Here is a 72,089-nt window from a genome sequence, read left to right as displayed (position 1 = left end):
ATTTGTAATATAATGCAATTTTGATTTATGTTAAAAAAATGAAAAAATGTTTTGTGGGCTAAACGTAATAGAAGATACAACTGACGAAATATATTTACTATAACATTCTCCTTCTAAACTTTTAACTCGAGCCCGTAAATACTTCAAAGCTTCATCATCGGCCTTATATCAATATAATATATTTTTTTTAGATGTTTAAGTTTCTCTTTGATTATTTTTTTAAGACTCGAGGAGTACCACTTCGGAAATCGACCATATGAAGCAATTTTAGAAGGAATGTGCTCGCTGATCACTTTACTACACACTTCATAGAAATAATTGATTGCGTCATCGATACTCCTTAAGTTTAGTTCATAATATCAGTCCGTGTTGTCTAATTCGCAGTTTATTGAGGTATAGACCCCTTGGTGAAAAACGTCTTAGTAAATGGATTAGTAAGCAGATGTTTGTATCCTAAATAAAAAAAAATATTAAGAGAGCACCATGATGGTTGTCTATGGGCACAAGAGGATCATTACTAAAATCAGCAACCTGTACTGAGTCACTGGACAAAACTAAGTCGAGGGTACCACCGAAGGAGTTACGCACCCCATTGAATTGATTAAGCCCAAGAGAGGTCATCTCGTCAGTCAATAAGTACTCGTGATCAGATGATACGTTCGTAGGTACAAATGAAAAATCGGGACCCGGTAGCTAGATTATATTGCTAAGGATAAAATACAGGTTTACATGACATACTGTATATCGACGATAAGCAATAAGTTTCATATCTTCTTTGATGATTCGCGAAAGAGTCCTAGCGGCAATCTTCATTGCTCGAGATAGAAAGTTTTGTTTCAATATTGGATTTCAGCGCATTCTGTCTTTAATAGCATTAAAAGTCTTTACAGTTCTAACAGCACGCCGTCTTCTCGACCTTTTATGGTATTTGACAGAGAAAGTCTTGGTATATCTAAACATAGTAAAAAAGTTAGTACAAAGAAACTAAGAAGTTATTTTTAAGAAAATAACAAGAAATTAACTAAGAAATTTAACAACTTCATTGGATTAGTTGCAGGTTATGGAAGTAATTCCGTTGATATACTTTTTTATAATAATAATATACTTTATACTTTAGATAAATTACGTATTACTAGCTGGTGGTGTATAACCTCTTTATTGATAATAGAGTGCTAACTTAAAGTTTTGCTAATTCGCACTCTGTCTTCTTCTATTGACATAAGTCAGAATGAGAAAAAACACTCCTTAGCGGCTGTTTAAAGTTAGCGGACCATTATGAATAAGGGGGTAAATCTCCTGTGAGGTCGCATGTTTAACGCGGCAATGTCACTTCTAGCACCTTCTTCTTTAGATTTCTATGCGTACAAATAGGTATAAGAGCGCTAGGAGAATTATTTTTTAATAACAAATTAGTTATTGTATTTTCAATGTCTAAATTGAAAATGTTTATGTCGTTTCAGTTAGTTTTTGAGTTCAATGATTCAATGATAATACAATCATAAAAGCGAATTTGTTAACAGTCACAAAAAAGAGATTAATTGAGCGTTTGAACACACAATTAGGGGTGTGTTTTGTGTTCAAACCGAATAAATAACAAAGTATTTTGTGTGAGCTACCTTCATTTATAAAGTTATTTGAAGATGTTATATGTTTGAATGCGAATTGCGCGTGTATGCGCGTACATGTGTTACGATGCCTCTCGACTCTTTCCCAGATTGTATTAGATGACTTACTTACGGGTCACCTAATGGTGATATATATGACCATAGAATAATAACGCTCAGAACAACAGTTTCATTCATAGTTCCAGTCAATATAACATTATAATTAATGTGTGTCATGAGTAAGTTGAGCGTCACGTACTTACATTTGCCAACACGCACACAGACAGCCAAATAATGAAGCATGTGAATAGACATTTCCCTACATCAGTAAATTGTAAGAAATACTAGATTATATGTAATAACAAATTGAAGTGAATCCAATTTTTGAAGTGTAAGTAAAGAAGTTCTTTCGGATCGTTGTTTTTTGAAACTGGATAAAACGAAAAAGCGAGACGCTAGAGGCGCCGTTCCCAGCTATATCCGAGGTTTTCTAGGGTGCAGAGATCGAATTTGGGATCTTTTTTGCAATCCAAGATGGCCGCCGTACAAAATTATGATTACAATAATATCGATATCGTATCCAAAGTTCTCGAGGGTGCAGAGAACGAATTTGGGATCATTCACATTTATGATTTCAACGATTTTAGTTCCATGTGGCATAACAATTTTCGAAAGATGCCTATAAGTTGTTTGGCATTAGGGTTAATATTATATCCACCACGCATACGTATAGCCCCAAAAGAATTTTTCACCGTGGCTATCTTGGATTTAAAAACGCGACCTCAACTTTTTCCAAACATAATATGGCAAATTTAGTAATTTTAAAGAAATATTTATAGTGACGATTCAAAGCGCTTAGTTTAAGCCGAATTGAATTAAGATCATTTGACTTTGACTTTGAATACTTATTACATCATGTGGCGTCGTATATTATAGCCTCTTTTCAATATCTACCAATGGAGGAACTCGGGGTTTATAGTATTTTCATAGCTGGTAACATATTTTTTAATGGCGTCTGTTTTGTTTACAAAATATTTTGCTGTTTTGACGAATGTATTAGATTAAATTAAAAGTTGTGAAATAGTATTTAGGTGTGAAATGTGATTTTTCTTATCATAATTTTTTTTATAGGACGCTTTAACGCCCTTTCACTGCACTGACCTGGAAGTTGACAGAAGGACACTGACGCAGCGGCAAATGTATGTGGTCATAAAAGACCACATTGAAACTGTTTCATTTCGCTTGGGCCTACTCACGTTCTATGCGTAATTATTTTAAGTAAATGACCTAATGTGATCACACCCGAGGATTCCAACCTCTAGTGTTCGCGAGAATTTGATAGGTACTTACCGTCGTAAAGGTACCTCGACCTTAGATTGTATAACATGTTTTCTAGTTCTACCTACTACACTGTTCGAAATCATTCTAGATATTATCGGCATATTAGCATATGAAGGGCCTCTCATATTATATAATGATTCATTGAATAACTGAGCGATAAAAAAAAGGTCTGGGCTATACTTATAACAGGCGATATTAGTGTGCTATTTGTGATCAGTTTTAATATTATTGGTACAAAACAAGGAGTATAATGTTACTCACTCCTGCGATCAATAATAAACTCGTTGTTGAAAACCTGAATTCTGCCATGTAACAAAATAAACATGAATTCGGAACCTGCAACAGTTTGCTACGTGGTGGGTGAGGATGGAATTGGGGGCACCGTGTTGAAAGTCAACGGTTCTGCCTAGTACACCACCGACGCTTTGCGCTTTCCTTTAATTACCTGGTATCATTTAAAAGGGTTTCAATTGCTCTCTTAAGATTTTCTTCTTGTAGCTCAGGGAACTCTAGTTGTAAGCCAATTTTGCGATGAAAAATCTTCTCTACGTTGTACCACTGGTCAGCATATACTGGTATACCAATCAGAGGTACACCGGCATTTATAGCTTCTTCTAAGGATTGAAGACCCCCTTGTGTAATAAAAAGCTTAATATTTGGATGTTCTGTAACATTATTAAATAAAATAAACTCTTTGGGATAATTGAAGATAAAAAATTGGACGTGTGGATAGTAAAAATTAATAATAACAAAAAATTATATAGAAGTGATTTATTAAGATCAACGTTACGAGCGGACGTGATACGAATTATATTAGAACGTGAAAAAATATCATATTAAAGACATTCTTGATGTTTGAGTTTGAAAAAAAAAAACTAAGTATATTTGACTTACGTAATAGGTCGGACTGTGCAAACCATTTCGATATCCTAATGTTTGGAGGTTTTCCAGGCAACTCATCTGTCTCCCATTTCCACAATATATCATATTGTATTTGTGCAAAAACTCGCGTAAAAATTTCAACCTTTTCAGGAGGCAGATTTGATAATAAAACATTTGATCCAAAACTCATGTATATCACACCCCTTTTTGATGAATCTTAATAAGTTTTAAGGTCCTAGAAATTAAAAATTCCTTTACAAAAATATATATTTCATGAAATATGGTTAATCTTGTTATATTTAAAAGTAAATGCAAACTTTGGACTATGAAAAATTGGGATCGCCTTTTAAGGATGCTGTTGCAATAGAGTGCGGGATAATAGAAACTCATTGATAGTCTTAATAAAGTTTAATCGAATAACGGCTTCCGGTCGAGCAAATGTACTAACCGCCATACCCACCTGTGGTAATTCTTTTTGAGTTTTCTTATGCATTCCCCATGTTGAAATAATATTTAAAGGTAAGGGTTGGTTATCAATCCACAGTGGATGTATGTTTATAAATGACATATCAACGCTGTTTTTTAATAAATTGTAATTTGGTAAATTTTTTTCAAGAATACTTTGAAGTGTGGCAATTTCCATCGACTCCAAACTATCATAATTCATTTTTAATAACCAATGTTTATATAATTCGTTTAATTTTTCCCAAAGTGACATGTTGTATATAATTTGATGAAATATATTTGGGTATAAAATGGGATGGCTTGGCGCACCCATATTTTCATCAACACCAAGCCACATCCCAAACGAACTAATTTGTACCACAGGAACTTTAAATATATCTAAATACACCAAAGCAGCTCTAGTACAAGATTCTATGAGCAATAAATCAAAATAGATTTCATTATTGGTTATTAGATCCTGTATTTCTTTTACTTTTAGCTGTGTCGCAATAGTCTTTGTTAACACTTTTAGAATATCATACGTTTGATCGATAATATTTTCTCTTTTTCCGAATTCATAATCATTGATGGTGTTCTTTCTCCATATGTTATACGAAACATCGTGCACGTCTATTTCTTTTAAATTTTTAGGACAATTATCTTTGGAAAATGCAGGATCTGCTGTTATTACTGTTATTTTATGGCCACGTTTTGCTAATTCCTGTGTCAAAGGTCGAAACACTGTTTGATGACTTACTGCTGGCATTGGAATAACTGCTAATATTTTAAAACAATTAATGTTTATAATTAAAGAACAAATTACTGTTACTATTACTTTAAGCATTTTGAGCTCACCCAGGTTATTATTAATTAGTTTTTTTTTATATATTTTATTTTATCCGCAGATGTGGATAAGTCACAACACAGTTTTTTTTTAATCTAAAACACGAGAATCTTCAGTTCTATAAAAAGAAACCACTGAAAATTTAGACAAAAATACACCAAATATTATAAACTCATGACTTACAAAGATGACAGTGAATTATATAATATATATTTATATAAAAATATGGTATTATTATTCTTCAATGTACAATAATTAAATGTACTCGAGCATTGACAGACCGAAAGGATATTGATTCAAGTGTAGTAAATCTATTTCAATGTAATAAAATATTTACTGTGCAAATAATATGGGGTACAAAATAATAATATATTATGGTTAAAACTGGTGAGTAAGGTTAACTTCCAGTGTAGGTATATTATAGGCGAAGCAAATTAAATTCAAAAAAAGCGTTTTGAGAAATTAATTTCCAGAAAGCTGGATATCATTTTAATACCTTCATTTGGTCTTAAATGCTTGTAATCTGACAAAAACCAACCGGGTTTTTAACGATTTACTTTAAACTACAACTTCATAAAATTTATAAATCTGATATTCCTAGATAGGTTACGTATCCCACATAAGATTAAGAAGTATTTATTTATTAATATACTCTGTCTGCATATTGCACACTCTTTTGTTGTTTCGTTTCAGACCCACACCAGATTAGTTTACAGTTAAACTAATCTGGTGTGGGTTGGTTTTTCATTGCATAAATAGGTTCAATTTAGGGATTATTATACATTCATTCAATAATCTTTGGCATTAATATTCACAAATAGTAGCAACAAAATTATTATCACCGGGATTACTTGCGAAATTAAACCACGTTGTTCAAAGCTATTCAAGGAAATTTATAGGCAAAAAAGTTCGTTGACACTAGGCAGATATATACATAATAGCACGCGTATTTATTTGATTTCACTCAGTAACCCGAAAAATGAAAAGACGTTTCCGTGGTACTCGTAGTCCGATTTGTAAAGTAAGTCAGAGAAAAAATGGTCGAACCAAAACTTTTCTTATGAACGATGAGAGAGATATATGATGCGGAGGAAGTCCCGGGTAACAGTTAGTAAATATTACAATTTATTTATTTATTTGGAAACTAATACAGATACATCCATAAACATAAAGTAGATATAGTGAAAATAGAAATATGGACATAAGGATGTCTCCTTAAACAGTTTCACCAAGCACAATTAATATTTAAATTTACACTTACTTGAGGTAAGTTAAAGTCTCCAATTATAAAAATAAAAAGTTGGTAGCGTGCACTAGAATATATACATCGTGAAATTTATTAAAATATTGGTTATATAAATTGTTGTTAGCGGCCGGTGGAATATATAACACATTTAATAACAGTAAGTAAAGTAAGTAAGAGTAAAGGAAAGTATATATATACTTTCCTTACCCTCCGGATATATATATATATATATATATATATATATATCTCAAAGTTCTCTTTGCTTCAATATCAGATATTCGGATAGCCTTTAGAGATTTCCTTACCATTAGTAGTTACTCCCCCTCCCCCTTTTTTACAGACAGTGCCAGATTTCTATCTCGTCGAAAAAGTACATAACCTATCATTATGAATTTCCCCATCTCGAATTGAGTCAGTTAACCAGGTTTCTACCAGTATAATTATGTCATAGTCGCAAGATAACATATTGAGGCTTAATTCAGATAGTTTGGTTTTAAGCCCTTCAAAGTTTTGGTAAAATATAGTAAGGTTATTTTGAATTAATCTTTTAAGAAGTATATCACTTTCAAAAGTATTTTTAGGAAATAATAAATTGTTAAGATAAACGATTATTTTCAGTAGATAGTGTGCGTGTTACTCCATGTAATGAATAATTATTTTGATGTATGAATGAAATGTTTCTAGTACTGTACATGATATTTAGATGTATACAAAATATTGTGACAATAACAACCTTCGAGATATATTATTAGAGCATAAAATATGCACCGTAAAAAGCAAGTACAATGATTGAAAAAGCTTACATAAATTAGTATACCGGCACATTTCTTTCAGATGTAGATAAGCAATCCATTAAATCATAGTTATATTATTATTAGCTGTCTATCTTCTTCAGTCTTTCCATAGCAAGTTTAAAATTTTAAGAAACATAAAGAGCAAAAGTGCGTGTGGTGTCGCACCAGAATAGCACCACCCCATCTTCTCCCGTGTGTGTCCCATGTCGACAGAATGCGAATTTTTGACGTTGCCAGTAAGTAAAGCGTTTAAAGGGGCTTGTACGGCAGCTGACTTGGGTAAAAATCTTCTATAAAAGTTGAGTATCCCTAAAAATCGCCTGAATTGTCTGACTGTCGCAGGTATGGGGAAGTCTATTATAGCCTGAACCTTAGAATCTAATGGCTTAATGCCAGATGCAGATATTCGATAACCTTAAAACGTTACCTCTGGTGCACCGAATACGCATTTTGACGTGTTGACGAGGACGCCGTATTCCTTCATGCGGTTGAAAAGCTGATGAAGGTGGGCTTCGTGCTCAGCTTCGCTCCTTGAAAAGACTAAGTAATCATCAAGGAAACAGTAGCAAAAATCGAGGCCTGTCGTCATTTCATCAACAAACCTTTGGAAAGTTTGACCAGCATTCCTTAGACCAAAGGTCATAAAGTGAAATTCATACAAGCCAAAGGGAGTAGTGATCGCGGTTTATATCCTCCTTAAAAACGGGAATCTGATTATAAGCCTTCATCAAGTCGATTGTGGAGAAGACAGTACATCCAGAAATAGCGTGGGTCATGGATGTGCTTAATAGGATAATGGTCAGGAATGGTCCGTGAATTAAGTATCCTATAATCACCACAAGATCGCCAACCGTTTTCCTTCTTGGGTGCAAGGTGTAAGGGAGAAGACCAGGGACTGTCAGAGGGACGTGCTGTACCATTGCTAAGCATGAGTTCAAACTCCTGCTTGGCGATTTTGAGTTAATCCGGTGCCAGTCTGCGAGGGGTACAAGAAATAGGAGGGCCGGGTGTGGTCCTAATGTGGTGTACCGTATTGTGCTTTGGAGACGCAGGCGTACCTGCGGGGCGTGTAATTTCCGGATACTTACTTAGAATAGCGTGAAAGCGCGTGTCGCCTGTTGGAACCTTAACAGAAAACACATTATTATTAGCAGTACAAGCATTTGATGACAAGGTTGTAGTATTGTCTAGTAAGCGTTAATGCCGGCAATCTACTTTAAATATTTAAATTATAAAAGCTAAGAAAATCAACGCCTATAATTGGCTTGATTACATTTGCTACAATAAATCTCCATGGAAAATTGCGCCGTAAGCCTAGATTTAAGTTGAGCTCAATAAAACCATATCTATAACAGACCCGTTGGCCGCGGTGAGCTCGAAGTTACTCTTGGCTCGACATTCACGAAGTGCAGAGAGAGGGTAGACACAAAGATCACTGCCGGTGTCCACCAGAAACTGGACATTCATGCTGCGGTCGGTGATGAAAAGGCGACCCTTATAAGATGGACAGTCATTTGTCGCCACTACCGAGTGCCGGCGGCGTTTCCCGCCTTGTTGTAGTCGCATGGTTTCAGGCACTTATGAGCCTGTGCTCCGGACTTGGTATGGTACCAGCACACAGGGAACTTTCGATAACTGGATTCTGACCGGTTCCGGTGTCGCGATGATGAGCGGCGACGGTCACGTGGTCTCGAGCGGTCCATAGAATAGCAAGAAGTCTTAGTGTACTCTTCTAGCTTAAGAGTCAGGTGCTGAACCATCTTTTTTTGACTGGTTCGATGTATATGCCCTGCTTGAGGAAGCAGCGGCGACGTTACATGGTGACGTGAGCTCATGGATACGGTCTGCCAGGTCTGCAAGCTGCTCCAGAGAATGGTTTTGTTGGGATGCCAGTATCGTTTGGATACTATGCGGGAGTCGGTTGCACCATATGGATTTGAGAAAGTCATCAGGTACAGAAGGGTCAGCCAAGTCTTGCAAATGTCGCAGAAATTGTGAAGGTTTTCTATCACTGAGCTCCTCGTGCGTCAAAAATTGCTTAACCTTTTTCTCATGCGACGTGGATAAGCGCTTAATAAGCTCTGTCTTTAGCTTGTCGAACCTATCGTTAGGTGGAGGGTTAATGATTACATCCTTCACATATCTTGCAAACTGCACGTCTAAATTATTTGTCACATTGTAAAATTTTGTGACGTCATCACATATAGTGGCTTTGAAACGGACCTTCTAGAAGTGCAAGCCATAATTCCGGAGCCTCGGGTGAAAACGGGGGAACTTTAATTTTTAAAATCTGCATTCCTTTTTTTTCACGCTCAGTGGAAACGCACACTCGACGAGTTCGTCGTGTTGTCACGTTGGCGTTATTACGCGAACCAACATCTGTTACAGATTCACTGCTATCACTCATAATGATACCTGGATTATCTGGTATACTCGTGTTCTTCAGGGGTCACCAGTTATGGTCGTTAGCTGGCTATCAGTTGAGGTATGTTGGAATAAGTAGTGATTCAATAAAATAATTAATTCAAGTCTAATACATAACAGTTTAATCTACTTTAACAATTCACACATACATTAAGTACACTGATACACATGAAGTTACACCATTACAATATATAAAGAAGAAGAAAACACAGTAATCAGAGGTACAGATATTACGACACGACAGTTGCACAGTAGGTAAATTTTATAGACAAGCGACAGAGCGGGGGTGAATCAGTGAATCGATATAGATATTGACTGACGCAATCCCTACTCCCAGCGTCTGTCCGACGCTGGGTTTGGCGAATGGTCTAGGGGAGTTCCATTAAAGTGATCCCCTAAACAAAGCCAGTGGACTATCCTTCACGAGGTTGCCGCCCGTTCTTTGGCCAATTACCTTTGTAGAGTCACAAATATTTACGGCAATTGGCTAGACAAAAACCTCTGGCCGCCCCACAACATTTACCCACCCCTAATCCCTTCCTCCCCCCCTTCCTCCTTCACTTCACCTCATGTGGTCGTGAGGTCGAAGGCTCATTACACTAATGGGTAAGGGACTTTCGACCACCCACGTGTTTGTGCCGTGCGTGGATACCCGTACGGAGGGAGCAGGGAATCCTGGTGGTTGAGCGGATAGCGGGTCGGTCAGTTACCTGCTTGACGTAACCCACCTCTTTGGTCCTGGGCTTCCTCTTAAACGGGCGGTCGAGGGCCAGCCACCCTCGATCAATCGGCTGTGGCTTCCCGTCAGAGGGCTGCCGGCGAGCTACCTAAAATCCATGTGGGTGCCTATGGCCCGGTCGCGGGTGCTAGGGTGAGCGCGGGGGGCTCTCTGCTCCCCGTATGCAGCTCCTGCATTTCTCGACCGTCAGTCATCAGTCATTCACGGTGAGGGTCGCTATATCCCCGCAGAAGTCCTGGCGTCCATGCACATCAGGGTGTATGGCGTCCCCTACTGAGGCTCCATGGCGGGTGGGGCGCTGTCGGGGATGAAATTTTGAAAAATTTCAAGTATGGATAAAAAGAGAAATACTGATACGCCTATCGATCCAGCTGCTCTTCCGGGAGCGCTTATTCAGGTGTCCGCAAAGTTGCCTAAAACCCAAACTTCGGCTGCTCCTACAGCGCCAAAAGAGACTTTAGACCTCTCCACTCTTAAGGAAGCTATACCGGCAACAACCTTCACGGACGATGCCTGGACGCTTCCTATCAGAAAAGAAGAGAGCAAGCCCAGCTACAAAGCACCTAGCAAGGCTGCACGCAACCGCGCGCGAGCTGAAGCTAGGAAGGCGAGGAAAATTGCCGCCAAAGCCAACCCTCCCAAACCACAAGAGGTTAAAGGAGGTGGCGCGGTGGGAGACAAAGGCAAGCCTCAAGGACAGCCTCAAATCCCACCGAAAGAAATAGACAAACAGGCACAGAAAAGGCCGCGCGGGAAACGCGCGGGCAGACTAGTCCACGAAAGGGCAGAAGCTCGAGTTGCTTCCGGGCAGGGATCACACCCTCCCAAGGGCAGAAACGAGCTCGTCCTGATGACACTGTCACCACGTGATGACGTAAAGCGCATGCGTACGAACCCGCGGGCCACTCCCAAAAAGGGCCTCATAAATTATGCGGACATATGCAAGTCTAACGACCTGCTAGTCGCTATAATGAATGAGCCCTTTAAAGACATCAAAGCTGAGCAAGCCGAGGCAATCCAGATGGCTATAGAGGAAGCGATAGATGCAGACATATGCGCCGCCACATAGGTGGATTAGGTATAACCTACGCATAAACATAAAATCTGCCCTACTAAGGCGTAATCCGCGCAAAACGGACCGCGCCAAGTACAGCAAATTGGTGAGGAATGAGCTTCAGTCCATCACCATATCGTATGAATACAACGGCACGGCGGTATTAACACACATATAACTGACTTATCTCATGCATTAATCAACAGCTATGAACAGACGTGCCCTCTTACTTCGACAAAGTCCATTTCAAGCAACAGATCTGCGTGGTGGGGTCCAGAGCTGGAAAGGCTGCGAGGCAAAGTAAGGAAGCTGTTCAACAGAGCCAAGAACACCCGGGCACCAGACGACTGGGACGCGTACAAGCAAGCCCAGTACCGGTTCAAGAAGCGTATCCGCGATAGGAAGAGGGAAGGATGGAGACGCTTCTGCACCAGTATAGAATCCACAAATCAATCGGCTAAAGTTAAAAACATACTCTCACGCGACCCAGAGTGAGACTTAGGTTTCCTGAAAAATCTGACGGAACGCACACCAAATCCGACACCGAGACCTGCGAATTGCTCCTGAAAACTCAGTTCCCTGGCTGCCGCATCACCAACAACCAGTCGTGGAATGAGGCGTCGCAGAGCAGCACACCGGATCAGACGGATTCGACCACAGCTCACAGGGTGGTAGACACAGATAAGGTAATGTGGGCAATCAATAGCTTTCTTGCATTTAAAACAGGTGGCCTTGACGGTATTTTTCCGGGGCTGCTACAATGGGGAGACACCGGGGTGCTGGCCCTGCATCTCACAGCTATATAGCTACAGCACCCAGTATATACAGGGCCTGTCTAGCACACCGATACGTGCCACTCCAATGGAGGAAGGTGAAAGTAGTATATATCCCTAAGCCCGGCAAGAGTGACTACACGAATCCCAAATCGTTCAGACCAATCAGTCTTACATCCTTTCTGATGAAGACTTTAGAAAGACTTTGCGATATTAGGGAAAATGCTCTCCTACACAAACCACTACACATCAACCAACATGCCTATAGTCAAGGCAAATCAACTGAATCTGCCCTTTACTGCGTAATATCACTTGTAGGTAAAGGTCTATCACGTAAACAATCAACTTTAGGTGCATTTATTGATATTGAAGGCGCCTTTGACAAAACTCCTTTTACTAGCATAGGCCGAGCGCTAGCTGAACACAATGTCGATCCTACAATTGCCGGGTGGATAGACAACATGTTGAGGCACAGAGCGATACGTTTTACTGTGAATACCAGCACAAGATGTGTGGTGGCAACTGGATGCCCACAAGGAGGCGTACTCTCACCACTCCTTTGGAACCTTGTGGTGGACGAGCTCATCGCGGAGCTAAACAGAAAGAAACTATACACAGTAGGCTATGCGGACGATCTCGCCATTCTAATAACAGGTCCATTCGAGAATGTCCTATGTAATCTCATGAGATCTGCTTTTAAGATAATCGAAGAATGGTGCACACAACATCGGCTAACCGCTAATCCATCAAAGACTGAGCTAATACTTTTCACTAACAAACGCAATTTTGGCAATCTTACATTACCTAAGTTGTTCAATACCGAGATAAGCCTTACTAAAGAAGTTAAATACCTGGGGGTCATACTGGACAGTAAGCTGCTTTAGAATAAACACAAAGACCACAAGCTGGAAAAAGCATGTATAATATTTTGGCAGTGTAGAAGACTCGTAAAGAGAACCTGCGGTCTTGCTCCAAAGATATGTAAATGGCTATATACAGCAGTTATTAGACCAATTATCACCTACGGAGCAATAGCTTGGTGGCTCAGGACAGAGCTTACAACAGTGCAAACCAAGCTGCAGCGATTTCAACGGCTGGCCTGCACAGCCATAACTGGTTGCATGCGCACTACGCCAACATCTGCCCTAGAAACCATTCAAGGGCTCACACCGCTTGACATACATATCCAACATGAGGCGACAATGTCGGTTCTCCGCCTGAAGCTGATGGGTGTATGCAAGAATGATGACTGCCTCACAGGAAACCTCTGGAACAGAGTAAGGATTTCCCACTCTGTGAGGCACATTGTGATAGAATACCCAAAACACACATCTTTCAAAAGAATTAGCGTATTCAACTGTTCGAAGTGGGAGCAGACCAGTCAAAATTAGGTGTAAATTAACTCAGAATTTACACAGACGGCTCCAAAATGGCAGCCGGAACTGGAGCTGGCATCTTCTCACAGGAACTGAATATACACACCTCTATACCCTTAGGCATACACAGCTCCATATTCCAATGCGAATGCATAGCCATCAAGGAAGCTGCAGACGCGATACTAAGAAGGAAAATTCACGAATATTATATCCGTATTCTATCCGATAGTATGGCAGTACTGACTGCGCTGGGGAGCAACACCTATAACTCAGCGTTGATATACGAGTGTCACCGATCCTTAGAACGAGCTGCCTCTAACATCTGGGTAACTCTGCAATGGATCAAGGGACACAGCGGTTCGTTGGGAAACGATGCAGCGGATGAACTTGCAAGGCGGGGGTCGGAAACGCAAGTGGCTGGCCCAGGGCCAGTCTTGCCGCTACCCTTCAGCCAAATGCGGTCATGGATACGCTCTCTCACCAACAACCTACATGGAACCCGATGGACAAATGTCTCAGGCTGCAGACAGTCGAAAGAGGCGATTCCTGCACTATCGCCCAAACTGACACGTCGACTTATTAGCCTAAACAGACATGACATCCGAATTATGGTCGGCACCCTAACGGGTCACACATCACTGAACAAACACCTATTTACAATCGGCGTTACGGACAGTCCTAAGTGCAGGGGCTGTCTAACCGAAGATGAAACGGTCACTCACGTAATCCTGGAATGTGCTGGGGTGGCCAACCAACGGGCACAAACCTTAGTAAATACAAGGTCGCTCCAGGAAGTCTGCGAACACCCCAGGAGTGTTCTGAACTTCTGGAAGGAGCTGGGCTGGTTGGAATGACTGGCCAACACTGCACGCAAAATGGACCCAATTAAGCGGTCTAATTACAGAAACAGGAGCCCTTTACCAATACCAATACCAATAGACAAGACACGGGCTTCACTGCGAAACATTGAGACACGACTGCTGTACCGGCGCGGGCGCGGGTCGTTGAACGATATTCGTTCTGCGCAGGCGCAATATTCACCGGTTACAAGCGGTGGATTTCCACTGCACAATACTAAATATTTTAAGTTGAATTATTGTTAATATCATTCTGTACGTTTGTGTGTAAGTGTGTTGTTATTAATATAGTTAAGGTGTTTTGGTTATATAATTGTGTGTGAATATTAATATTGTTGTTATTGTAGTGTAAGAAAATATATATTACAGATAATAATAATAAGTAATAGTAAATAGATAGTAATAAGTTATCAGTTGTGTAAGTGATACGTAGGTATAGTGTACGTGTTAGTGTATGTATCGGCCACAAACGCGACGCCCAGGAGCATACTAATTTCTAATGACAATTGTATTAGATTTTCGCCTTTTCGCTTTGGTATATTTTGTATCTCGACGTTGCAGCTACGAGAAGCCTGGTCGAGCTCATCAAACTTTGTCGTCTGTAAATGTGGGCCTGTGCGAAGCGCAGTATTTCCTTGCTTCAGATCACCTCCCAATGCTTCCTTTGAATAAGATGAGTGATATCTCTCCAGTTGTGATAACCGTTCTTTAGAAACTTCCAAAACAGCCGAGCTGATGTCTTCACGCAGTTGCTGCCTGAAGCTCGCCAACTTAGTTTCCATCTATCGGGTGAGAGTCTCGGTGTCGACATTCAAAACCGACGACGGTATTATAATATATCCTTTAGGTGAGAAGGATATATGAGTACGAGTATTCTTTTTGCCCTTGCATGTAGGTCACTTCCATTTAATTTTTTTCATGGGCAATATCTTTCTGAAGTCCGTTTCGGTAAGTTCCACACAGTAGTAGTGTGTACTCATACTACATAAAGAGCATGTAATAGTATCCTTGCCGTTAAGATTTTTTAACGACAAGGATATACAAGGTACGGTATTATGAAAAAGTTTTTTTCAAAGCTCTTAATATTACCCACGTTATATACCTAAACGCTTGTGACAGAATTATTCTTTAGTAAATATTGTTTCAAAAACGAGACATCTGAAACAAATTTACAACCATAAATAAAAACCAAACTGAATTTCAATTTTATCTGCTCCTATGCCTGCTACCCTCCTATGCTCCTCCTACCAAATAAACCCAACAACAACTCAACTACAAAATCTCAACATTTACAACACCAACAATAACAATAATTACAACAACTAAAAAACTTGAGTAATAAGCTTTACATTGTTGGTTGCAAATTGACAAACCATTTTTTCTCTCAAACACAAACACTTGATGTGAAGTTATAATATATGAATAGATCTAGACAATACAGCGGGCGTATTATACAATGTACATTAGTAGAGTCAAATATAAAATAAATACTATACTAATAAAAACTAAGATTGCGACGTTAATTCGTTCTATTATTTATAATTTCACAATTTTATTTTTATTGCATAGTTAGATAATAGTTTAACTTATTTTTGTATTAGTTTTTTTTTTATTGAAAACTGTTAAACAGAAAAAATATACTTTTATATAGAAAATGATACCTTAATCGGAATATTGAAAAAAATATGAATTTACTTATGAGCAATCATGTCTTCGTTTTCAATATTCGGTGTTGAATTTTCCTCATGTTGTGTCCAACAACAGCTACGATTTAAAATATTTAAATTTAGGTATTTTTGCCCTGTACTTTCCCCGGGGCTTTCCTGAATGGCATGGATCACGTACCACTACGTAGAGCGATCAGTGCATAATTTTGCATTGGTGTATGGTCTGTCCCAATTGATTAAGTCACCAACGCGGCTCCCGGATGTGGATTGGCTATCCATGCCGTCCTTAATAGATCTTCTGCTGACTACACATCCCGATAGTGACCAGGTCTCTGTCGACGCTGCTCTCGGAACTTCCGAGCATTGCCTGGTCAGGAGTGTAATGCCTATCCGACGGCAACGTCGCAGACCACTAGCGACCCGCCGCGTGTGGCACTAAAAGTCAGCAGATTGGGATAGGATGCTTTCCTTTTTTGCATCCTACCCTTGGGGCAACGTTTGTTTCCCTTCGGTTGATACTAGTGCCTGCGCCGTTACAGTAGCCGATGTGATACTACAGGGCATGGATATCTTTATACTAAGCTCTGTAGTACCGATCGGTGGCAGATCACAGCCCTGGTTAGATGCGTCAGTTAAAGCAGCATCTGACTGCAAAAACAGGAGTATCAAACTTTGGTTGCGGCGCTGGGCTCAAAAGATCAGAACTGCAAAATTGTAAAGATATAACCGTGGCTCCAGATTTTTAAGCGGCAAATCGCCCGTGCGTAGTCAAAGCACGTCGTCAAAATCTTAACTTAAACCAGCCATCCCTGCCGCCGTTGCACATGAGGAATGACACCCTGGCCCATACGGCAAAAGAGAAAGCCGATCTCCTCTGCGCTCTTTTTGCCAAAAACGTCTTTCCAACGTTAAACGACGTTTTTCCAACTCGATGCTTGACGACAACGGAAAAACACCGCCGACCATCTCGCGGTGTCAGAGTTCTATGCCTGAAGTACAGTTCAGACAGAAAACTGTTCGGCGAGCTCTGTTTTCGGTGGAGTCAGGAAGTCGAGCGGGCTGGATGGCATTCATTCCAATCGTGCTTAGATCGTGTGCCCCAGAGTTGACGCCGGTGCTAACGCGTTTATTCCGGCACTCATATACAAAAGGCGTAGTCCCTGATTCATGGAAGTCAGCCCTTGTCCATCCGAACTAAAACAAAAGGAGACAGTTCGGATCCGGCAAACTATAGGCCTTTAGCTGTTACCTCCATGCTCTCCAAATCACGGAGAGCATAATAAGCCGCCAGCTCTTGATATACGTTGAGGGTCACCAGTTGATCAACGACCGGCAGTACAGCTTTCACCATGGTCGGTCGACTGGCGATATTCTGGTATACCTAACCTAACACATAGATGGGTGGCGGCTATTGAAAGCAAGGGGAAGGCCTAGCAGGTAGCCTGAATTTAGCGAAGGCGTTTGATCGTGTATGGCACAAGGACCTCCTTTCAAAACTTCCATCATTTGGGCTTCCGAGAGCTTATGCAAGTGGACCTCCAGCTTCCTCACTGCGCGCTGCATACAGGTCGTTGTCGACCATGCAGGTTTCTCTAGGGAAATCGTTGAGCAGTGCCTGGAGAAACGTGTGTTTTCTATCGAGTCCTCTTGAGAAGGTCGTGGAATGGGGTACATTGAACCTTGTCCAATTTAACCCCCAGAAGACTCATGTTTGCGCGTTTACCACAAAAAAACCCCATTTGTCGTATCACCGATCTTTGACAACACTTCCCTTACAGCCTCGCCTAGTATTGGAATTCTGGGTCTCGATATCTCGAGCGATTGCCAATTCCGTGGCCATCTCGAGGGCAAAGTCAAATTGTCTTCGAAGAAGGTGGGCGTCATTAATAGAGCACAGCAATACTTCAAACTGACCCACATTCTAGCGCTCTATAAAGCGCAGGTCAGGCCACACATGGAGATCTCTGGCCTGGCGCACCCCAGTATCAGCTCGATCCATTTGACCGCGTGCAACGCAGAGCAGCGAATTTCAGGGACTTTGGTGTTCCAAGAGATTGTGGGCGGCGATGATCACTTAACACCAGGTGACCTATACGCTCGTTTGTCCTCCTTTTCCATAAGATAAGGGATAGACACATGGGCGAAAAAATGTACTACTAATAATGAATACCTAACTGTGTAGTAACAAAACGTAAGCAAAACATTAGCTGATATTCGCATTTCGCAATCATTTTCATGCTACTTACGTAGCGATATCTACAACAATGCCAATATCGTCACTCAATGTGTTTTTCTAATCCTGACTGTACCTATATAAAACTGTAAAATTGAAATACTCACCTTGTCTCTTGATTGTCTTCGCGAGGATTTATGTTATTTATGTATTTATACCTCTACAAGAATTATATTATATCAACTATTTCATTGAAATAAAAAATAATTTCATAAAACATTACATCAGTACTTGCTACTTGCGTACGTAGAGCTATAAGTACCTACATAATATTAATATGCCAACATCATCATTGAAACTCTAATTTGAACTTTCATTAGGCACTACGCTGCCATGTAGTACCAACTCTAAGACTCGACAATATATTTTGTTATATGGTGTTATTATTCAAACGAATTGTCGTTTAAAGCTATTTAGCTTGGTATATCAATATAAACATACAGGCTTGCCATAATATATTTGATGTTGTAAGTTTTAAAATCATTTTAAATCATAATGCCAATTACAATACTATGTTGATATACATATGTACTTATGTAGTTACTGAACGCTATCACGCTTTTGCTGGAGTTGTCTTTTTACATCATTTGCGAGAACTAATTTACGTTTTCCGCCCACTCTTATTTCCCATTATAATTATTTTTTACACCAATACAGAATCAATAGTGTACAACTGCCTGAAACAGATAGGTGAAAGATAACTATCAAACGCGCGCTGAGTGAAGTAGTAACAGTCGACAAGCACTGTGTAAATGATGTCTGGACTCTGGCAACTGGCTGGTTTGCAACGCATGAAAAATGTGACGCCTGATCACATTTTGCGAGTGAAAACTTTCATTATTTACTAATGTTGAAAAGTAAAGCGCAAACAGTTATATGCTTACAATCCTTGTTATTGATTACTAATCCTAATAATGTATTTACACAGTAAAAGTACAAGCTGTAAGAATAACTTATCTGAGTTTCGTACTAAGCAAAGGCGTCATACCGAGAAGCACCGTGTTTTACTGTAAATAAAAATAGTGTTAACTATAACCAACACCAAGCTTTTTCAAAATAGAAATAAGACTTAAGGGAATGCCTAACAAGATAAAGTAGTGTTCATAGTTCCAAATGCTATATTTTCACCATAAAAGTTGTCTTAAAACACCTTGTTTGCGTGTTTTCTCCTTACTATTCGCCTTAAATGAATAATGTGATAATGACAGATTGCTAATGAGGTAATCAAGATCAAACAAGTGTGTATTATTAAATTGCAAATCTAATCAAATGATTATTAAAGTGTTAATAATTATTTACATTATATTCTATTATTTATTTATTTATTTATTCATGTATAAGAAACAAACAGTATTATGATATTTAAATATTAACAAATCTTAAAACTTACACTTTCACCAGTGAAGTTTCCAACAATTTATACGACACTTTTGTGTTCATGTTTGAAGGGGCGAAACTTTACAACAGCCTCCCCAAAGACATTAAAGAAATCAAAAGCTTAAATACTTTTAAAAAAATATTAAAAGAAAACATTTAAAAATATAATATTTAAAAATATAAATAAAAAATTGTTACAGTTTAAAAATAAGTAGATGAATAATTGTTGCTGCAGTGTAGTCACAGCTTTATAATCACTAAATAGTACACTAATCACTATTATAGCTCTATCGCGTAATTCACTAAAGTTCTTATATTATTTGTATTCAGAATTGTGTCTCTAATGATATTCATTAGTGTAGTGTAGGTAACTTATTTATGAATGTTCTTTAGATTATAATTTGTATAGTTATTTCTTTTTAAGTGTTTCATCTAGTGTGTGTTTACTGTTTTTTTTTTCCACTTTACTTACTCTGTTAATATTTATAGTTAAAGAAGAAAAAAAAATCGATATATTATAGATATTGTTATATTCTCACGGCTCGCATATTATATTATATAGTAATTAGAATATATTTTCTCTATAAGTGAATATTGTAATATTCTTCTGAGAAATAAAGTTCTTAATCGTACATTTAGTTAAAAGGTAAGTAAGTTAATTATTACGAACTGTAATCATTGGCCTTCGCTGGTTTGCACGTCAAAATTTTTTTTTTTTTGTGATTGTATTGAGATAAAATGAAATTATGTTTATCTAGCCAAGTTCAATCCAAATCCAATCTAGCCATAGATCGTAACAAAGGCTCCTAAGTATTCGCACGGGATTTGTCTATTGGGCATAGCTAACTGATGAGTCTAAGCCCGAACTTGAGGGAAGAAAAGGGTCGAGAAGTTCTACGGACAGTTATACACGATTGCACGGGCACCTGTTACAAACAAAGCTGAAGACCCAAGAGCCAAACTAACCCGACACTATTCCGAAGATATCCGAGACGTCAGCCAATACGAGATTAGTATGGCCCTAAGACAGCTTAAAAACAACAAGGTACCGGGTAATGATGGAATTACAGCGGAGTTTCTGAGATCTGGTGGTACTCCTGTGCTAAAGATCCTCTAGAAGCTATTTAATTCCGACATCCTCGAGGGCAAAACGCCGCAAGTATGGCGCAGAGGTATAGTGGCGCTATTCTTCAAAAAGGGCGATAAAACGCTTTTGAAGAACTATAGGCCCATATCACTTCTGAGCCATGTATATTAGCTGTTTTCTAGGGTTATCACGAATCGTCTCGCGCGCAGGTTCGACGACTTCCAGCGTCCCGAACAAGACGGATTCCGAAAAGGCTTTAGTACCATAGACCACATCCATACGCTGCGGCAGGTTATACAGAAGACCACATTGATTATCGATATATCGAAGCGTTTTAGTGCTTGTATGGTAACGCCACCATGTCAGTCCGTCTCCAGGATCAGTTCTCGAAGCCTATCCAACTGCAGCGGGGAGGCGATGTTAGATCGCCGAAACTGTTCACCCCTGCATTGGAAGATCTTTAAGCTTCTGGACTGGGCATCAATATTAACGGCGAATACATCACTCACCTTCGATTCGCAGATGATATTGTAATCATGGCAGAGACCATGGAGCACAGAAATATTACGTCTTTTGTCAATATATTTTTTTAATCAGCCAGCGGTTTTAAAATGCTAATGAGCTAATGCCAAGTGTGGCTGACTGTTTACGTCTTGTCAATCAAAATCCGTTACAGTAACAGTAGTTTCGTTTTTCCTCTAAAGGAGATATCCGCATGTTTTATTGTCACGCACGCTTTGTTTGTATATGCGAGTATATTGTAACTTTATGGAAAAAATGGTTGGAGAACACGAAGAACTCAAGTAAATGTTTCACTTTAATAAAATTATAAGTAATGAATTAAGACTCAATCCATTATAGTATAACGCCAAAAGAATTGTGTAAGGAGGTTCCAAAACATATTTAACAATAGTCTGAACAAAAGTATTAATACAGCTATGCATGCTATTAGTATTAATATAAGATGAACGTCATAATACTCTATCCAGGACATGTTGGCTGCGGGAGCTCGTAAATATTTGGCACCATCTTCGCGTCCCACGTGTTCTATCCACCAGACGGCTCGATCCAAGCTATTTTGCAGCTGGTCACTCATGATTCTTCGTAATTTGAGGACATTTTGACGATAACTGTAAAGAAAAACAATTTGTTAAAAATATTACTTTAAAGTGATATCTCCACTTCTAAGACATTTATTTTTTTTTGTTAATCTTTGCCTAACAGCTAGGCACCTCACTGACATAATGTGGTAGTAACAAACTCGGGTTGTTAGCTAAACTCATAGTATAACCTCTCTCCAAGCTCCTTTGGAGCTATGAGCTTACACTTTCCCATTTTGCTTGTGGTAGTGCTCTACAATTGGGAATACTTTTCATCAGTGGAAACGATATTTATGCACTTTTCACTCGCGTTTTGCCATAAAAAACATTTTAATCGTGCGACTCTCTTTAACTGAAGGGATATATTTAGGGACGGAGGTATACAGGACATGCTGTATATCGACGATTAGCAATATGATCTTTGATGATACATGAAAGAGTCCTAACGGCAATCTTCATTGCTCGAGATAGAAAGTTTTGTTTCATTATAGGATTTCAGCGCATTCTGGCATTAACAGCCTTTATAGTTCCAACAGCACACCGTCTTCCCGATCTTTTATGGTAAATGACAGAGGATGTTGTGGTATTATATTTAAGGCAGATAAAACAAAACTTCTAGTTATTGGTTGGCCTTATCTTCGTTCTACAGGTTCACCGCCTCCCTTGTATGCACACAGTTTTAACTGCTTTCATAATAATTTAAGTAATTGCCTATGTAATCCTATAGAAAAGGTTAATTTTGTAACATACTTAGGTGTAAAATTAGATACTAATTTCGCCTGGTTCCACCATGTTGACTTTATTTGTAGCAAATTAAGAATTCTTCTAGGAAAATTTTACCACCTTAGTTTTAGAATACCCATTAGTACCCTAAAGTGCTTATACTTTTCTTTGGTGGAATCCATAATTGATTATGCCCTTGATAGCTATGGGCTTACTTTTAAAACATATATCGAAAGACTCGAATCACTTCAAATGCGATTTTTAAAATTTCTCGTCGCCAAAATAGTTAAAAATAATTGTAAAAATGAATATAGAAAATTATTTAAAATATGTAAAGTATTGCCAGTAAGCTTAAAACATAAGTACTTATTAGCCATTATAAATCATGGCAATCAAGAACATAACCCAATTATGCACAACCACGATACGTTGATGTCCCCTGGTAAGTTCGAGGTTCCTAGAATCAATAACTACTACGGTGATAGAACATTGAAAAAAAACCTACCTTATCTATTAAACAGCTTGCCTGAGGACAGCCGACTAAAAACCAGTAAAACAAAATTTAAAACTAAACTTAAGAAATATTTATTGTCAACACTGCCTTAAAATTAAAATAAGATTTTTTATTATATTTTTATCAATATTTGTTAATTACACTTGTATAAAATCAATGTTCTAATAAGCATTAATGTATTACAAGAGACTTGATCCTGCAGACAAACTGTCCAAACAGTTTTGAAGGAATATGTTAGCTTTTAAGATTCTTTCTGTAAATGATTAATAGTATAAATAAATAAATAAATAAATAATAATAATAATATATATCGATAGCTGATACCTATCTTTTGAAATACCTCATAAATTACCAACGGCTTCAAACACACTTGGTACAATGCAATCACTGCAATTACGTTTTTAGCATCCCATACCACTTTAATTGTGATTAAAAATCTTTAAATACTTAGAAAAAAATGATGTTAAAAGGCGGTAAGTGATCAAACATTCTAAAATTTTAAGTGCGTTCAAAATTTGAATTCAGATAAGACAAAGAAGAGAATGAAACTTCTTAGTTTTTAAATATTTTACAATACTGACAGCCAGTTTATAATTTTAATATTTTAGTACAAAAAGACTCCGCTGATATACTGAAATATGCCATATTTATCTACGCTTTGTTTTACTTCCGCCGTTTTGATAAATTACTTATTACTAGCTTGTGGTGTTTAAGTCTCCTGTGACGTCACATGCTTAACGCGGTAATGTCACTTCTAACACCTTCTTCTTTACATTTCTATGCGTACAACTATAAGAGCGCTTGGGGCATTAATTTTAATTACATGTTATTTCTTGTATTTTCTATGTCTAAATTGAAATATTTTTATGTTGGCTTTTTCGAGTTGAGTTGATTTTGAGTTCAATAATTACCTCCTTCTGGTCGGAATTATAAGAGCGAATTGATTTACGTCCACAAAACAATAAAGAGTTAAATTGAGCAATCCTGAATTATCCTGGTGTTGTTGAAACCCTAATGCTATGACATGTAACAATAAATATGAATTAGAAACCTACAACATAATGCTACATGGATGTGGACGTGAGAATGGAATTGGGTGCACCGTGGTGGGAATCAACGGTTCTTCCCAGTACACCACCGATGGTTTGCGCCTTTATATCTTTAATTACCTGGTATCATTTAAAAGAGTTTCAATTGCTCTTTTAAGATGTTCTTCTTGTAGCTCAGGGAACTCTAGTTGTATGCCAATTTTGCGATAAACAATTTTCTCCACGTTGTACCACTGGTCAGCATATACGGGTATACCAATCAAGGGTACACCAGCATGTATAGCTTCTTCTAGGGATTGAAGACCCCCTTGTGTAATAAAAAGCTTAATATTTGGATGTTCTGTAACATTATTAAATAAAAAAGTCTTTGGGAAAACTCAAGATAAAAAATTAAAAGAGATGAGCTCTGTAAGATAGCCAAGATGTAATTTTTGCATCTTCCTGTGGATATTAAAAATACAAACAATTTTAGAAGTGTTAATAATAAACAATGATTTAATAAGATCAGCGGTACGAGTGAACTTGAATTTTATGATTAATGTGTTTGATGTTTGAGTTTGAAACAAATCTAAGAATATTTGACTTACGTAACAGGTCGGACTGTGGAAACCATTTCGAAATCTTAATGTTAGGAGGTTTCCCAGGTAACTCATCTGTCTCCCATTTCCACAATATATCACATTGTAGTTGTGCAAAAACTCGCGTAAAAATTTCAACCTTCTCAGGAGGCAGATTTGATGATAAAGCGCTTGATCCAAAACTCATGTATATCACTCCCCTTGTTGAAGAATCTAAATAAGTTTTAAGGTCCTACAAAGTAAAAATTACTTAAGAGAAATATATTTATATAATATGATTAATCTTTTTAAATTTACATGTAAATGAAAACTTTGAAAAATGAAAAATTGGGATCGCATTTTAAGGGTGGTGTTGCAATAGAGTGCGGGATATCAAAAACTTGTTGTTAGTCCAAATAAAGTTTTAACGAATTACGGCCCCCGGTCAAGCAAATGTACTTACTAACCGCCATACCCACCTGTGGTAGTTCTTTTTGAATTTTCTTATGCATTCCCCATGTTGAAATAACATTTATTGGTAAGGGTTGGTTATCAATCCACAGAGGATGTATGTTAATAAATGACATATCAACGTTGTTTTTTAATACATTATAATTTGGTAATTTTTTTTCAAGAATATTTTGAATTGTGGCAATTTCCATCGACTCCAAACCATCATAATTCATTTTTATAAACCAATGTTTATATAATTCGTTTAATTTTTCCCAAAGTGACATGTTATACATGGTTTGATGAAATATATTTGGGTATAAAATGGGATGGCTTGGCGCACCCATATTTTCATCAACACCAAGCCACATCCCAAACGAACTAATTTGTACCACAGGAACTTTAAATATATCTGAATACACCAAAGCAGCTCTAGTACAAGATTCTATGAGCAATAAATCAAAATCGATTTCATGATTGATTATTAGGTCTTGTATTTCTTTTATTTTTAGCTGTAATGTAACAGTCTTTGTTTGCACTTTCAGCAGATCATACGTTTGATCGATAATGTTTTCTCTTTTTCCGAATTCATAATCATTGACGATGTTCTTTCTCCATAAATTATACGAAACATCGTGCACGTCTATTTCTTTTAAATTTTTAGGACAATTATCTTTGGAAAATGCAGGATCTGCTGTTATTACAGTTACTTTATGGCCACGTTTTGCTAATTCCTGTGTTAAAGGGCGAAACACTGATTGATGACTTATTGCTGGAATTGGAATAACTGCTAATATTTTAAAACAATTAATATTTATGATTACAGTACAAATGACTGTTACTATTAATTTAAGCATTTCGAGGTTACTTAGGATATTATTAATTAGTTTTTTTTTATATATTTTATTTTATCCGCAGTTGTGGATATCTTATTAATATATAACATTTCCCCAAATGAAACATAAGCACTTTTAAGCAAAATTTGCAAATAAAAAATTGCTACAAGACATAAATTTTCCGTATTATTCCATTTTTTAAATATTAACTTATATTAATTATTTACTTTTAAGTCACACCACAGTATTTTTTATCTAAAACACGATTATCTTCAGAACTTTAAAAAGAAACCACTGAATATTTAGATTACACCCAATATTATAAACTCATGACTTATAAAGATGACAATGAATTAAATTAATAAAAATAATTCGAACATTGACAGACTGAAAGGATATTGATTCAAATGTTAAAATCTATTTCAATGTATTAAAATATTTACTGTGCAAATAATATGGGGTGCAAATAATATATTATGGTTAAAACTGTATAGCCGAGTGGTTAGCGATCCTACCTTCTAAGCTAGAGGTCCCGGGTTCGAATCCCGTTAAGTGATAGCATTTATATGATGAATATGGATGTTTGTGTCTGAGTCATGGATGTTTATACGTATTTATGTACGTTTAAGTAAGTATATTATATTAAATATATCGTTGTCTGGCAATCCATATTACATCCATATATTATGCATAATTTGGGGCAAGATAATTTGTGTAGAAGGTGTGTCTATATTATAAAAAAAAACTGGTGAGTTAGATTATCTTTCAGCGCATAATTACATTGATGCAATTTACAATCAATTAATTTATTTAATTTGGAATTTTAATATATTTTTTTTAATTTTAATAAATTTGGAATTAACGTTACATCACCTGATTTATTTCCGTGAGGGCGACCAACTGTCCCAGGGTGTTTTCGGGTTCCTCGTCCATAAGTCTCTCGTCAATAACGTTACTGGGGTGGAATCATATAAAGATTATATTATGAATCAAATAATATAAAGCTCATTAATATTGTTCACCTGAACATGCAAGGTATCTCAAGTAAGGAATTAGAAATTAAACTGTTTTTCAGCTGTTGCAATATAAATATATTATGTATAACAGAACATTGGCGTAAGAGTCATCAGCTCCAGTGTAGTTCTAGAGAACATTAAGTAGTCAGTTCGTTTTGTAGAAGTAGGGCATCGAGATTCCCTAATTATTATTAATAACAGATTAAAATGTAAAAATAGAAGAGATATTGTTAACCTCTCTATAGAACCACTAATTGAGATAGCTTGTATAGAATTAGAGCAATTTATCATTGTAAGTGTATACGGCCCCCCCACTGCATCACATGAACAATTCCAACATAGAATGGAGGAGGTTCTATCAAAATTTAGCAAAACCAGCAAGTCAATAGAGTATATGCATGTACAGGGTGGACCAAAAGTTCGATAACATTTGAATCGGTTGCCGGCGGCGGAGGGGGGTGGAGGGGTTATGCATTGCAAGAGCGGCCAATGCCGAAATTTAGTGCCATGGCGTTGTTCAGTGGTAGTCAACGTGCGTTTTGTGTACGCGAGTACTATCGAAACAACGATTCTGCGACCTTCGCTCAACGAAAGTTTTGCAAACATTACAAAATACGACACAAAAATCAAGCTCTATCAGGTGTGTTAATTAAAAAAATGGGTGCTCAAGTTTGAGAAAACGGGTTCAACAATGGATTTACCTCGATCTTGCCGGCCTAGAACGTCGAGGGACCCCGAAAACGTGAAGCGAGTAAAATCGTCTGTTCGTGACCAACCTGGACTGCTGTCCTTAACGTGCGAAGAACATCATTAAACCGCATTCTCAAGAAACAATTTAAGTCTACATCTCTATAAAATCCAAATGGTGCAGGAATTAAGGCCTCAGGACCATGCCACTAGGTTGCAGTTTGCGAACGAAATGGTAGAGCGATTCACCAGTTTTACAACCATTTTTTTCTCAGACGAGGCACACTTACACCTAAATGGGCATGTAAATAGACAAAATTGTCGTTATTGAAGTGATTAGCATTCACCCAAAGTCACAGTATAGGCTGCCTTATCACAGTAGAGGCATTTTTGGTCCATACTTTTTTGAAGACTCAAGAGGACGTGCGGTTACAGTGAATTCCGAGCGGTATATCACCATGTTACAAAACTTTTTCGCTCCCGTGCTGCAGGATTATGTTGGTTTTAATTAACGCTCATGGTTTCAGCAAGATGGAGCCACTTGTCATACATGTAATGACTCGTTAAGGGCAGCTCGACACATTTTTGGCCCAAAAGTGATATTCAAAAGATTTTAACATTAACTGGCCGCCTCGTAGACCGGATCTATCACCAATGGATTTTTTTCTTTGGGGATATCTTAAGGCTAAGGTTTACGACACCAACCCAGTAACTCTTGCCGAATTAAAGGATCGTATTCGCACAGAAATCTAAAACATCTCAGCAGAAACATGTAAAGCTGTTATCGAAAATTTCCGCTCTAGATTGCAACAATGCCTGAATAATGAAGGATTCCATATGGATGATGTAATTTTTAAGAAATAAATTCCCCTTTTGTTTACTATCGAATCATTCCAATTATAAATTGACTTTTGGTCTACCCTCTATTTTAAAAATACTTAATTTTGATTTTTTACATCCTAAAAATTATCAAACACATCAAATTATAGCACTGCGTCCCCGACAATTCGAGCAGCTCTGCGTTGCACTCAGTCAACTTGTTACTGTTTATACCACTTTGCTCGAATATTTGAGTCTCTTGGAACTCTTACTTCATTTAGTGCACTTTTCGAAGTATCTTTGGCACCAGAAAATACTTTTAAGTAAGTTTCTGCGTTAGGTCAATTGTTTTATAAACACAAAATTTAAATTTTATAAATTCCACCAGAATTGTTACAAATTTGCTTATACAAGGTAATTGCTGACCCGACAATACCCCGCGCCCGCTCATTGTATGAATTATCACATGTAATGAAATGTCATGGACTTTAACTTTCTACACGTGGAACCTGTGGGCGATGTACAACGCTCTTCATGTTCAATATAACAATATTTTCAGGGTGCTGCTGGGGCTGCCCCGACTATACAATTATTGACTGAACGCACCCTCTGTCTAATCATAACTAGGAAGGCACAATTAGGCGCTGTTCGAGTAATCACACGTTCATATGGAATAAAGTCTAGTAATAGTAATGTAAGACACGCACTTATGTTTTGTTAACAAATACGTCTTACAGCAAATGTAACTTATCTAGCTGTAGCAATAGTTATAGTGTATCATTATATTCAGTGTATCCATTAACGTTACAATTTAGGGATTATTATACATAGGGATGTACACATATAATTCAATAATCTATACCATAAAAATTCACAAATGGCAGTAATAGAATTATTATCGTCGGGAGCACTTGCGAAATTAAGCTGCGTTGTTCAAAGCTATTTAAATGAAGTTTATAGGCAATGAAGTTCGTTCACACCAGGCATACTTAATATCACGCGTATTTTATTTGATTTCAATCAGAATATATTGAATCGAAATAATTTATTTTCTGGTTGCTTATGACAAATAATCTAACAATACAAAAATACAAGAATATAAACTATAAGGCATCTTACTATAAGGGCACTGCTTTAACACTAACCCCCCCTAATTGTTTTTTTTTATTAAACCGCCATGAACTAACATTGATTGTCTACAACTAGCAGATTTGTTAAATGATAAAGAGGTACCAATATTATATCATCATCATTAGGTATATATATATAGTACGGCCACTTTATGCCAGAGTTAAGATTTATTATTATGAATTTTATTATAATGATTTCCGCTTAGTGATTTCCTACTACATATTTTATCATGACTGGAAAATATCATACAACAGGAATAAATAGACGTTTGTTTATACGCCTGACAGCGCGATAGTGCGAGACCAAATTATATTTGGCAATGTGTGCGTTACCTAGCAGTTGAATATTCAAAATGCTAAGGAGCTAACGCCAAGCGTGGCTGAATGTTTACGACTAATTGTCAATCTTAGTTGGGTACATTAACAATAGATTCGTTTTCCTTTTTTATCTTGCTGTATCACCATTAGAGACTTTTTTTGTATAAGCAAGTAAATTGTAACTTTATAGAAATGGTTGGTGAACACGAAGAACTCATGTAAATATTTCATTTTATTAAAATTTGCAGTTTGAATTGAATAAGACGGAATACATATTACAAACTATGTAAATAAACGTCATTGATAACAACATATGATATTTGTATCAAGCCAAAAACATTGTTATTGTAAGAAGGCTCCAAAACATATTTAACAATAGTCTGAACACAAGTATTAATACAGCGATGCATGTTATCATTATTAATACAAGTTGAACGTCATAATACTCTATCCAGGACATGTTGGCTGCGGGAGCTCGTAAATATTTGGAACCATCTTGGCGTCCCACGTGTTCTATCCACCAGACAGCTCGATCCAAGCTATTTTGCGGCTGGTCACTCATGATTCTTCGTAATTTGAGGACATTTTGACGATAACTAAAAGCAAAATAATGTTAAGAATATTACTTTAAAGTGATATCTCCACTTCATAGAAGACATTATTTTTTGTTAATCTTTGCCTAACGGCTCGGCACCTCACTGATGTAATGTTAATATCGAAAAAAATTCGGCTTGTTAGCTAATAGAATTGCCTCTCTTCAAGCTCTGGAGCTATTAACTTCCACTTTGCCATTTTGCTTGTGGTAGTGCTCTGCAATTGGGAAAACTTGAATCAGTAAGAACGATATTTCTGCACTTTCCACTCGCGTTTTGGCACAACTAACGGAAATGGGGGCACCGTGGTAAGAGTCAACGGTTCTGCCTATTACACTTCCGACGCTTTGCGTCTTTAGAACTTTATTTACCTGGTATCATTTAAAAGTGTCTCAATTGCTCTTTTAAGATGTTCTTCTTGTAGCTCAGGGAACTCTAGTTGTATGCCAATTTTGCGATGAACAATCTTCTCCACGTTGTACCACTGGTCAGCATATACGGGTATACCAATCAAAGGTACACCAGCATTTATAGCTTCTTCTAAGGATTGAAGACCTCCTTGTGTAATAAAAAGCTTAATATTTGGATGTTCTGTAACATTATTAAATAAAAAAGTCTCAAGATAAAAAAAATAAAAGAAATGAGCTCTGTTAGAGTGCCAAGATGTAATTCTTGCATTTGCGTGTAGATAGTAATTTATAGACGAAATTATTAATAGAAGTGTAGAAATGATTACATAATTTCAACATTACGAGCAAACTAGATGAAATTTTAATCATAAAGACTTTCTTGATGTTTGAGCTTGAAACGAAACTTAACTAACATAATATTTGACTTACGTAACAGGTCAGACTGTGGAAACCATTTAGATATCTTAATGTTTGGAGGTTTCCCAGGTAACTCATCTGTCTCCCATTTCCACAATATATCACATTGTAGTTGTGCAAAAACTCGCGTAAAGATTTCAACCTTTTCAGGAGGCAGATTTGATGATAAAGCAATTGATCCAAAACTCACGTATATCACTCCCCTTGTTGATGAATCTAAATAAGTTTTAAGGTCCTACAAATAAAAAAATCCTTTACAGAAATATATCTTCCATATAATATGATTAATCTTTTTAAATTTATAAGTAAATGAAAAATATTGGAAATTGGTGCTATTGCAACTCGTTGTTAGTCTTAATAAAGTTTGATCCAATGGCTTCCAGGCGAACAACTAACCGCTATACCCACCTGTGGTAATTCTTTTTGAGGTTTCTTATGCATTCCCCATGTTGAAATAATATTTATTGGTAAGGGTTGGTTATCAATCCACAGTGGATGTGTGTTTATAAATGACATATCAACGTTGTTTTTTAATACATTATAATTTGGTAATTTTATTGCAAGAATATTTTGAAGTGTGGCAATTTCCATCGACTCCATAGCATCGAAATTCATTTTTATTAACCAATGTTTGTACAATTCGTATAATTTTTCCCAAAGTGACATGTTATACATGATTTGATGAAATGTATTTGGGTATAAAATGGGATGGCTTGGCGCACCCATATTTTCATCAACACCAAGCCACATCCCAAATGAACTAATTTGTACCACAGGAACTTTAAATATATCCGAATACACCAAAGCAGCTCTTGTACAAGATTCTATGAGCAATAAATCAAAATCGATTTCATGATTGGTTATTAGGTCTTGTATTTCTTTTACTTTTAGCTGTAATGCAACAGTGTTTGTTACCACTTTCAGAATATCATACGATTGATCGATAATATTTTCTCTTTTTCCGAATTCATAATTATTGACGATGTTCTGTCTCCATAAATTACACGAAACATCGTGCACGTCTATTTCTTTTAAATTTTTAGGACAATTATCTTTGGCAAATGCAGGATATGCTGTTATTACAGTTACTTTATGGCCACGTTTTGCTAAATCCTGTGTTAAAGGGCGAAACACTGATTGATGACTTATTGCTGGCATTGGAATAACTACTAATATTTTAAAACAATTAATATTTATAATTAAAGTAAAAATGAATGTTACTATTACTTTACGCATTTCGAGCTTAGGCTCATGATATTATTAATTTCAAGATATGGATATGTTATTAATATATAAGATATTCCCAAATTTTGCTAGAAATAAGCTCATAAACAATTTAAGCAAAATTCGCAAAAAAATGTTCACCAAGACAATATTTCATTTTTAAATTATTAACTGAATTTAATTATTTATTTTAATTCACAGCACAGTTTTTCAAAACTATAACACGAGAATCTTCAGTTCTATAATAAGAAACCACTTAATATTTAGCCAAAAATGCAGACAATATAATAAATTCTTATAAAGATGACAATGAATTATATATAATATAAAAATAGGGTATTATTATTCTTCAATGTACACAGACAGACAGACCGAAAGGATATTGATTCAAGTGTAATAAATCTATATCAATGCATTTAAATATTTACTTTGCAAATAATGTATTATGTTGAAAACTTGTGAGTTAGGTTACCTTCCATGGCCTTACAAATAAACTTGGTATAAAGTTATAACTGAGAATATACGAAGAATATGCAAAATGATGATTATATCGGTGACAACACTGTCAATACAATGATAATTTTGAAGTTTCAAATAAACGCGGGAAACGTTATACGTCCAAATAAACCAATCTGCGGGTGGGAACGAGTGAACGAAGGAAGGCGCGCTTATACAAAAAAAAATTGTTTAAATTATTGTTCATTGTGCATATATTTTTCATACTTGTAAATTGTTTATCCTGGTTTATAAATATTCGATTTTTGTATATATAAATTGTTAAGTGCGTTTCCCCATCATCATGGGGAAGCGTACAGGTAAAAGGCCGAAGAAAGGCCAGAGCGACGCAGAACCAGCAGACGAACTTCCCCTATCCGAATCCTCGGTATCTGACGCGGAGGTGACTGAACGTCTCATTGTAAGAAGAAAGGATAAAGAGAAGTATACCCCTTATAGAGCGACAAATTATTATAGGTTGTACGACGAAAATTCAAATAAGAAGGAATTTATTGTATTTCTCAATCGCAAGCAGGGTGAAGTCAAAATATCAGACAAGGACAGGTTGGGTCTGTCAAATGGAATCAGGAGGCATTGCGTATCGGGTGTGTTGCACCTGAGGTCCGTTAATGCTTTTAAAGTTGGTGTTACCTTTGACCTGCCTAACAATGCGAATGTATTTTTAAAAAATGAAAAGTTACTTAGCGAGTTGGAGATGGTTGCCTCAATTCCGGCTTCTGAAACGGAGGTCACTGGAGTTCTTACTTCTGTTCCCACTGATTACTCCAACAAAAAAATTCATCAATTAATTGCATCGAGTAAAAAAGTTATTGCTGTGAGAAGGTTCATGCGGCGAGTAAAGGACCCACAGGGTGTTGTCTCCTTTGTTCCAACGCAAACTGTTGCAGTCACATTTGCATCAACGTTGTTACCTGAGTATGTAACACTTGATCACTGGAGGCATGAGGTTAATGTATATGTACCCCCTATTAAACAGTGTCTACGCTGTATGAAATTTGGCCATATTGCTAAATTTTGTAGAAACAATGAAGTTTGTTCCATATGTTCTGACAATCACAATTTTAAAATGTGTCCAAAAACTTTAACAAAATGTGCCAACTGTGGTGGAGATCACATAGCTATCTCATCTACCTGTCCTCTGAAAAAACAAAAAATTGAAGAAAAAAAAAGTGAAGTCCCGTAGTGTTAGATACTCAGATCTCTTCAATGAATCTGCTTTCCCTCAATTAAACTCAAAGTATATTGACACACACCTGAGCAATCTTATAAAATCTGACAAATTTATGAACCTCTTGGTTGAAGCAGTTTTACAAATTTGTACGAATAAAGATAAGTTAACTATAAATTCAAATAGTATTAAGGAAATTCTGAATAACACTTTTAGAAAAAAGACATCTAGTAATTGTTATTATGGATACATTGAATATAGTGCAGTGGAACGCTCAAAGTATTATTAGTAATAGGCTTATTTTTACAAGGTTTTTATATGAAAATCATATTCATATTGCTATAATTTCGGAAACTTGGTTAAAACCACATCAGTATTTTTTAATAAAAGGCTATAACACAATAAGGAATGATTGTGGTAATAAACACAATGGTGTAGCAATTTTTATTCATAATAATATCACATTTTCTAACATAAATACATATTTTGATAGTGCTCTACAAAATGTTTGCATTAAAATTAAAATTAATAACAAAGAACTGAGTATTGTGAGTTTTTACAGTCCTTCCAATTCAAATCCTCCAAAACAATTTAAACAGTTTAATTAAGTCCATTCCAGAGCCAATGATATTTGCAGGTGATTTCAATGCTCATCACATGTTGTGGGGATGTGTTGATACATTGCCTCGAGGTAAAGATGTTTTAGAGGTTATAGATGAGAATGGTCTTGTTATTCTGAATAATGGTCAAGCTACCACAATAGGATCTCCATCTTGGCGTCCTAATGCTCTTGACTTGACTTTGGTAACTCCATCATTGGCTCTTTTATGTGACTGGTCAGTTATTGACAGTCCTCTGGGCAGTAGTTATCATCCCTGTAATAATAAAAATGGCAGTAAGTAGTGATAGTAGTAGTTTGCAAAACACATTATTTAATAATGTGTTTCATAATCTATATTTGCCCACTCACCCTAATTATAAGCAGGTGAATTGGAATATGTATAGTAACTTAGTTGTTTCTTATTTGGATGATGTTAAATTTTACACTTAATCTTCAATAGATGCTTTTAATTCCTTTTGTAATATTTTACTTTCTGCTGCCAAGCAGTCAATCCCTAGCTGTCTGTTTTCCAAAAGTTCTAATAGTAATAATGTTACTAGTTCTTGTTCACAAAAATCTTTTAAATATCCTTGGTTGCCTTGGTGGAATCTGTACAGAAGCAGTTTTAAATGCTAAAAATGGTTACATTAATTTTAAAAACAACTCCACTGATGAAAATTATGTGGAGTTTAAGAGATTGCGGGCTTTAAAAAAACTTATCTTAAAAAGTGAAAGAAGAAATAGCTGGATAGGCTTGTGCAATTCATTTAATCGTTGTACTCCTTTGTCTTCAATTTGGAAATACATGCGCAAATTTAACAAAACTTACATTCCTGACAGTGTGTTGAATGATAGTTGGATTCCAGATTTTCTACAAAAGTATACTTCTGACTTTGTATGATAAATGAGTTAACTAACTATGTAAATGTTGTTAATGATAGTAATAAATATTTGACAGAGCCTTTTTCTTTACAAGAACTAAAATCCGCTTTATTTACTAGAAGAGATACATCTTTCGGTCTTGATACCATTCCATATATTTTACTCAAAAAACTTAATTGCCACAGTCTCAACATCTTTTTAAATAATCTTAATCGCCTATGGAAGGAGAATACTATTCCTGCAGAATGGAAAACAGACTGTTTAATCCCAGTTTTAAAGCCAGACAAAAATAAAATGTTACCTGACTCTTATAGACCTATAGCTCTCACGTCTTGTGTTGGGAAGATATTTGAGCAGCTTCTAAAACAACGTCTCGAGTTCTTTATAGAACAAAATTGTCTTTTGCCTAATAATCAGTTTGGTTTATAGCGCAGTTACAGCTTGATGCGCATCAATGTTTAGCAAGTATCTTTTGTCTGTATTTTTTGACATCTCAGGTGCCTTCAATAGTGTAAATATTGCCGTGCTTTGTGACGAGTTATCAATGTTAGGGATACCAGGTAAAATAATAAATTGGATGCAATCCTTTTTGACTGACAGAAAAGTATATGTAAAATTTAATAAACATTTGTATGGACCATGACTTTCTTCTCTAGGTGTTTGTCAGGGGGGAATATTGTCTCCTTTAATTTTTATTATGTACATAAGACGATTGAACCTTATTTTGGGGCCAAATATAGTAAACCTACAGTTAAATTAATAAAGCACTTGTAAATTTATATCAATACTTTTCTTATCTTAATTTAAATGTAAATCCAACCAAATCAAAAGTCTTTGTGATTGGTCGTAAACGCATCATATTGCCTCCCATTTTATACAATGGCATTCCGCTGCCTATTTCATGTGACATAAAATTTCTAGGTGTAACATTTACTCCAAAACTTTCTTGGAAAAAATATACAGATAGTGTTATAATTAAAGCGAATAACGTCGTGGGGAGCGGACCCTAAAATATTGTTAATTTTGTATAAATCGCTTATTCGTCGTCATTTTGAATATGGCTTTCATTGTTTCGCCGCAGACAGCAAAATTGTTAATAGTCTGGATAAAATACAAAATAAATGTATGCGTACAATATTGGGTGCACTTAAAACTAGCCCAATAGCTGCTATGCAAATCGAGGCCAACCTTCCTCCTTTGTGTATTAGATTTAGTTATCTTAAAGAAAGATTTATTTTAAAGCTCTATAGCTTGCCGACGAACAATCTTCTTAAGAATCTTATTGCTTATCAATCGTCTTCATTTCAGAGACAGTTGTTTATCTTGCAAGATTTTTCTTCATTTTTTAAATTTCTACAAGATTTAAATATTCATCGGAATAATGATATACTTCCCTGCCATGCAGGTTCTTTTCGATGTAAATATTCTGCAATTAATGTTGTAATAGATCCAAATTTAACTTCAAAAGAGGAGGTTCATGTATTATTGTCAGAATGGTCTAATTGTAAATTTGTTTATACGGATGGCGCAAAAAACAATAATAATGTTTCTTTTGCAATCTACCTTCCTGAAATTAGGAAGGGTATTGGCTTTAAGATTAATAGATATGCCAGTATTTTTACTGCTGAAGCCGTCGCTATTCTTTTTGCTTTAAAGCATATTAAGAAACAAAATCAACTTAATAAGAAGTGGGTAATAGTTAGTGATAGTATGAGTGTGTTAAAAAGTTTGTCAAATAACAAAATGAGTGCTAACATCAATTACATCATTTTTGCTATAAAGGAATTGTGGTTCGAACTATGTTTAATCGATATTAAAGTGGATTTCGTTTGGGTCCCGTCCCATATAGGAGTAGCAGGAAACGAAAGCGGTGATTTTCTAGCTAGAACTATCATTAATATATCCGATCTATCCCTATATCCTGATTGCAAAGATCTAGACATTAACATACCATATACAGATATAATAAGTAATCTAAAACAGCGTATGACTCTTCTTTGGGGAAGATATTGGTACAATTGTACAGAAGTTGAAAATAAGGCTCATTCGTATACTTTGTTAGATAATCCCGTTAATAGCACACCCTGGTTTTGTAAGTTTAAAAATAACGCTCACAGAAAGTTCTATACTACAATAACACGAATGCGTATTGGTCACTATCGATTGAATTTTCATCTTCATCGCAAAAAAATTGTCTCCTCTCCTTTTTGTGACCATTGTAATAAGCAACAAGATCAGTCTCTGGATCACATCTTTTTTGATTGTTCGTCCTTTGGCATACAGCGCCTTGTGCTGATGGATGTGCTACTGGAAATATATGGTGCACCCAATATAATCCCGCTCTCAGTAATAGATCTATTAAAGGACACATCAACTTATATGTCCTTGTATAAATTTGTATGTAGTACTGTAAATACATTGTAATTTGTAGATACATACGTTGTAAATTTGTTTATAATTATGTAAATACGTTATAACTTGTACATATACAACTAGTAATAGCATAGCGCAATTCGCGAACTGAACAGATAATGTAAATACGAGTAGGTAAGTATTATTCTAAAAAGTTATGCAAATTACACTGGATTTGACTTTAAGAAAAGGGGAAAATTATTAGAGACTATATTACTGGATTTGGACTTACTAAAAGGAAAATATGGAAAATATTCTTTAAAGAATTATACATTAACGGAAATGGTAAAATAACTGATGACTTTAAGACTGGATTGGATTTGATGAAAGAAACTACTATAAATATTCGCTATCGAATATATATAATTGGAAAAGGAAAATGGAAATAATGTAAGATGAAATGAGAACACTGGATTGGACTTTTTGTAAAACAAAATAGTGAAAATAATAAATACCAAAGAAATGAAAATACTAACGACAAGGCAGTAAGGCCCCTGGCTATAGCCTGTTCGAAAGAACGAATTAATATAAAAAAAAAAAATAAACCAATCTGCAAAATGTCTATTTGTAAACATTTTGCATATTCTTGGTTTATTCTCATCTATAACATTTTGAATTATAATATAATTGTTTTAATTTTAATTAATTTGGAATGTACGTTAATTCAGCTGATTTATTTCCGTGAGGACAACCAACTGTCCCAGAGTGTTGTCCTTGTCCATAAGTTTGTCGTCAATAATGTTACTGAGGTAGTAAGTCAGTAAGTTAACTAGGATAGCATACAAGGCATTTATTTACTAGAAATTGATTTCCTTGGAATTCTTTTTGATGTAAGTTCAAACACTACGACCGCTTCGGAAACAAATGGAGCTCTGAGAGAGATGAAACGGCGCATGAAACTCTCCCAGTATTCTTTTTCTAAATTCCTATTTTTAATCAAATCTAATAATCAATATTGTACTGTCATTGTTATTGTTATAAAATAATAATAATTTAGTACCAGGTTGTCGGATCGCTTAGGTATTCAGCTGTGGAGTAGTAAGATTAACGACAGAGCCATTTTTAATAAAACATTTAATTTTTTTAATAGATAGTGCCTGACCAGGTACTGGGATTTTATTATAAAAGTCTATACATTTACCCTTAACGCTATTATGTATCTTATGAAGGTGTTAGAATGGTACGAGAAATAGAGTATAGGGTATAGAAAATACAAGTAAAGCGAAAATATAATTATCACTTTTCATGCTCTGAAATTGCTTATTTGTGCACGATATAGGCTGCACAAAATCGGTTTCTGTGCACAAGTGCACAAAAGTTTCTATTAAAAACCGCATCAATATCCGTTACGTAGTTTTAAAGATCTATGCATACATAGGAACAGACAGCGGGAACGACTTTGTCGTGATGATGATACATTTTACATTCAATCACGAATGTAAAATATATATAAATATTGAAATAGTGTATAATGAAAACCTAAATTTGTAACAAAGTATGAATAAAACGTTTTTGGAAGGAATCTGGGGTAGTGTCTATTCAGGAAATGGATATTCACAGCTGTTAAATGAAATTTGTAGTACGCAAATTATGCACAATATGTAAAGTGGCACTTCTTTGATCGTAGAAGGTGTAGAAGAGAAAAGGCTTGCCATTTTAAATAGAGAAGTGGATAAAGATTGCTGTCCTGTGATAGCAGTAGTTGCAGATAGTTCTTGGACAAATCGTTTATACAAAAGTGTATGTAGCTCAGCGCCCGGTGCTGTATTGTTGGACTGCAAAGTAAAAAGTTACTGATTTATTTAAAAATTGAAGAAATTAATACGAAACATGGAATAGAAAATGAAATTACTGATTTCATTTATCATGTATACACAGTCAAAATTCTATTATAATATTCTATGGAGCCCCAAGGAAATAACTTTATGAAACAATTGAAAAAGATGACGGATCTATGCCAAACGTGGAAGCAAATCTAGTAAAAATTTCTACAAATGCCTGCTACGCAAATTGATTGACAGTTGTATTCCAAGACATTTACCTGTACGGGGAAGAGTAGAAATAACAATAAAATAAATTACTTAATTATTTGAAAAATAACTATAATATTATGTTTTGTGTGTATAAGCACCCCCTTTTACATATTTTATTTTAGTATGTTTACATTACCTATATATCGAAATAAATATATACATTATTGCTTCATGAATGGAACAATCACAGTCTATGTACTCAAAATCTCTACTCCATGTCGCTGATGGAAGCAGCTGTTATTGATCAATTCAAGTTCAGTTTCGCCCAGTCCCATGTCAGTGGAAATGCGCCCTTATACTAATTGTGGTTGCGTGTATAATTTATACATGCTTGTAACCGTATGTATCCGTAGGTAACTTATAATGATTTATTCTATATAAATTAATATAATCATCAGTCACACACTACATACAATAAATTTATCCATAAATAAATTCTATTAAATCAACAAGCAAACCCATAGTACCTGGGCGATGCACTATGTGCATAACTCATAAGTTATGCTCCGGACTGGCCAACCAACGCCCCACCCTTCCGCCGAAGAGTGCGACACGGACATATTGGCAATATTGACATTCAAATACAAATGAGCTACGTTTTAGTTTTTTTGTTTTTTTGAGCGGGGCGTAATATGTCGGACTCCATACCGACTAAAACCTCCTCTATGCTGTTAGCCATGCTTTTACAGCGACATAGGACATGGGCCGTGGAGGCCGCAAAGACTACAGAGACTCGAACCTCGGACCGGCTGTGTGCTTGTGGGAAGGAGAGAGAATGGAAATGAAGATGAAAGATGAAAAGATGAGAAGAACACACTCGCCGGCGAGTGTGGTGATGTTTTGTGTAATGTATGTAAGTGTGTATGTATGTGTTTATGAGTGTATGTATGCATGTTTGTATGTATGTAAGTAGTGTGCATGTATGTTTGTGTTTGTGTCTGTTTGTGGAGTGTGTTTGTGATTGTGTAAGTGGTGTATGTCAGTCCGTCAGTCAGTCCGTGAGTGAGTGTGAGTGGAGTGAAACGCTTACAGGACGAGGACTAACGTCTCGTCGGGTATCAAAAGAATGTGTGGTGTATCTAGGTTGCGGGCCGCTGGCCATCGTCAGAATGATGAGTGCCAGTGGTTTGCGGCGGTTGACCGCGCCTACGCATGCGAAGGCGGTGTGTGCGTGTCTGTGTCGGTGTTTGTGTGGGTGCCGCGTTCGCGATGGTGATGTCGTCATCAGGGTCTACCGTGACGTGCCTGGGACGTCTTATTGGGTTGAGACTTTGGTGAAGGGGGGTGTACCCACATGCCTTCCTAACCAAGATGTTTATCTCTTTAAAGTGTTGAGCTATCGTCGGAGGTTCTAGATCGCGGTGAAGACGTTTCGGATGAACCACGGGGCTCCGGTTGCCATGCGCGTGAATTTATTTTGAACTACTTGCAAACGACGTAAGTGGCTCGGTCGGGTGTGCGCGAACACGACGCTTCCGTATGACAGTATGGGTCGTACGATGGTTTTGTACAGCGTCACTTTGTGTTTGAGCGGATGTTTGCTTCGCCCACACACAAGTGGATAAAGGCGACTGAGGACAAATCGGGTATTGTATACCGTATCGATATGACTCCTAATTATTTGTAATCCTTCACCCACGGTATGGGTGTTTCATACACTTTAATGTTCTTGCTCAAGGTTGAGCGGTTCAAAAGAGCGGAGCCAAAGTAGAGTGCCGTATCGTCAGCGTAACGTTTTTGTTTTCAGATATCAAAACATAACACTTTTAACCCCGAATAATCCACATTTGGTTTTATTCAGTGTTATTTAGTACTTTAATATGATTATTAAATAATAACGTAAAAGCTCAACAAGCTTAATAATGTAACGAAGGCTACTAGAATAAGTTACAAACCATCCCATATTTCTAGTGTTATAATAATGAAATTCAATATTTAAAAGTCTGCAAACGTAGCGGTGAAGAGTAAAATGTTGAAAACGAGATAAACAGGATCTCTACATGATGAACTCCTTCTTCATGAAGCCGGAAAAATAGAAATGGTCTTGAATTAGTCCCGATGGTGCCACCAAAAATTAAACCAATGATTGACCACAGAAAGAAGTCAGTAGTTGGACTTAAAATAAGTTGGCTGGATGCCAAAGAAATAGTAATTTAGAAAGAGAAAATGTACTCTACTTTTACAAGAAACAATCTCGACTGTGAGTTTAAGAAAGTTAATATAAAGAAAAATAAAAGAAGAAAGACCAAGATAAAAAAAGTGATATGGACTTACTTTGTAAAATTTGTAAATCTGTTCACACTCTGTTTACAAATGTTTCGTTAACAATTTTTTTTTATATGAGAGGGGGCAAACGGGCAAGAGGCTCGCGGGATGGGGAGAGGTGAGGCAACCGCCCATGGACATCCGCAACAACAGGTGTGTCAAGAAATGCGTTGCCGGCCTTCAAGGTGGGAGTATGCTTTTTTCTTGAAGGTCCCTAAGTCGTATCTGTTCGGGAAGACCGCTGCCGGTAGTTGATTCCACAAAGTGGCTGTGCGAGGCAAGAAATTTCGAAGAAAACGCGCGGTTGTGGAATGCCAGACGTCTACGTGATGCGGATGGTACTTTGCACGTAATGTCCGATGGTGGAATTCGGCTGCTGGAATCAACCCGAACAGCTCCTCTGAGCACTCCCCTTGATAAATGCGGTAGAAGATGCAGAGAGAACCCACATCTCTACGCTAGAGAATCAAGCCGATCGGAGATGACTTGATCGTCGATGATTCGAGCCGCTCTTCGTTGCATGCGGTCAAATGGAAGAAGCTGGTACTGGGGAGCACCCGCCCAGAGGTGAGAACAGTACTCCATGTGAGGCCGAATTTGCGCCTTATAAAGTTGCAGGCGGTGGCTTTTAGTGAAGTACTGTCTCGCCTTACTGAGTACACCAAGCTTTTTAGAGGCCAGTTTGGCCTTCTCTTCCAAGTGACCACGGAACTGAACGTCGCTCGATATATCGACGCCAAGTATGCCAATACAGGCTGTGGCAGTTAGAGGAGTGATCTCGAATCGAGGGGATACGACAAAGGGAGACTTTTTAGTGGTGAACGCACAAACTTGTGTCTTCTTGGGGTTGAATTGGACTAAATTTTGTCGGCCCCATTCCGAGACTTTGCAAAGCATAGTCTCGATTTCAGACACAAGTTTGATCCGGTTCTCGTCGACGCTATCCCGGGACATGTTGGCACGGCCGGTGTAGGAAGCATACCCCGTGCTGTCGTCTGCATAGCAATGAATATTGCTCATTTGCAGCATATCATTGATATGCAGAAGAAACAGCGTAGGGGATAGCACACAGCCTTGCAGGACACCAGAGTTTATGGGTTTTAAGTCGGAGCATGCACCGTTGATAACAACCTTGATGCTCCGATCAGCCAAAAAGCTAGTGACCATTTTTAATAATAACATAAAAATAATTTGCGCAACTTCTCGGGAAGCCCATAGGATGGCAGTTTCGCTATAAGCGCTTTATGCCACACCCGATCAAAGGCCTTCGCTATGTCCAAACTCACCGCCAACGCTTGCGCCCATTTATGGGTGAGGTACGCAAGAAGATCACCAGCTGAGCGACCCTGATGGAAACCGTACTGGCAGTCGCTGATCAGCTGGTGCCCCTCTAGGTATCCCAAGAGCTGGCGGTTGATGATCGACTCCATTACTTTGGAGAAAATGGAGATAATGGCAATGGGGCGGTAGTTGGACGGATCTGAGCGTACACCTTTCTTAGGCATCGGGTGCACTAAAGCCGCCTTCCATAATTTCGGGACTACGCCTGATGTCCGCAGCACTATCGAGGGAATGCCATCGGGCCCGCTCGATTTGTGAATGTCCAAGGTGAGAAGCGCCTTAAGCACGGCACCATGCCGGATTTTTACCTCCGGCATATATGAATCGCACCGCGGAATATGCGGTGGTGGTGCACCTTGGTCATACAGAGTCGAGTTGGACGCGAAGAGGGAGCCCAGGAGATCAGCTTTCTCTTTCGCGTCATGGGCCAGCGAGTCATCATCCCTGTGCAGTGGCGGAATAGCTGGCTGGCAGAAGTTTCCTTGGACAGCCTTGGCGAGCGACCAGAACGCACGAGTTCCCGAGGGAAGGCGTGCAAGTCTCTCGCCAATTCTGCCAATGTGCTTCGACTTCGCGTCAGCAATAACTCTTTTGAAGGACCTGGAGGCATGATTGAAGTGTTTTTTAAGTTTGCTGGAATTCACATCCTTAGATACCACCGCATTGACCCAAGCCTGATAGCACTCCTGCTTTCGGAGAGAGGCCATTTTGCAGGAGCGGTCAAACCATGGTTGGGACCTGCCACCGATAGGCACAGAGGAGGATGGAATGAAGAGTTCCATACCTTGCAGTACCACATCAGCAACAGCATCAGCAGCGGCATCTGGATCTCCCAGCGAAAAACAGATCTGCCTCCACGGGTAGGATGCAAAAAAGCACCGCATCTCGTCCCACTCTGCTGACCTATAGTGCCACACGCGGCGACAGCCTAAGAAGCGGGGCCGTGTTGGGCGCGTGATCGGAACGGTGCTCCGGATCAGGCAGTGGTCCGACGATCCCAGAGGAGGGTCAACGGAAACTAGGTAGCCGTCCGGATGTGAGGTCAACAGAAGGTCCAACAGTGATGATCTTGCACATCTGGGATTCGCGTTGGCGCAATAACCAGTTGCGTCAGACCATATGCTAAGGCGAAGTCGTGAACAGATCTCCCTGCATGATCGGTGCTACGTGAGCCTAGCCATTCGGCGTGGTGGGCGTTAAAATCGCCAAGAAACACGATCTCTGCAGTGGGGATCTGCTCCAACACGGAATCTGTAGCCATTTGGATGTGTTCGAGAGCCGGTCAGTCTCTGCGTTACAGCTATGGGACCTATACAGGCATGCGTAGATTCGCGGATGGTCATCGCAGTCTACACGCAGCCAGATGATGGATAGGTCCTGTCCTTCAAGAAAACTCAGGCGTCGAGAACAGACATCCTCCCTGACGTAAACGCACACGCCAGCCCGTGGTATAAAGGAGTGTTCCAAATTATACCCCGGGTAGGAAAGGTAAGATGAATCAGCCAGGGAGGATATCTGTGTCTCGGTTAAAAAGAGCAGGGCCGGCTTCGCCGTCTCCAGGTGAAAGTGGACGGCATTTAAATTTAGCGAAGCCCCCTGATGTTGCAAAAGTCCACAGCGAGTGTGGAGGAGGGTGGTTTGAGCCTCCTGCTCTGTTTGCCCCGAGTCAGCGCTTATTTGCCCCCTCCAGAATACGCGGGACAGCCTGGGCAACCACTGTTAGGTACAGGCCCTAAGTGTGGACGCCCAGGGACGCATTCTCCAGGGCTGCATAGCCTGGTACCGTCCTGGTACCGTACCGTACTATAAACTAACCTGCCGTGGGTTGGTTTTTCTTTGCATAAATGGGTCCAATTTAGGGACTATTATACATAAATTCAATAATCTATGCCATAAATATTCACAAATGGTACCTAGTAATAAAATTATTATCACCGGGATTACTTGCGAAATTAACCAACGTTGTGCAAATCTATTCAACGAAAGTTTATAGGCAATAAAGTTCGTTTACACCAGACAGATATATACTTAATAAGACGCGAATTTTATTTGATTTCACTCAGCAATGAATTGATTCAAGATATATTAACTCGAAAAATGAAAAGACGTTTGCGTGTTAGTCCGATTTGCAAAATAAGTCAGAGAAAATACGGTAGAACAAAAACTATTCTTACTAACGATGAGATAAATATATGATTGTGAATACGGTCGAAGTTGCGGGTAACAGTTAGTAAATATAATATATTTTCGTCATTATCAAATTTAACAATCTTACGATAGATTGATATAAGCAGTGTGTGTGAGTTGATGCCTCATGCCTCTATTGAACTCAATACATTTTACGCAAATATATTGACATACTTTAACGCAAATTATATTGAACAAACTAGGCATAGCCTGTAATATAGGTACAAGATAGCGATATATTAAATACAATATACTTAGTAAAGCATACATAAATAACTATAAACATCCATGACTCGGAAACAAATATCCAAATTCATCATATAAATAATTGCATCTACGGTGATTCGAACCCGGGACCTCTAGCTTAGTAGTCAGGGTCACTAACCATTCGGCTATATGGGTCGTCATATAGGTAATACACCTTGTGGTTTTTTTTATTAATTTACATTTATTTTACATCTTATTCGTGTAAATCATAAATTAACAATAATAATAATAATATCGTCATAAAATCGTTGCATCGCTTCGCACTGATTGTAATTAAAATGATTTCTAAAACGATGAAGCTGTAAATGATTTAAATGAGTTTCAATGAATTGCTCGCTACTTCTAAGTTTGCTCAAACATTTCCGAAGCGCTTGTAAATTGTAAAATACAACTAAAAACAAAATAAATAATAAATATAACTTTTAATAATCATATATTCGAATAAGGTGATAATGACAGATTGATATTAAGGGAATAAGGACCAAAGAAGTTAGTATTATTGAATTGCTAATCTATTTAAATGATGTAGATATATAACGTATTATTAATTATTTATATTATATTCTGTTATTACGAACTGTTATCCTTCTTTGCACTTCTAGCTTTCCTTTGTTTGCAATTCAAAATTATAACCTATATTCTTTTAGATGATTATATTGAGATAAAACTAAATTATGTTAATCTAGCTAAGTTCACTTATACATCAGCAATGCGCATCCAAATCACTTAAGCCGCTGACAACGCGAATCAATTAGCGTCAATCAGTTAGCGGTTTTAAATACTAAAGAGCAACTGAGCAAGCGTGGCTGACTGTTTACGTCTTGACAATCAAGATCGGTTACAGTAACAGAAGTTTCGGTTTCCTATTCTATCTCTAAAGGAGATACAATAATAATCTCCGCATGTTTTCTTGTCTCGCACGCTTTGTTTGTATATGCGAGTATATTGTTACTTTATGGAAAAAATGGTTAGAGAACACTAAGAACTCAAGTCAATGTTTTATTTTATTAATATTCCAAGTTATGAATTTAATAAGACTCAATACATTTTAGTATAATGCCAAAAGTACTGTGTAATCCTCTTACAGAACATAATATTTAACAATAGTCTGCACACAAGTATTAATACAGCTAGGCATGCTATTAGTATTAATATAAGATGAACGTCATAATACTCTATCCAGGACATGTTGGCTGCGGGAGCTCGTAAATATTTGGAACCATCTTTGCGTCCCACGTGTTCTATCCACCAGACGGCTCGATCCAAGCTATTTTGCGGCTGGTCACTCATGATTTTTCGTAATTTGAGGACATTGCGACGATAACTGAAAAGCGAAACAATTTATTATGAATATTTATTGCTTTTAGTGATATCTCCACTTCTGATGTAATGTGGTTGTAACAAACTCGGGTTGTTAGCTAAACTTATAGTATAACCCCTCTTCAAACTATCTATCAGCTTACACATTCCAATTTTGCTTGTGGTACTGCTCTACAATTGGAAAAACTTTCCATCAGTGAAAACGCTATTTCTGCACTTTTCACTTAAGTATCGGGACAGCAAGCATTTTGATCGAGCCACTCTATAACTGTAAGGACAAATTTAGGGAAGAAGGACAGGGCATGCTGTATATCAACTATAAGAAATAAGTTTCAGATCTTCTTTGACGCGAAAGACTCCTAGCGGGTATCTGCATTGCTCGAGATAGAAACTTTTGTTTTATCATAGGATTTTGGCGTAATCTGGCATTAATAGCATTAACAATCTTTTTAGTTCCAACACCACGTCGCTGTCGCATCATTTATGGTATTTGACAGAGGATGTGTTGTTTATCTATCAATGGTACGATATATCACTGACAAATAGCTTTATAAGTGTCTTGACAATGACCAGCGGCTCCATACACACTGTATACAATGCAATCACTACAATTATGTTTTTAGCATCCCATTCCACCATTGTGATTTCAAATCTAAATATAACTTCGAAAAAAATATGTGAAATAGCGGTTAATTTTGGAAGATTCTAAAATCTTAAGCACGTTCCAAATTTTAATTCAAATAAGACGAAGAACAGAGTGCAACTAAGAAGTTTTTAAGTTGTAATAATACTAAAAGCCAGTTTATGATTATAAGATTAAAGTAAAATGAAGACTCACCGATGAAATTTTAACAATTTTATTGGTATAGTTGCAGGTTGCGGAAGTGATTGAGTCCCGTTTCACTTCCGCCGTTTCGATAAATTACTCATTACTAGCTCGTGGTATATAAGTCAACTATGAGGCCATATGTTTAATGTGGTGATGGTCACTTCTAGCAGCTTCTTGTTTACATTTCTATGCGTTCTAAGCGTTAACTATAAGAGCGCTTAGGGCATTATTTTTTTAATTTCAAGTTATTCCTGTTCAAATTCAATTCAATGACTTAATTGAAAATATTTTTATGTTGGCTTTTTTGTTTCAGTTGATTTTGAGTTCAATGATTACCTCCTTTTGATCAGAATCATAAAAGCGAATTGATTAACAGTCATAAAACATTACAGATTTTAACACACAACTCAGGGTGAGCTTTGTGTTCAAACCGAAAAAATAACGAAGTATTTTATGTAACCTAACTTGTTTTATATACTTATTTGAAGTTGTCATATATTTGAATGCTAAATGTATATTATATGTGTTACCTTGAGCAATTCTTTGTCAGATTGTGTTGTTCCTTTTTAGTAGGAGAAACGAGCTAAACAAAAGAACGTTACCTTATATATTCGTGAGAATTTGATAGGTAAGTAACTTCGTAAAGATACCTTGATCTTGGATTGTTAACAAAAACATGTCTTGTTGTTCTACCTACAATACTGTTTGAAATCATTCTAGAACGATCCTTATCGGAATATGAAGGGCCTCTCACATTATTTATTTATTCATTGAGTAACTGACGATATCTATAACAGGCGATACTAGTGTGATATTTGTGCTCAGTATTAATGTTGCCATCCATACTAAATTATTTGCGGACTTATCCTGGTGTTGTTGAAAACCTGAATTCTGACGTAACAATAAATACGAATTCGAAACCTACAACATATTCCTACGTGTCGGGTGAGAATGGAATTGGAGGCATCGTGGTGGGTCCCACGGTTCTGCCAATTACCACCGATGCTTTGCGCCTTTTTACTTTTATTACCTGGTATCATTTAAAACAGTTTCAATTGCTCTTTTAAGATGTTCTTCTCGTAGCTCAGGGAACTCTAGTTGTAAGCCAATTTTGCGATAAACAATTTTCTCCACGTTGTACCATTGGTCAGCGTATAATGGTATACCAATCAGAGGTACAGCGGCATTTATAGCTTCTTCTAAGGATTGAAGACCCCCTTGTGTAATAAAAAGCTTAATATTTGGATGTTCTGTAACATTATTAAATAAAACAAAGTCTTTTTGATAGTTGAAAATAAAAAACATAAAATAAATGAGCTTTCTAAGAGAACCAAGAGTCTTCATTTGCGTATGAAAAATAAAAATTAATAATCACCGAAAAAATCAGAAGAGTAGAAATGATTTAATAAGATCAAGGTTATGAGCAAATGTGATGAAAATTTTGTCATATTGACATTCTTGATGTTTGAGTTTGAAACAAATCTAAGAATATTTGACTTACGTAACAGGTCGGACTGTGGAAACCATTTCGATATCTTAATGTTTGGAGGTTTCCCAGGTAACTCATCGGTCTCCCATTTCCACAATATGTCATATTGTAGCTGTGCAAAAACTCGCGAAAAAATTTCAACCTTTTCGGGAGGCAGATTTGATGATAAAACGTTTGATCCAAAACTCATGTATAGCACTCCCCTTTTTGATGAATCTAAATAAGTTTTAAGGTCCTAGAAATTAAAAAATTACTTTACAAAAATATATCTTCTATGCAATATGATTAATTTCATTATATTTAACTAAATGAGAACTTTGGAAAATGAAAAAATGGGTTCGCCTTTTAAGGTTGCTGTTGAAATAGAGTGCGGGATATCAAAAACTCGTTGTTGGTCTTAATAGAGTTTGATCGAATAACGGCTTCCAGTTGAGCAAATCTACTAACCGCTATACCCACCTGTGGTAATTCCTTTTGAGTTTTCTTATGCATTCCCCATGTTGAAATAACATTTAAAGGTAAGGGTTGGTTATCAATCCACAGAGGATGTATGTTTATAAATGACATATCAACGTTGTTTTTTAATACATTATAATTTGGTAATTTTTTTTCAAGAATATTTTGAAGTGTGGCAATTTCCATCGACTCCAAACCAACATAATTCATTTTTACTAACCAATGTTTATACAATTCGTTCAGCTTTTCGAAAAATGACATGTTATACATGATCTGATGAAATATATTTGGGTATAAAACAGGATGGCTTGGCGCACCCATATTTTCATCAACACCAAGCCACATCCCAAGCGAACTAATTTGTACCACAGGAACTTTAAATATATTTGAATATACCAAAGCAGCTCTAGCGCAAGATTCTATGAGCAATATATCAAAATCGATTTCATGATTCATTATTAGGTCTTGTATTTCTTTAATTTTTAGCTGTAATGTAACAGTCTTTGTTTGCACTTTCAGCAGATTATACGTTTGATCGATAATGTTTTCTCTTTTTCCAAATTCATAATTATTGAAGAGGTTTTTTCTCCACTTATTATACGAAACATCGTGCACGTCTATTTCTTTTAAATTTTTAGGACACTTATCTTTGGAAAATGCAGGATCTGCTGTTATTACAGTAATGTTATTTCCACGTTTTGCTAATTCTTGTGTTAAAGGGCGAAACACTGATTGATGACTTTTTGCGGCCGTTGGAATAATTGCTAATATTTTAAAACAATTAATATTAATAATTAAAGTACAAATCACTGTAACTATTACTTTAATCATTTCGAGCTTACTCAGGATATAATTAATTTCAAGTTTTTTTTTTAAAATATTGATGATGTGGAATGTGGATATCTTATTAACATATCACATAATATCTCCAAAATATGTTATTATCAACGATAGCTAAATAATTTGAGGAAAATTTGCAAAAAAAAAATTGCTTTAAGACGTAAATTTTCCGTGTTATTCCATTTTTTAATATTGACTTATTTTAATTTTTTTATTTTTAAGTCACAACACAGTTTTTTTTTAATCTAAAACACGAGGATCTTCAGTTCTTAAAAAAGAAACCACTGAATATTTAGACAAAAATACACCCAATATTATAAGCTAATGACTTATAAAGACTGTAATGATTATAATAATAAAAGGGTATTTATACAATGTACATAATGTATTAGAACATTCAAAGACGGAAGGGATATTGATTCAAGTGGAATCTACTTTAAAGTCATAAGATATTTACTGTGCAAATAGAATATTATGGATAATAGTGAGATAGATTTACTTGCAGTGTATAGTAATACTGATGGAATGTACGTCAAAACACCTGGGTCTATTTACGCGAGGGCGACCAACTGTCCCAGGGTGTTGTCGGGTTCCTCATCCATAAGTCTCTCGTCAATAATGTTACTGAGTCAGCTAGGGTAGCATAAAGGGCATTTATTTACTCAAAATTGATTTCCTTAAATTAATTTTGGTGTCAGTTCAAACACTACCACCGCTTCGAAAACAAATGGCGATCTTAGAGAGAAGATACGGCGCAAGAAACTCTAGAAAGAAAGCAGCATTATTTTTTTGCGATATTTTTATTAAAATCAAATATATCGTACTGTTAGTGTTATTGTTATAAAATAATAATCAACTAGTTCCAGGCTGTCGAAACCCTTAGATATTCAGCTGTGGAGTAGTAAGATTTACGACAGAGCCATTTTTAATAAAACATTTAATAAACATTTAATAATAAAACTTTATTTAACAGAGACTGGGACTTTATTATATAAGTGTATATATTTACCCTTAAAACTATTATGTATCATATGAAGGCTTCTTGCATTATCTACAAACAATCCCTTATTTCTAGTGTTATTATAATGAGAATCACAATTTAAAACTAGGCAAACGTAGAGGCGAAGAGTTAAAAGTTGAAAAGAATAAAGATAAGCTCCTTCATGAAGCCGAAAAAACAGAGATAGAAATGTATAAGTCCCGATGGTGCCACCAAAAATGGGACTGACTTCATTATGTCATCCAAAAGACAAATATTCAATGATGTCTCTGTGAACAGCTAAGCGAAAATTTGGAGTCATCACCAAATACATCAAGACCATGGAAGACTTACCTAGCCGTATGTTCAATGGCATCAATATAACTTTCCAAGGAGTAGATCTCAAAATTAATATGGACAAGACGAAGATCATGTCTAATTTCTATATTGCGCCTACTCCCTTAACAATTGTGAACTGTATCCTCGAAGTTATTGACGAGTAGGTACGTCTACCTTAGGCAAATAATCCAGCTCACTCACTCAAATCACGTCACTCGTACAAACAAACTCGGATGGCCAGCGTTCGCGAAGCTCCGTAAAAACTTCTCGTCCAAATACCACAGTGTCTAAAAAGGAAGGTTTTTACCCAGTGCGTGTTGCCAGTGATGACATATAGGCCTTATGAGGGCAATGGAGAGGACTCGGAGTTTCCCGGCGAGATCGAATCAGAATACGAGAACCAAAGTCACTGACATAGTTTAGTTGATTGCGAAATTGAAGTAGAAGTGGGCACGGCACATAGCATGAAGGACAGACAGCCGTTGGGGCAGTAAAATCTAGTTAAGATAGATAATATAGTCAAGATCACCGGAATAAGCTGGATGAGGGTAGCGCAGAACCAATCGTCGTGGAGATCTTTGAGGCCTATGTCTACATACGATACATCGGCTGAAATGATAAAAAAATATGATGTCGAATTTGGACAGTCTGGTGTAGCACGATAACGAGAAGATGATGTGCGTGGGTGTTGTATTTTCCTGGAATTTGGGGGATTCTTAACGTGTTTGTAATAACAATATAATAATCACAGTCATATACACAGTTACAGTCACAGTCACTGTCACGATCGCGGTCACCGTTGTCACCGTTGTCACCGTTGTCACCGTTGTCACCGTTGTCACCGTTGTCACCGTTGTCACCGTTGCCACCGTGGTCACCGTTGTCACCGTTGTCACCGTTGTCACCGTTGTCACCGTTGTCACCGTTGTCACCGTTGTCACCGTTGTCACCGTTGTCACCGTTGTCACCGTTGTCACCGTTGTCACTGTTGTCACTGCTGTGTTCATAAATTTTGGCTTTAAATTTAATTTGTATAATAAATCACGGAAATGGGGGTTGTCGCTTTAAAAATAACACTTTGTTTAGAATTTTATACGTGTTAGTTGAAATTATGAAGTAAAATTACTTCCACTGTTGTTAGTATTAAACATGCCGTTAGAAAGAATAGAGTACACGAATGTTGCGACAGTTATTTTCACAGGATGCTGTCATGACGTACGGTATTTTACTATGGGGTCATGCTGCTGACCTATATATAGTGTTTGGCTCTGCAAAAGAGAGCTATTCGGGCTATATATCAGCTTGGTTATAGACAGTCTCTCAAACTTTTCGCACAAAATAAGTACTTCACAGAAAAAGTACAGTCCGTACGACAGAGAACTTTTAGCTGTTTATGAAGCCATCAAGTATTACCGACACATGGTGGAAGCAAGAACATTCACAGTGTTTACCGATCACAAGCCTCTTATTTTTGCGTTTAGCAGCATTTATCTCTGTTTAGTGAAAACTAAACAGAGATAAATGCTCTCCAAGACAGTTTAGGTACCTTGAAATTATCGCTCAGTTTACGACAGACCTATCTTAGGTGCTACTTGCCTGGAAAAGAAAATGTAGAGGCAGACGCTCTATCAAGGGTAGAAGAAGTAACTTATGCTATGGATTATGATGAACTTGCACGATCTCAGGAAGTTGATCCAGAACTGCAAGAACTTCTTCGCCATGGTTCCGCTCTAAAAATAGAGAAACTTCCTACCTTAAACTCTAGCTTACCTGTGTACTGTGATACGTCTGTACAACCACCTCGCCCATACGTCACTCCAAGATTTAGAAGACACTGTTTCAACACATTACACAATCTCAGTCATCCTGGAAGAACAGCTACAGCTCGATTGGCAAGTGAACGATTTGTCTGGTCTGGGATTCGAAAAGACTGTAGAGGGTGGTCACAGCAATGCATAAATTGCCAGCGAAGTAAGGTTACTCGCCATACCATTTCTCCACTTTCCTCTTTCCAAACTCCTTCTACCAGGTTTTCTCACATCCACCTCGATCTGGTAGAACCTTCTTCTGATTACAGATTTTTATATTATTTTATTTATTTGTTAGGAAGCCAACGTGCATACAACTATCTTAATCTATATATACATTTAATAATTCTTTTACAATGTTGTATACTCCACTTACAGGCTAACTCGACATGCTTAATAGTATATACATTTTTTGTTAAACTAAAACTTTTGAAAACAATTTAAAAAAATTAACAAATAAAAGCCACAAGCAAAAGGCTGATAAAAAAAATAACTTTGTTCTTACTTAATGACCAAGAAAAACTAAAGAATAAAACAATAACCACGAAGAATGACTAACCATCTTGCAGTACTTTCATAATTTTTTTGACTTCTTTTTTTAAACGTGGGCCAGAGTGCTGAAAAATATCTATACCAGCTCTTTTAACCAAGTTGTTGTAGTTGGTGTAAATACTGCCTCACTGTCATCAACAGATTTACTCGTTGGTTTGAGGCGTACCCACTCAGAGACATCACGGCGGAGACATGCGGAGCAGCTCTAGTGTCAGGTTGCCCAGCACGGGTGACTACAGACCGTGGTCGCCAGTTTGAGAGCCACCTCTTCAAAGCTCTTACTGCTCTTCTCGGTGCGAGACACTTTCGCACTACTGCCTACCATTCAGCTGCAAACGGCATCGTCGAACATCTACATCGCCAGTTGAAGTCTGCAATCATGAGTCAAAACACATCACAATGGACAGAAAATTTTCCATGTGTACTGCTTGGTATGCGAAGCTGCTGGAAAGAAGATATTCAAGCAACACCTGCAGAGCTTGTCTACAGAGAAAACCTACGCTTGCCTGGTCAATTTTGGTCTCCCTAAGAAGATTCCAATACTGCTGACATATCTCAGTATGTCAACCGCCTTGGTGCTTGCATGGCTAATCTCACTCCTAAGCCTACTTCATGGCATATTTCACATAGTTCTCTATTTTACATACCTCGCAACCTTAACTATTCTTCTCACGTTTTTATACGGCAAGACTATGTTCCCTTGGACCACCCTATGAAGGCCCTTTCAAAGTCATTTCACGACAAACGAAATTCTTTACCATAGATGTTCGTGGTAACCTTAAGAACGTCACAGTTGACAGACTCAAACCAGCGTACGTCGCAACAGAAGCTCATACTAGTACACCACAACTATTACCAGCTTTTACAACAGCTACAAAGGATGAAAAGAGGACACGAAGCGGCCGACTAGTAAAGTTCACCGATTTCTATCGACTGTGGCCACGGTTTGGCCGGGGGGAAATGTGGCGATAAACTTAGGCCACAACCTCTGATCGCTCCGCTCATGCGCCTTGCACCAGACAACAATACCGGCCGGACGGGTAGATCAGGTGATATGAGGAGATGTGAGGTGCGCGGGCGCGGGGCGCCGCGGCCGGTTACCGCCGATGTCACTGTCACGCCACCAGTCAGCAGCTAGCCCGCCTTAACACGTACCGCTTGTTTGCTTGACTACCTAATATCATTGCTTTGTTACATCTTTACTTACAAACTAAAGCGTTTATAATAGATTGGTGAAATCAACACAAAAATTCTTAGTACAACATACATTACACAATATTACTATAATACTGATTTTCATGATTTTTTATTTGTTGGATTTGCCTCCGTCCCGAATCACAGAATAACATAAAATCATTGAAAATTTGAGAAAAAAATGAAATACTTTCTTTTATTTAAAATCATTATCAGAATTTTGTAGGATAATCTTTTTTTTATGGAAAAGGAGGACTAAGGAGGCCACCTTTTGTTAAGTGATCACCGCCGCTCAGAGAATGTTCTCTTGCAACACCAGAATAATCACAAGAGCGTTGCCGCCTTTATCTCTGGATCTACTAATCCAATTTGAAAAATTCTGTTACGAATAGAAATACAAATTATTGTTACCCAAAACATTAAAATACTTTTACATAGTAGTTATATTTGTAAAATTCGTCGGAGAAAAAACCGTCGAACCCTAAAACTAAATAATATGGCAAAACAACGTTTACCGGGTCAGCTAGTATGAAATACTCCTTCATTATTAATCTGACAAGATTTATTCCAAATTTGAACAAATTGGAACCAGACTATCTATAATAATTGAATTTCCAAAAATAACTAACTAATGGTAACTAGAATTAGATTAGTTAATTAGATTGTATAAAAATACGCAATTATTTTTATACTTTTTAGTGCATATTATACCTACTCTTCTGGAATAGTGTTTTTGAAGTCGGTTGTTTTTTGTTAAGGTTTTTTTTGTACTTAAAGAACTAAATTAAAGTCTTATTAAGATGATTTATGATGTTTGTTTTGAATGCCGTGTTTCTTCAGTTTCTTCAGTTTACTTAATTTAATAATAATAGAAACACATAATTAATCAAATAATTTTAAATTACGCGAACCCTTTCTTTGTAATCTTAATAGCATCCATATTCTAGTTGTTGGAAATAATTTCCCGAGGGATTGAATTATTTCTAAGTGGTTTTAGGATAAAGATTTATTTATATTATTCTTCGATTGTTTTGATTAAACATTTTTCTTTATGATATATTTCAGTTGGCATATATGAGCATAATGACATAATAGAGATTGCAGGAAAAGACTGGATGAATAAAAGCAAAAATAGAATACTTTGGAAAAAACTGGAGGCGGACTTTACTCTCATGAGATCCACAACTCAAAGAAATAAAAGCATAAGCAACTAATCTTACTAACACCAAACAAAATAATTTTATTTTATCTACTAATACCAATGACGTTCTTATGTATATACAGGCTGTCCCAAAGTTATAGGACATGAAGGGAAAGTACCTTAAATATCGAAGATAGGCTATTTTACTGAAAGAAGACTTTATGTTATTTTAAAAGTTAGTACGTCTGCATTCAAAGATTTTCTAAAAATTACTTGCCTCGTCTGAGAATCGAACCGACTGAAATTTAAAAAAAAAAACACTTCTTTTTTTTATAATGCCAATCGAAAGAATGGCCAAAAACGAATAACTCTTCTTAAGTAACATAGTATTTTAAAAGAAAGGAACAACGTAAAATGAATGTTTTCCTACTTGAATTGGTACGCATGGACCAATTAGATGGCCGGCCAGAACCCCGGACCTTACACCATTAGATTTCTTTTTTTGGGGATACGTGAAAGATATGCTATACAAAAAACTATACGAGAACGTGGGCGAGTTACAAACTGAATTGTGCCATATCGTATCACGTATTCACCATAAAATGATAAGAAAATTAAGGCAGCGGACTCATTAAAAAATTGGCGATTTGCGTAAGACAAGAGGGATCACATTTTGAGCATTTAATTAGTTAATTTACAAAAAAATACCCACTTAATTGACTACTTTCTTTTAAAATACTATTTTACTTAAGAAGAGTTCTTAGTTTTTGAGTTATCAGGTTTTTTTCCTTTTTCACAAAACAGACAAAAACATCAACATTTTTTTTAAATAAAATGTTGAGAAAACGATCATCGATTTGAAATAATCTGTTAGTCAAGTTTCATAACTTGGTTGTTTTAAGGCATTTTTAATGAAAAAATCTGATTTAACCGATATTGTTGTTTTAATATTAATAGGTAATCAGCACTTGATCGTTTTTATAAATTCACACTTTTTCTTCTGCACATCAATGATATGTTGGACACCTCTAACATACATTGCTATGCAGACGACAGCACTGGTGATGCCGTATACACGGGCCATGCAGGTCTCTCTCGGGAAATCGACGACCAGTGCCGGGAGAAACTTGTGTCTTCTATCGAGCCCTCTCTTGAGAAGGTCGCGGAATGGGGAAAATAGAACCTTGTCTAATTTAACCCCGAAACTCAAGTTTGCGCGCTTACCACTAAAAAAACCCGTATCACCGCTTTTCGACAACACTTCCCATATAGCCTCGCCTAGCATCGGAATTCTGGATCTCGAAATCTCGAGCGATTTCCGCTTTTTAAATTCCGCGGCCATCTGGAGAGCAAAGCCAAATTGGCTTCAAAGAAACTGTGCGTCATAGATAAAGCACGGCAATACTTCAAGGTCGGCCCATATTCTAGCGCTGTAAAAAGTGCACATATGGAGTATTGCCGTTATCTCTGGTCTGGCGCACCCCAGGATCACCTCGATCAATTTGACTGCGCGCATCGCAGAGCAGCTAGAATTGTCGGGGACCCAGTGTTCTGTGAACGGCTGGATCACTTGGCATTGCGTAGAGACATCGCTTCATTGTGTGTCCTCTACCAAATTTATAAGGAGGAGTGTTTCGATGAGCTGTTTCACCTGATTCCTGCCGCCGACACGTTCCACCTTCGCACGATACGCCACAAGTTAGGATATCATCCCCACCATCTGGATGTGTGGCGGTCCTCCACAGTGCGGTTTTTAAAGAGCTTTGTTCCACGTACTATAAAGCTGTGGAATGATCTTCCTTTTGCGGTGTTTCCGGGACGATACGACATGGGTACCTTCAAAAAAGCGCGTAGAACGCCGGCCGGCAACACTCCTGTTATTCCTCTGGTGTTGCAAAGGAATGTGGGCGGCGGTGATCACTTAACACCAGGTGACCTGTACGCTCGTTTGTCCTCCTTTTCCATAAAAAAAGAAGAAAAAATTACATTTATAAGTTGCAAAATTTTTATACTTTTCCATGCATAGGGCATGTAGTATGCATCCCTCCTAAAGGTCATTATCCATTAGTCGAATTACCAATAACCATGTATAGCTATAACCTATAAATAAATCTGGTTTTTATATAAATTATAAACTTAAATTATTGTAGGGATACAAAATATATTACCATAAGTATGGTTTTTAATTAATAATTAAAAAAAAAGGCTAAATGGGTTTGAAAAAAAATAAACCTGTATTATTGCATAGGATTTTAATCGTTTCAAATTGTCATACTTATTTACGAGAGAATTTGACTTAGTCAGTATATTATCTCATGTATCTCTTGGATTCTACGCAATCATAGCTTATTTTCTAACTTTAAAGTAGCCTAAGTTATATATCTCGTCAAAAGTGGTCGCTAACTATTGGCCTTATGAGGAAACTCATTGTCTCTCAGGCAATGGAGAGGGCTATGCTTGGAGTTTCCCTGCGATATCGAAACAGAAATGAGGAGATCCGTAGGAGAACCAAAGCTACCGACGTACCCCGGATGGTTGCGAGGCTGAAGTGGCAGCGGGCATGGCACATAGTTCGACGGACAGATGGCCGTTGGGGCAGTAAAGTCCTCAAATGGCGACCACGTACCAGAACACGTAGTGTTGGTAGGCCCCCTACAAGATTGACCGACGATCTGGTCTTGATCGCCGGAATAAGTTGGATGAGGGCAGCGCAGGACCGATCGTCATGGCGATCTCTGGGGGTGAGGCTTTGTCCAGCAGTGGACATCTTCCGGCTGAAATAATGATGATGAAGTTATATAACATTTTTAAAAAAAGTGGGAGTCCTGTCAAATTTGGTCCAGCACATATCAACCGCAACAAACAGAAAGTCACAAAAAATTTTCAAAGTAAATGTTTTAGTGCACATAAAATAAAATGTATTTTCACAAATATACATTAATTTAATTTATATGTATCGATGATATTTTAAATTCAAATATTTTCATTCAAAATCGTCACTCACTGAAATTAAATTCCTCAATGTGCTTATGAACATATAGAACATTATCAGGAATATATTGAGAAGCAACAGTCAAAATATCTTTAAATTTTTTCTCCCAATGATTATTTAGGACCTAGGTTTTAAATAGCGCGACTAGCCCTCTTCTGCAACACAAACATGGTATTAATATCGGCTGCACTGCCCCATAATAATATACCATAAGACATAATACTATGAAAATAACTAAAGTATATCTAAATATACGTGTGTGCGACTAATCGCACCGTTTCTATTTTAGTTAACTGTCTAATTTTTTAACCGCATATGCTGCAGAATAGCAAAGTAATGCAGAAAAGCAAGCGTAACATAAAAAAAAACACAAAGTTTCAATAATGTTTTCCTACACCAATACAATACGTACAAAAGTTTATATCCACGAATTAAGGCTGCATTTTTATAAAACCGCCGAAGCGTACCCACGTAGCGCATAAACTTTCAGAATATTTTACTTGGAAACTTAAAAATAATTTGAATCGTTCAAACTCTGCATTTTGGCACAATGCTCTTTTATTTCGAGAGATGAACTAAGTTTTACGTTGAAATCACGGTTTTATTTACATTTAGTGGCCTGCAGACTGCAAAACTGTTAAATAAACTTGCCTATTAACCCTCGCTTGGACTTTTTAGAGCCTGAATTAAATTTAACTATCTCACAAATATGAACTTATATTATAAGGGATTGCTTGTAACTAATTCTAGCAGGCTTCATAAGATACATAATAGCTTTAAGGGTAAATGCATACACTTTTGTAATAAAGACCCAGCCACTGGCAGGCATTATCTAAAAATAAATTTAAATGTTTCAAAAAATGGCTCTGATGTAAATCCTATTACTCAACAGCTGAATATCTAAGTGATCGGACAGCCTAGGACTAGAGATTGATTATTTTATAGCAATAGTAATGACAGTACAATATTGTATATATTTTTTAAAAGAGCGGGAAAAAAAAGAATGTTTATTGCGCCACTATTTCTCTCTCAGAGCGTCTTTTGTTTCCGAGCTAATATAGGTAGTAGTATCTAGTATATTTGAAATGACATCAAAAATATTTTTTTTTAATATTGATAATACACCAAAAAGGTGTTAGTTATTAGTTTAAATATTTCCGCCACAGTGCGGTTTTCAAGAAACTTTCTTCAACGTACATCAAAACTGTGGCATGAGCTTGTGTTTCTGGGACGATACGACATGGCTTCTCTGGTGTTGTAAGAGAATTGATGCAGGGCGATTTTGTCAACCAGACGTTTACGATTGTCTTTTTGTTTTGATCACTTTATTTTCTTTTAAACTGACTTCACAATTCGTCGCGGTTTTTATGTTTGTTACGTCCAAACTTTCGACTGAGTGAAACGATTTTGATAATTCGTTTTTATTTGAAAGCTGGTGTTTCCTGTGTGGTCCTATTGCAATGGTCTTGATCTGACAACGGCATCTATGAGATAACCATTATAGTCTTGAATTTGCCATAAGTTTGTGAGGAATGGACCCTATATAATTTAAAAGTTAACGAAGCATCGTACAAAGACAAGTTGATATAAATTATAAGTTTGTTCGGTGCTTAAATAAAAATTATTGAGATCTAGCTTATATTAAAATGTGGTGTCAGTGTAGTGGTGCGATTCGATACCTCTCTGTTTTGAGAAAAATATAAAATTTTGTTTTTATATCTTTTTGTTAAGGACGCGTTAAGGCGTTAAGGCGCTGAAAAGAAGAAAAAAAATTGTGGTAAATTTAACAATAATTACGAACAACTTTTCAAACGTACTTGGCGTGCGTCATTGAGTACCCCAAATTTTTTCATGTCTGATAACCAAGTCCAAAGAACTGATGCGAAAAGCGATTTTAGGGACAACAATTCTCTCAGCCGCTTCTCACCAAGTCATTGACACTACTGTACTGATGATTATTTTGATGCAACCATATGAATCTATAAGTTTTGAACAGCTCGATCAATCGGATCAAGATAATTGACGATCTAAAGAGTATCATTGCCATTAAATTTGGTAAAAATTTGAATCGATTCAGTTCGCTTAATTTTGAGAAATCTCAAAAATAAGATTTTCAAAAAATGATTTTTTTGGAATACTTTTTAAATAACTCCACTAGTCGATTTCTCATCAGCTCTTAGACTCAAAATACTGCGTCTATTGCCGCCAGTCCCGTCAAAATCGATTGATTCTTTCGGGAGTTATCAAAAACGAAAAATTTCGAAAAAAGTTATTTTTTTACATAAGTTGCTGTGCGAACAGTAATGCTATGCCATATAGATATTGTTGTAATGATAATTTACAGCCCTTGTTAGTTGTCATTTAATTTAAATTTATTCCATTAACGGCCGTTTTCAATAACCTATCTATACTTAGTTTAACTTACTAGAGGTAGACAAATCTATGCTTTTACGCTCACTTACATTTCAATAACCTATCGACATAAAGCATTGGACTATAACTGTATTCGACATAGCTATGGATAGAAAGATCTTGTCATTAAACAGTGAGAGCAGTTTATCCGTTACTAGAGAAATGTTATTGAAAACGGCCGTTAGTCGGTGTCAGTCAAAATAGGTTTGTAACTACATACATAGTTTTAGATGAGATGTGCTTGAGTCACACGCGCGACGTGAGAAGGCGAGAGGCGAGTCAGGGCCGCGGCGGATGGACACCGGTTCGTTACTAGAATTAGATTAATTAATTAGATTGTATACGGAATTATTTATATACTTGTATATATATTTGTATACTATAGCCCTAAGTAAGAATGATAAAAACGAAGAGGAGTCAATTCCGATTTTGTCAATCGTCCAGGCATTAGCAGCTGCTAGTGATTTAAGATTATTTGCAGCTTCGTCCGAAGACGCACTGCAAGAGTGAATTATGTTGAAAATCTTGTAATTGCTTGTGCATCAAAATCTTTCTGTCAAACCAAACTAAGTGATTATTTTAAATAACGTAATTAAAATTACAATATGTGTTTAATTTAAATTATAAATGTGTAATTTAATAACTAGGTGCATATACGATACTGTAACATAATATTATGTAGTAGGTACGTTTTATATCTCTATCCCGCATAATAGCTTTTTCCCTTGTTGTTGGTTAGGTCCCTATGAAATCTGAAGTCTTGAAGAATGAAGTGTTAAGCGGGTTTTACTGTATTTATTTAATTACTGTTCATGAAATTGTATTATTAAAAGTTTTTGTATTTATGAGGAGTTTTAGCTTTGAACATGATTCATTAGATCCAGCGCCTTACAAACTAATTTGTTTTGTAATTATATAAAATTTGTTAAAAACGATTATTTTAAATTTAATTATTTATTTATTAATTCAATGAACAAAATTATCTTAATATATTAATAATAAAGATATACTCGCAAAATCTCTAAGGTTTATGTGCGAGCTGTAAGTTCGCATTACAATAATTGTTTTAATTACTCAAGACTTAATATAACATATAGTAGTATTATTAAAAATATACATCATAGGTAATCCTGGTTATTAGCTTCTAGATAGTATTTTTTTAGCTTTACTTTGAAATTTTTCTTTTGCAGATATATATTTATTAGATCATTAGGTAATGTATTTAATATCCTTGGTAATACATAGTTACAGGTTCATAGGTACAATAAAATTTTCTTTAAGTTTTTGGTTCATTCTTCTCACGAACTCTACTTTTTCTGAACATTTTACAGTGGATTCAGTGATTTAAATTAAATATTTATAATGACTGCTCAAAAGTGCTTAGCTTACGCCTATTTGAATAAGTTTATTTGACTTTGACTTAATTCTTATTATATTATATTCTAATATAAATGTTAAAAAATTTACAACAAACAAATACAATATGTGTCTTGATCTAATATTTTGGAGCTTATGCAAAATAAACATTGGTTCACCGAAGAATTCAATTCAAGACTGGGCTATAAATTTCCGGCCGTGAATTGATTCTATTCTGAGTCTCTCCGTGTGGAAACAATACCCATACTTCGTCTTCCGAAAATTTCTAAATTTATTTTGTTTACTGGTTTTCGTACAGATATAATTTAATCGGGGCTTGACATACAATGTTCAATACATGTAAATAAAATTGATGTTTCTTTTTATTTTATTAGATAAACAGCTTTTATAGTCCTCAATTTTAAAAAGTGTCGTAACAATATTATAAAAATAATGCTCACAATGCAATCCCAAATCCACATCCCAAATGATTATAACGCAATAACAGTGGATTCGATATAAATCAAAAGAATATATTCATATTTTAATCAATGGATTATTGAATCTACTTGTAATGAAATTATTCGATGGACCAGCTGCACCTATTTTCCATACTTTTTTATCTTTTATATATATTCTTAAAACGATTAGTAGGTTTTCTGAATATATTTTTATTCTTTGTATAAATATTATATATATTTTAATTTAGAAGGCGTTGGCTTTGAGACATATTTATAGTATTTGAAATTTTAATAATGAGAAATATAATATATTCAAAAGAAGAGAGCACTATTGTAAATTCCATATTTTTTTTAATAATAAGCGCTCTTTATGTATCTTTGAATAAGTATTTCCATGATTTATATGAATAAAAATTGCTTTTGATCTTTCGTTGAATTCGGTGTTTATGTTACCAACATTTTTCGAACCAACTTCGAAAAGAAGGACTCTACTGCAAGCCGCATAAAAGAACTTAGAATAAAAATAATAAAAAATCACAACGAATGTAAGTAGTGAGAGTATGGTATGAATATTTACAATTCATAGATAATTCAGACTTAGTTCTCGCAAAGTTAGGGTTAATTACTAACGTTATATTCTCTTGTTCCGCTTAACAGTTAACAAACTTTGTTCGTAGTTGAATTTATAATTAAATCCATTTTATATTCACTACGATTATTTTAGGATTTCAAATTGCTTGACTGATTTTTTAATTCTAAAGTGTGAGTTAGAAAACTGAGCGAAGATGAGCGAATAAGGGCGATTAAGTATTGGTACATTATTTATCTGAAATAAATAAATAAATAATTCCGTACATAAGTACGAATACTAATACGAGAATATAATACGAGATAACAATTGTTTTAAATAAAATGATATATAATATAATATTGACACACTTTTTACACAAATTATCTTGCCCCAAGTTAAGCATATATAGCTTGTGTTATGGGTTACAAGACAATGATATATTTAATACAATATACTTACTTAAACATACATAAATTTATATAAACATACATAAATACATTTAAACATCCATGACTCGGAAACAAACATCCATATTCATCATATAAATGCTTGCACCTACCGGGATTCGAACCCGGCACCTCATGGAAAAAGATATGTACTCAGTACAATTTTCATTTAGCTGTTAATATTTTATGTTACGTAACTTAATAAGTATATATTAATTGGCAAAGCACACAACTCTGTCAAACACCTGAGGCTCACATCAGATCGTTAACAATCACTACGGGCTAAAAGAATACAACGGACGAGACGAGCAGGACGTTCAGCTGATGGTAATTGATACGCACTGCCCATAATATTGCGCTGTCGCTCAGGATTCTTGAAAAACCCAAAAATTCTGAGCGGAACTACAATTGTGCTCATCACCTTGACACCTTAAATGTTAAGTCTCATTTGCCCAATAATTTCACTAGCTACGGCGCCCTTCAGACCGAAACACAGTAATTCTTACACATTACTGCTTCAAGGCAGAAATAGGCGCCGTTGTGGTACCCATAATCTAGCCGGCATCCTGTGTAAAGGAGCCTCCCACTGGTACACTGGTACGGTGGATCTTCAAAATATTTTAGATCTGTGTTTCTTGTAGTACCTATCTGAAATCGTGCGCCCTTTATTAAGCGTCTATAGGACAGAAAGTCGTTGGGAAATAGGTGAACATACCCTACAGGCATTGATTTTCCCATGAATAAAATAGTTGTATAACTAAACGATATGATTTAGGAGCTTGAATTTTGCCTTTAAGAAACCACAGACGTCAACTGTAAAGTGATCACAAAAGTAAAAAGTTCTACTTTGGAATTCTGTATACATTACTGAGATTCTAGTTGAAGTATTGTAAATATAATATTATATATACGTTGTTTTGCTTTGAATAAACTAACAACGATATATTTAATACGACATACATACTTATATACACATTAATACGTATCAATATCCATAATGCGGGAACAAACTTAAATCTTTGTAATATAAATGTTTGCACCCGGAACCTCTAGCCCAGTGGGCATTATTACTAAACACTGAGCTATATGGGTATGGTGACAATATCAATATTAAGAATATTTTATGTTTTAAATTAATAGATAAGTTTGCCCTCGGATGATAAAATATACATTTTTTAAATTAAAATGCAATGTATATCACAAGTAATACATATTATAAATTAGATTGTTTAGTGCGATGGTCATGTCAGTCTATTTATTAAAAAAATATTTTAAATATTGATATGGTCACTACATATATGGATCATCACAATGAAATTTAAGATTCCAAAATGGCCGCCAATTAAACTAAAGAAAAATGTTTTCTTTTTTCAAAACTTTTTAAAAAGTACATAGTTTTTTAACGATGGCACCGCAGTCCTTGTTTCCGGATTCCAAATTAAACATGACTGATTTTCTTTTAGAAATGCGGGACCCTAAAAACTTAAGTTTTATGGAAACATACAAACTTATTAGCCATATAGGTGTCCAAAATACTTTCAGTGATATTATAAATCATAAAACAGGCGAGTCAACTTCGTCTGTGTTTCCCTTAGCCGAGATATTTATAATGACTTACATGAGTCCCATCTTTCTTAGTTAATGCTTACTTAAGGTATAAATGGGGGAACTGGTAGTTAATAAGTTATTGTTCTCTAGTTATTGTTTTTTTATTTCTATTTTTTTCCTTATTAATATCTGCAATCAGTCCCCAAACTATGAGTGTTTGACATGGTAGAATTTTGTGGGAATAATGGTGCATAGACCTTTCTTCACTTTACTTCAAGTTCAATTCGACAATGCTATTTCGCTTGAGTCTCTTTGAATGGTTTAAAGTGATTAGCTCCACTGCCAATGGATTTGGACGATTTGCTAGGCGTTCCTTGTAATTTGAAGAGTATTGTTTGATTTCTTGCTTTCCTGTTTTAAATTTAAGTTATTCATCAAGTTCATTGTTTTTTAGGCTCTCAGTATTATTACAATGTTGGAGTTGCATGCTGATACCGTAAGTCCAGATTAGCTTTACAATTACTACCTTACTACCTTGTATGTAAGGAGTTTCTTGTGTATTTGAAATGTTGAAATGAAATCGTTATAATCTGATGAAAACTAAAATCATTTTTTTTTAATTTATTAACCTATCGGATCCAGCCATTTAATTACAGAAAATATAATATGTGTCATTTTGTACGATGACTTTTTGCCATCTTGTAGGTAGTAACATGATCCCATGTTGCTGTAAAAATTTTGGGACATCTGCTCAAAAAACCACGTCAAGTGGTTTTCGCAGTCCTCTCTTTATGTTTATTTGACACTGGCTTAAAAAGCAATTGTGTGGTTTTATGATACCACGATCCAAGTGAAACGATGTTTCTCAACATAACAAATTAATGTCAGTATAATTGTAAAAAAAAACGAATCCTTTACTTCTTTACAAAAATATTCAACAAAATGTGATAAAAACTTTGAAGGCGAAGGAATAATACGTTCATTTCGGTTTTTCAAAATCTTGGAAGAACTATACATTTTTCGGGATAAAAAGTAACCTAGATATGTTAATTCAAGATATAATCTATCTTCATTCTAAATTTTAGCCGAATCGTATCATAAGTTATGACGTGAAGGAATAATAAGTAAATTTCAGTTTTTATAAATCCCGCGGGAACCATGAAATTTTTAGGGGATAAAAAGAAGCCTACTCTAACCTAGCCCAGGGTGAAATCTATCTTCTTTCTAATTTTCAGCCAAATCCCTTCAGTAGTTTTTGCGTGAAAGAGTTACACAAAAACACAAACAAACATACATTCACAGAAACTTTCGCCTTTATAATATTAGTGTAATGTGATTTGAAAAAAGTGATTTTTGAGTTACTTTCCGAATCTTCTTAACGGAAGCAGCTTAAAGTTTCGGTGTAGTTTAAAGATGGTATTTACTTTCCAAAAAGTTTTTTGGTAAAACTAATTGAATATTAATAATGTAATTTTTTGTTTTGACATAGTGCATGTCATTGTTTATTACTTAACATTTTATTTTTTGTTTTGCTTTTTTTAATTGCCGAGTTTTTCATCTTGAATGATTTGCGCGCACTTTTTGAGGATTTGAAAAGTACAAAAATGTTACTTCATATACACTGGCCTTCAAATGTAAGTATCACACTTTTAAAATTGGGATAACGTTTTAAGTTCACAAGATATACTTTCGAAATAAAAAGGACTCCAAAGAGAAATTAATTTTGTACATAAAAACTGAAAAAAAAAAGAAAGTTACCGACTATAAGTCGATAACTTTCTTTTAAGAATTGGCTGAAAAAAAAACTTCAAAAACAAAACCATTCCTTTTTCTAAGTGGACGTTTCCGAATTACAATTTTACCATTAACATTTTTCTTTCTGTTTTAAATTTTGTTCAAGATTGATGGATCTTGTTTTAAAAATGTATGCTAAAAAGCACATAACATTTATTTATCATGCCTCTTTCAGTTGAAGAATGTGCTAGGATCATGGCTTTTCTGGAACTAGGCATCAGTATGCGTCGCACTGCAAGAATGGTGGGTGTGACGGTACGAACGGTCCAGAAGGTAAAGCGAAGGTACGAAGAGACTGGACACCATCTGAGGAGACCTTGTAATGGCAGACCCAGGTGTACCAGTGAACGAGAAGATCATTATATTATTTCCACTGTGTTAAGAAATCGCCACCAAAATGCAGTTGAAGTCCAGCAACAGCTACTTCAGACCCGGAGGGACTACATTAGTGACAGTACAGTGAGAAGAAGACTTGCTGAAGCAAATTTGAAACCCCGAGGACCAGTGAGTGGCCCAAAACTCGAGAAACAGCATCGAGTAGCGATACTGCGATACGCCCGTGAACACATGCAGTGGGATGAAGAAGAATGGTCAAGAATTTTGTTTGCAGATGAGTCTCGATTCTCCCTTTACACTTCTGATGGAAGGCGAAGTGTTTACAGGTGACCTGGTGAGCGATACCTTCAAGCCTGCATCTCAGAAAGAGTCCAATACGGTGGAGGCAGTGTACATGTATGAGCTGGCTTATCTTCAGAAGGTCGCACAGAGCTAGTAGCCATAGAAAATGGCACCCACACTGGGCAAAGATATGCTCAAGAGATTCTCAATGAGTATGCAGGGCCGTATTTAGCAAATATGGGTGATGGATCGATGCTGATGCATGATAATGCCCGGCCACACACGGCTTATATCGTATACAGGAGGTCGGTATCAGCGTGATTGCTTGGCCATCAAGAAGTCCTGATCTCAACCCGATTGAACACGCCTGGGATGAGCTTGGGAGGCTAGTCAGAAATCGCAGACCACCACCTACTACCCTCAGGGCACTAAAGCAGGCCCTGGTAGAAGAATGGGAGAATATTCCCCAACATCGTCTCCTAAACCTAGTGTTCAGTATGCCAAACCGGCTCGAAGCTGTAATCAGAGCTCGAGGAAAATTAAATAACATGTAATATATTTTAGTTGAATTTTTTTACACTAAACTAAAAATGTCTATTTTCATTGTTTTATCTTTTTTAAGTTAAAAATGTTACTAGTGTATAATTTTAGTTTCTAAGAATTAAAGCCTATAAAATTTGCAACAAAACGTTTTTAATTTAATTTGAAAAGTGTGATACTTACTTTTGCAGGCCAGTGTAGTTCATAGCACAACAATATCGCGAGCCATACATTATAATGGACACGTTTACAGTTTACTGTACGATACATTATTGGCTTACTATACGCAATAAAATTGATTGTGTCCTGAGTTCATGCTGTGCTTTATCGTGAGCGGCCCTCTTCCTCCTTCTTCCATCTTCAAAAAGCTTGAAATCACCACGTTCTCCTCTGAACTTTACATGATTTGATATCCACGCTCTGTCATTTTTCTTCTTTCGTAGCATTAGTGACAAGAGAGTGTCAAATTACGCATTGTCTTCAAGACTATCCAGTAATAAATCCATTGTTACGATCGTGTGCACAGTCTTCAAAGATCGCAGCCAACTGAGCTTGCCATATACTATAAATACTTGCAATTATATCGCGTAATGTGAACGTTGCGCTATATAGTAGTTATAGCAGTAGGTCCTTATTTGCTACACTATATATCACAATAGTATGGCGTAGTCTGAGAAGAGCTTGTTATGTTGGTAATACGAAGCACATATTATAGAATCTAGAATGACTCAAATGTGACCGTCTTGTGTTAATGAATAAGAGTTTTTAGACCTCGTAGACCCTCAAAGTCAGTTTTTCTTATGTCTGGGAAACATATCGATCTTGAGCTGCACTCTAACCCCCTTATTCATAATGGTTCGCTAACTTTAAACAGCCGCTAAAGAGTGTTTTTTCTTATTCTGACTTAGGTCAATAGAAGAAGACAGAGTGGGAATTAGCAATGCTTTAAATTAGCAGACTATTATGAATAAGGGGGTATATGTCCAGTATATTAAATAAATATCTGCAGATGCGGCTTCGTATACAGTTTTTCTTCCACCTCTGTCGCAGTATCGAGCTGTATGATCACGTGCAACACTGTGCTACTCAAATCTTTGGGGATCCACCAGGATTTGGGGATTTACCAGTGGGAGACTCCAACGGTACCTAGTAATGAGTTAGCATTACTATGTTTTGGTCTGAAGGACGTCGTAGCTTGTGAAATTACTGGCCAAATGAGACTTGTCATCTTATATCTCAAGGTGACTAGCGTAGTTGTAGTGAATCAGTCGCTCAGATTTTTTGGGTTTTTCAATAATCTTGAGCGGTACTGAATTGTAATTGGCAGGGCGTATCAATAACCATCAACCACAAAAACTACCGAGTATCCCCAAAACAGATGATGAAATTAAATACTACGTAGATATGCTAAAGCAGAATATCGAAGGCAAACAAAAAGATTTAACAAATGTTCAATCCTATTATGATATGCTTGAAGAAGCGATAATTAACAGCTCAACCAACAAAAACAACTTTGAAATCAAAAAAAATAAGCAAAATATTAAGTGAAAACACAATAGAACTAATAAAAAGAAGAACTGAACTACAAATGAAAAAGAATAAGGACATAAATACAAAGAAGGATCTAAGCAGATTATATAAAGAAACTAACAACAATAAAAAAAGATTATAGCAAACACAGGCAAGGGATAATAACAAAAAACATAAACAAATTTAGAAGGACGAAAAGAGCATTTAAAGAACTGAATAATAAGAAAATATGGATACAAAAACTAGAAAGCCAATCTAAAGAAACCAAAACAAGACAAGATATTATGCATCAAGCTAGTGCTTATTACCGAGAACTCTATAAAAGAAAAGACGACGAAATTGTGGAATTCAATGAAAGATACCAAGCTGAAAGCATCCAATTAATTAGACCTATAGATGAAAAAGAAATTTATGCACAGCAGAAACAACTAAAACCAGATAAAAGCCCAGGTCCAGATGGGATAACCAATGAAATCATTAAATTAGGTGCCAGTATTACTTAAACACCTAACAAAATTGTTTAATATGATTCTTGAAGCTGAATCTGTCCCCAATCAATGGTGTAAGTCAGATATTGTACTGCTATACAAAAAAAGAAACCCATTAGACATCACCAA

General features: G+C 36.4%; 2 protein-coding genes, 1 long non-coding RNA gene and 1 pseudogene across 3 annotated transcripts; all 4 read right to left on the bottom strand.

Moving 5' to 3' along the window:
• LOC126967843 (UDP-glycosyltransferase UGT5-like) overlaps window positions 1-5,288 on the bottom strand; it is an 11,032-nt pseudogene extending 5,744 nt beyond the window's left edge.
• A 16,301-nt stretch (window positions 5,289-21,589) lies between these two features.
• On the bottom strand, window positions 21,590-50,454 carry LOC126967842 (UDP-glycosyltransferase UGT5-like). The gene is made up of 4 exons (XM_050812530.1): window positions 50,355-50,454; window positions 24,716-24,938; window positions 24,249-24,468; window positions 21,590-21,872 (listed from the first exon to the last, which is right to left on the bottom strand). Exons 1-4 carry the CDS (start codon window positions 50,385-50,387, stop codon window positions 21,590-21,592), a joined length of 759 nt encoding a protein of 252 aa, XP_050668487.1. The 5' UTR covers window positions 50,388-50,454.
• Window positions 30,156-32,581, bottom strand: LOC126968127 (UDP-glycosyltransferase UGT5-like). Its single transcript, XM_050812993.1, has 4 exons — window positions 31,770-32,581; window positions 31,374-31,596; window positions 30,906-31,125; window positions 30,156-30,537 (listed from the first exon to the last, which is right to left on the bottom strand). The coding sequence occupies exons 1-4, from the start codon at window positions 32,517-32,519 to the stop codon at window positions 30,267-30,269; spliced, it is 1,464 nt and encodes a 487-aa protein (XP_050668950.1). The 5' UTR covers window positions 32,520-32,581; the 3' UTR covers window positions 30,156-30,266.
• LOC126968128 (uncharacterized) lies at window positions 34,700-36,233 on the bottom strand. The gene is made up of 3 exons (XR_007730152.1): window positions 36,054-36,233; window positions 35,240-35,502; window positions 34,700-35,144 (listed from the first exon to the last, which is right to left on the bottom strand). It is a non-coding gene; the product is annotated as an uncharacterized LOC126968128 (long non-coding RNA).
• Window positions 50,455-72,089: the final 21,635 nt, after the last annotated feature.

Source organism: Leptidea sinapis, chromosome 14, assembly GCF_905404315.1.
Source record: "Leptidea sinapis chromosome 14, ilLepSina1.1, whole genome shotgun sequence".
In the NCBI taxonomy this organism is placed as follows: domain Eukaryota; kingdom Metazoa; phylum Arthropoda; class Insecta; order Lepidoptera; family Pieridae; genus Leptidea; species Leptidea sinapis.
Note: the sequence above shows the minus strand (reverse complement) of the source record. Positions and strands in the feature narration are given on the sequence as shown.

Coding starts and splice junctions, on each gene's coding strand:
- LOC126968127 (XM_050812993.1), bottom strand. CDS start 32,519: ATGCCAGCAATAAGTCATCAATCAGTGTTTCGCCCTTTAACACAGGAT. Junction 31,597..31,769: donor CTCAAAAAGAATTACCACAG/GTGGGTATAGCG, acceptor TTTTATTTGTAG/GACCTTAAAACTTATTTAGA. Junction 31,126..31,373: donor TCCACAGTCTGACCTGTTAC/GTAAGTCAAATA, acceptor ATAATGTTACAG/AACATCCAAATATTAAGCTT.
- LOC126967842 (XM_050812530.1), bottom strand. CDS start 50,387: ATGCATAAGAAAACTCAAAAGGAATTACCACAG. Junction 24,939..50,354: donor CTCAAAAGGAATTACCACAG/GTGGGTATAGCG, acceptor TTTACTTTGTAG/GACCTTAAAACTTATTTAGA. Junction 21,873..24,248: donor ACTCTTTTAAATGATACCAG/GTAATTAAAGAT, acceptor TTTTCTTTACAG/TTATCGTCAAAATGTCCTCA.